Raw genomic sequence first — 60,948 nt, 5'->3', positions numbered from 1 at the left:
CAGACCAAATAAAACTCCGGGCCAGATGTAGCTTCTATGGATAGGAAAATAACTGAGAGGAAACAAGAAGTTAACAGTTGAAACAACAGTAAAATTAATAAGACACTAACATTGCTTGGACAACAAAGCAGAGAGTTTTCTTCAGTCCTCTGTCACTGTCAATTGGTGTCCATGTCAGCCTGAAGTTTCCTGATCCTGATGAACTCTTGGTTACACCTTGCGGTCCGCTGAACAGGAGCTCAGTGGTCCTTTAATAAACAGGAGAGACAGTTTAGATATTTCCAAAGCTTCCCAACCTCCTCAAACAAGTGTTTTTGAGTTTTTCACTGATATACAGTTTTTAGCAGTGGCGGTTTCTGAAATGGGCAACTGACCAGGTTGGCATCTTGTGGGGGGCAGCATGTGCGACCTCACACCCACCTCCCACTCCCTCTTCCAGCCGCCTGCTCTTACAACCACAGGATCCAATTGTCAACAGTACCTAATTGTGAGGATCTGTGTTTTCTCTGTGTTTATTTTGAGGTTTCTCTGTGTTTATTTAGTTCTGTTCCCCTGCGAGTCTCTGTGCCGTCCTGTCCTGATTGTTCCCAGGTGTCTCGTTCCTGTGATGACCCTCCTTGTGTACTCAAGTCTACCTATTGTCTTTGTTTCTTGTCAGGTCCTTGTCTATGGTTGTACGTCTTGTTTCCCAGTTGTTCCGTTCCGTGTGCTGGAGTTATTAAATATTCATCATTTAATCATCTTCAACCTGGGCTCACCTGCGTCTTCCTCACCATCAACACCTGCAAATCATGACACTAATACACCAACATCCCCCCAGCTCCCTTTGCCAACAGAGTTGTTGGCGCCGCAAAGGTGGGTCACCCAGGCTGCCAAACAAGCTGAGACCGCCTCTGGTTTTTAGGTTTTTCACTGTTGTTTATTTTCAGTCAGAGAAATTGAACTCCAGATTTTGTCTCCTGAAAATGCTGACACAATCCAGCTTTCATTTTAGGAAGCTCCTGTATTGATCACTCACTCAGCCTGGGTAGCTTCTGCTCTGACGCTGATTTCCAGAGTCTCACTAACGTTTGTGTAGATCTGAGCTCCATGTTCAGGAGTTGGAGGCAGAAACCTGGGCAGATATTCACCTGCTGTGCAGGACGGAGCTGCAGGATCCACTGGAAGAAAATAACCAAGAAACTAATTAATTCAAGCTGAAAGGAGCTGATCAGTTTGGTCATTAACTCAAACAACAGGTGTTTATTGGAATGTAAATATTTAATCAAACAAGATATTGCAGTTGTAGTTAAATTTAGTTGTGATATATTCCTTCATGGACTTTGGGCCAAAAGTGTGACTTGTCTATTTTAATCTGTAGTAGTTACTGATATTTGAAATAACTTCAAATAAATCCAACATATTCAGCTCAGAAACAAACACTCCAAGTCCAGAGCTGCTCTATGTGGTTCAAATCAAGCTCATCAAATGATGCAGTTTTACCTCTGAAACCAAACTGGAGAGAGATCTTGTACATGGGATCGCTGGGTGTTATCACTGACTGTACACCAGTATAGCTGTCAGTCAGAGTGATGTTCTGTCTGGGAAAATCCTCCATCATCATCTGAACCACATACAGACCTTCATCACTGCTGATAGTGGGACTGAATGACAGAGAACAAGACTGGAAGAGAAGAGAAAGGAGAAGAGAAAGATCCAAATTAAAACTGAATCAAAGGATTATAGATTAAGTAAAATATATTTTATTGTCATTTTATTACTAAAAATCAGATTCAACAAAACATGACCAGATTTCTCTGGGGTTATTCATTAGATAAGTGATTGAAAGTAAACTAGATAAAACAAAAATACATCAAAGCACTAATATGTCATAAAAAGTCTAGTAATGTAAAGTCCATAATTTTAACAGCATTTCTGTCATGTTATGTAGAATGTTGAAAAGGGTCCGAATGGAGAGAGGCTGAGGCACGGAGTAGATTTGAAGATTTAATACAAAAAATATGGGAGGACAGGGAACCAGAGGAGAACAAGAAAATATCAGTAACAAACAAAAGCATGAAAACCATCCCAGTTTGAACAGGCTCTAAATGCGCTTTACCACTGGCATTAAGTCTCTTACTTAATGTACGGTTTGGTTCTTCCCCAGATAGTGATCTTTTCCATTTATACGGTCTGTTCCTTGTTATTGTGGGTGGGTCGTGAGCAGCAGCAGCTGATGTTTCTCTGCTGATGTTTGCAGACACTCAGCCACAGAGACACTCGAGGTTCTAGTTCTGATGGACTAAAATAAACCCAGATATTTCAATATGTCTTATAGAAATTCAACTGGCCCAAACATAATGATAAAGACTCAGATCAGCTGACTATTTTGCAATACATATACCGTATTTTTTGGACTATAGGCCTCTACTGCTTTCCTCAGCTTTGAACCAGGCGGCTTATAACCTGGTGAAGCTTTTCTGAGGATTTTTCTTCAACCACCAGGGGGCTCTTTAGCAGGAAGTGAATCATTTGAAGTCAAAATTGGAAATCAAAGAAGAAAGTGCTGATTTTCATTTAGAACAAGCACATGCTAGCAACAGGCACGACAGAGAAATGTTTTCAAACCCATACACCTCATCACAGAAACCACACAAAGAAGTTCATATGATGCAGCTTTTAAGTTGAAGGCCGTCGATCTGGCAGGACAGGAGGGAAATGGGCAAGAGCAGATGTCATGTGACCAAGATAAAAATAAGTGGTAAAATCGCCCTTTTCTGAAGTTTCACAAATCAGAAAAAGGGGTAACACTTTATTTGAAGGGGTGTTTATAAGACTGACATGACACTGTCGTAAACATGGAGTCTTTATGAATGTTTATGACGGATGTCATGAAGTGTCATTCAGTAAATAATGACACTTTTAATGCAAAGTTGCTCTAAATGTTGCACTAAAAGTCCATTAAAAGTGCCAACTTTACATGATTTTGTAAATTATGATAATTTAATGCAAAGTTGGCACTTTTAATGGACTTTCACGTATGAACTTAGTTTTAAATCCAAAAGAGAAGAAAATTCACATCACAAGTTAATATTATGTATTTCCAGTCTTTCCCACTCTCAGGAAGCTGAGCGGCTGGATCGTTTTTTCTTTATTGCTGTTCGTACTTCAGAGAAACAAACTGCTAGCAGCACTGCTAAATCTCATTCATTCTGCTCCAAAACTAAGTGCATCCTGGCTTTGATTGTGATTAAACTCATAAATAAACTCCTCTGTACTGAGCAGCTCTCTGATAGCAGAAGACATGTCCGCAATACACAGCTTTAATGTTTGAAGTTTGCTGTCAGGTAATCATGAATCAATCATTCAATACCATAACTGGCTTGGTCCTGTAGTACTACCCCTGGAGTAAGCACCAAAATCTGAGAAAAGTGAGGTAGAGCCATGCCAGATCTGCTAATGGAAAATTAATCTGGCCGGACCGAGACCGTACTAGTTAGAAGTGGTCTAGTGGAAAAAAGCCTGAAAAGGGTAGAACAGGGAGATTATGGGATGTAATAGGAGGAAATACACAAGGAGTGACTAAGAATGGGCTGAATGCATACTGGGGAGGTTGATTACTACAAAGAACACATAGCTGATTAGAAACACATGGCTGATTAGAAACCGGTTGCAAGTTGAGAAGGAGCGAGCGAGAGAGAGAAAGAGATTGGCACAGGGGCCAAAGGAGAGTACACAAGGGACTAGGAAATGAATCTAACAATAAAGAATCACTAGACATGAGAAACAACAAATTCATCCCAGGGTGAACTCTTTCACATTTATTCACTTGTCACATTTAATAAAATATTTGGTAAATTCAAGCTGATTAGTGTTACTGACTGCAAATCAAGTTCTTGTAACTCCAACATTTATACTCACTGATGAGACACTGAGGACAGACGGAGGAGTGCAGGTGATGCACTCTGATCCGGCTGCATATCTGCATCTGACGTCGTCTCCATCCGGGTCAGAGACCAACAGGTTGATGTTCCTCTGACAGTTCGAAGGAACTCTGAGAGAAAAGAAACATCTCATAGAACATACCAACCACACCTCCATCAGTCCCTTCAGGTGTTTGTTTCATCATTTTAAACCTGTCTGACTGGTTCTTCAAGGTTTCTTCTTGTTAAAAATCTGATTTTAATTATTACTGATTCCATATGGAACAAGCAGCAGAATAGTTTCACTTCAGTTTTGTAGTGATGAACTTTCTACAGAACAAACTTACCCAAATTTATTTTGCAGTGATCTATCTGAATGTTTTTTTTCAATGCAATAATGTTCACTTAGAAGAAACAGCATCAACTGGATTATCAAATAAAAAAAATCTACTTTTGTAATCAGCCTTGTATTTTTATGACATTAATCATGTTGCCAAGAGTAGTGGTGGTAGGAGGTGAGGAGAGACGCAGGATCCAGGTATGAAAAATGATGAGTTTAATGAACATGCTCAACAGTCAAAAACTGGCAGGCAGCACGGCAGAGCGGAAAAGACGGAGGCTCAGCACCGGTAGCAACTGACTCAAAACAAAGACTGACACGATGAGCTAAAGCCAGCACAGGACTTGGCAGTTCAACTGCGCCTGCAGACTAAGACACAAGTAGACCTACGTTTGACAAACTTAGACAAGGAACACAGACAACAGGTGAGACTAAATACACTGGGAGGGTAATCACAGGAACGAGACACAGATGGGATCAATCAACGGGGAGGACAGGACAGAAACTCACAGGGAAACAGGACTAAACACAGAAAATCTCAAAAATAAACACACAGAAACACAGATCATGACACATGTTTTACTTCATCTAACATTCTGCTCTCTTCTTCAGAACCTGATTCACATAGTTTTATCTGCAAATGCTCATTAAGAACATAATACAAAACATACACAATGATCATCTCAATATATTGGAGTCAATCAAAGGCTCAGTTTATGGATAAAATATTGTAAATGATAAACAGAATTACCTGACCAGAGGGATGATGGTGGTCTGGGGTGATGAGCCTGGTTTGTTGATGTCAGAACGGTTTCTCCAGTCAAAGTGCCATGTAAATCTTGATGAGCCAATCCCATTTCTGTTTTCTGCCCAGTTTGTAGCATAATCCCTACAGTGGATGATAAGATTTAGAATGTTAGGGTGAAATAATGCAGCATTTAGGATAAAATCTCTAAAGACAAACAAAATTAGATACTTTTATGAATCAGTCCTGCAGGAGTTTAGGATTTTGATCTGTTCTTGGTTATAATATGAACATAAAATATATTTCCATTAAATGCTGAAGTGGACTTACACGTAATCCTGGATAGTCAGGAATGAAGGGTACAGGGAGAAACTTAAAGGATATGCTTTCTGACACCATTCACCTCTGCTTTCATCGATTAGATAAACTGGATACCCTCTACAGTCTCCACCACAAAACAAAGAGTCGAACTCTTCACATGAGCTGAAGCTCAACCTGTAGTCTAGGGTTGACTGTGGAGTTAAAGTGAAGAGTTGGTAAATACATCTTATTTTTTCCTGAAAAAAAAAACAAACAAAACAATTATTTTTTTGAAGAAGCTCAACTTACTGGGTATACACCTGACTGAAGGTCTCCAACAGAAACACTAAAGACGCCGCCATAAATAGCAGCTTCAGCTCCGCTGATTAACAGCAGCAGCAACACAAACGACAACATGGTGACAGACTGAAGGTTTCCTGAGAAAGACTGAGAGTTATTAGAGACAAATGAAGTTATTCTTCCACAGATAGACTCTGATTCACACCCACCACTCCATCCATGGATGGTTCACTGGTATGTCACAGTTTAATGGACCAGGATGTTACCTGGTATGAGGAAAAACTCTGATGGCTGAAAGTTTACATCCAAAGATAAAAACTGTGAAGTATGATTTGCAGTAACTAGAAAAATCAAAAACCTTTTGTTTTAAAAAAAAAATAATACGTGAAGGGGAACAATTTTATCTGTGAGCAGATTTTAAAACTCAACACAGCTTCTTCTGCAGAAACAAAAGAAGCTGTGTTGATGTGAATCCAGTTTAGATTCACATCAACACAGCTCGATTTTTAGTAGCATCCAATAAAACTAGGTTTTCATGAGTATTCTGTCGGAAAAAGTTAATTTAAAATAAAAATGTTGGTTTTGTGGTTGCTTCATTCCAGCTACTGGAAGGAAAATATTTAATCTACCAGATATTTCTCAGCTAAGCTGTGGTTAAATTTGGTTTTGTTAATTTTTTTATGTGTTTTAGGTGTAAAGTGTCTATATTAATGTGTAGTAATTATTGATATTTCAAATGTTTACCAACAGATTCAACATATTTTGCATGAAAATCAATTCATCTTGTCCAGAGCAGGTTGATGGGTTCAAATCAATCTGATCAATCTGAGCAGCTTTTCCTCTGAAAACAAACTGGACATGGATTCTGCTGATGGCGTCGCTGGGAGTTTTCACCACTTGTGAATCGTTATTATCTGTCAGAGTGAAAGTCTGTGTGGGAAAATCCTCCAGAAGCATCTGAACCGCTTACGGACCTTCATCACTGCTGTTAGTGAGACTGAATGACAGAGAACAAGACTGGAAGAGAAAGGAGAAGAAAATGATCCAAATTAAAACGGAATCAGACAATTACAGATCAAGTGAAATATATCTTATTTTCATTTTATTGTAAATTATATTAGATCATTAGATTGGGTCATTTTAACGATAATTCGGCTGCTTAACAAGTTGAAACCTTGTAGTGGTTGTTAGACTTATATCTGTCTGAAACCAGCAGCTCAAAAACTATGATTGTGTCAGAAGCTCAGAGCTCTGATCCTGCAGCAGCTTGCAGATCCTGGAAACGTTCAGTAAACCTCAAACAAATATTTTATTACCAATATTTTGATCTTGAGATTGAAAATCATTTTTCTCTCAGGTTTTACATCATCGTAGGAGTTTTAAAAAGTTATGTAATGAAGCCCTAGGCGAAAATTCAACATGTAAGACTCTTCCGGCATCACCTATCACCACGCCTTCACCCCAGCCAATCAGGACGCACCACCTCTCTACCTCGATCCAATCAACTGGCAAGAGCTCCTTCAAAAAGGCGAAGCAACCACGGATCCACCCGCTTCAGCTGTGTTTCAACCCACCTCCTCCCCGTTTCCACCACCAGCCTCCCAGACGCCTCCAGGTCCCCTAAAGACTCCTCTCAAGACTCCTCTCTCCAAGCTCCGCTCCACCACCAGTGACTGGGCCCGGGGGAAGACCTACCTGACCTTCATTCGAGCCGATCATTCAAGCTCGCTGCGATTCTCAGCCACACGTCTTCCGCCGGTGTCCAAGCGCCAAATTCTCGGTCCAATAAAATTGTCTAACTGCTGTTTCTCTCTCCGTGTGAGTCTCTACAGATTGAAATGCATTTCAGAGAGGGACTCTTTCTAATCCAGATTCATTAATGAAGCCGACTGCAAATCCAGATTCTTTATTATCAACATTTGGTTCTTTCTGATGAGACGTTGAGGACAGACAGTGAATAAAACTCTATATCAGCTGCATATCAGCATTTAATGTCGTCTCCTGGGTCTAAAACCAACAAGTTGATGTTTTTCTGACAGTTTGAATCAACTCTGTGAGAAAGAAACACAGAACACAAGTTATGTGCAGTTTGTTTTTTCATGTTTGTTTCATAATTCAAAACTTGTTTTTCCCCACAACATTTTTTACTAAAAAAAACAAACAAAAAACATTCAGTTTCATCTAATAATAAACTCAACCACAGTATACACACATAATCAAATTTACTTTATGCTGAATTGCCTGATTAGGTGTTTTAAATAAAATAATGTTCACTTTGAAGCAAAAGCATCAGATTAACTTTCCCATCAAAGAATCGACTTTTGTGATCAATTTTGTATTTAAAAAAATAAAAGTAGCTGTCAGGTGATGATGAGGAACATAAATCATAAAATCCTAAATAATTTCAGTCAAGAAAGTCTGAAAGAGTTTAATTAAACTTCAGGAAACATATTTCTCTGCTGGGCTAAAATATCTTCCAATAATCAGACACTAGGTGGTGCTGTTGTAGCAAATAATCAACATCTCAGTAGGTGAAAGTTTGAGTCATTTCTGGTTTAAACAGCTCATCTTCAGTAAATCAGAGATACATTATCAAGATACCTGATATAGGAATAAGTATAATAACGTTTTGCTCAGTTCTTATGAAAACAAAATACTTTAATCTAAACAATAAGCCTTGTGGTTCAGATGAGGAAGGATTGCACTGGGACAAATCATGTTTTGGTCACAATCTTTATTGTCTAATGAATTTCAAAGACTCAAGAAAATACCTCTGGTTTCACACATTCTTTATTTCTATGCTCTTGTGTTTGTGCTGCTAAAGTTGGTGGTTAATGATCACAGCTGAGGTTTCAGGAAGTCATTAAGACACAACAATGCAGAAAGGAAAACGATGATCTTTATGTCGATGGTGAGCTTCTGAGTGGAACCAAACTCTTCAGCATCTTTATAATAATGTTGACTTATATAACTGGTTTGTTTATAACCACAACTCTTCACCTTTCACCTCTTCAGCTTCTCCATCATGACAGGATGTATCTGGCAAATAAAAGCTAAAACCTGCAGCCACTGTCATCAAGAACCATCTTCAGTGTAAAGAGAAACATGAAGTCTGTGATATGATTGCAAAACAGACATAATTTCTTTATTATTATTTACCATCCGGAAGTGAGTTTGAGATTCAGAGACATAAATGACATGAAAGATCTTTGTTTAGGTCTCTAAGATTTCACCCAAAATCTTAGAGACCTAAGATCTCTAGTTCTTAGGTCTAGATAATAATATGTTATAGTTTAAGCATGTCATTTTATTATGTTTGCTTTTATTGACAATTAGAAATTATGTTTGAGAACATTATGACTTTACAGTATTTGCTCATATTGAACACAATACTATAAAATTTCCATTTGCATTGATTGGAAAATCAATCCAAATGATTTTGCTTAATAAATCTGATCTTTCCTGGAAAGTGTGTTAACACATTTCCCAGGAAAGATCAGATTTATAATATTTTTAGCCACTAGGGGCCTTGAGTTGTAGCTCCCACTAAAGTACTGCTGAGCAGCTTTAGCGTTATGTCAGAAGGCAGTCCTTGTCTTCTCAGCTCCTCTTTGATCTGGAGAGGAAAAAACATGAAATCAGTTTTAAATTATATAAACATTAAGTCACACAGAACAAAACTAAACCACAGTTCTCCTTGCATGCAAGTGACACATTTTCAGCCTTTAAGGGTTTCCATATCACCACAATCTCACTCTTTCAGTCACTACCCAAAGCTTGTGATCATAGATGAAGGAGGGAATGCAGATTGATGAACAATTCAAGAGCTTCACCTTTCAGCTGTTTTTCACCACGATAAATGTGTAAAGTTTCCCTCAAATCAGAAACAAAACTCTAGTTAAACCTGCTAGACTGGAACGAACCACATTGTTGTCTTTAACACTGACGTCAACAAGGTTACTGACCAGGTTCATGATGGTTGCAAAGTCAGACTCCAGTGATAGTGAGGTGGAGAGCTTTGCATTCAGAGCCAAAACATAATCTAGAAGCACAAAGAGTCATTATTACTATTTAACAAAGAACAACAGAAACATTTTGTACAAAAAATGAAGGAACCCATAAGGTTAGGACCTTGGTAAGTCTATATTTGTATGGTGATGTTCTCTAACACAAACTTCTGCCACACTTACATGGTCCTGGGTCTGGTGTCCCATTTGGGGTGGAGGATGTAGGAGGTGTAGATGTTGTGGTGGGTTGGTTGGTTGTAGTTCTCAGTGTAGTCATAGTTGGTGGAGGTGTAGTCGTATTGGAGCGGGAAACAGTTGCTGAACATACGGACAAAGCAGCAGATTGGCATCAACATTATCAGTTCAGGAAAAACTGACCGACTTCAAACTCAAAACCAAAGCAGGGTTTTCCACTCACTGTTCCCAGCCGTCACAAAGACGCATCGAAGGTCAGACTGGTACACAGAGCCGGAGGAGCTGAGGAGGTAAATAGAGCAACAGCTTAGATATAAAACTGTTAATAAAATCACCAGTTAATTCAGTTTAATGGAGACTTAAACGACAGCTTCTACGAATTTAATATAAAGCAGATATTAAGCAGCTATCAATATACCAGAGGTGCATATTTTCAGAAAACATGATTATGATTCAGTTGTGATAAACTCAACGTTTCACCAGTTTCCTCCTTCTCTCCTTTTGTCAAAGTCTAGATCTTTAAAATACGACCACTGGTCTGAAAAGCTCAAAGTGGTTTGGGGTCAAACTGTGTTTCAAGGGAGAGGAGAGGCTTTTTATTTTATTCATGTGGTGCCATTTTATACCGTAATCAATTAACTGTTGCCTTCAGTTGTTATGTAATTAGTGTATATAAAAAATAACAGAAGAAATTTAACTTTGCATCTTAGCCATATTTAAAATCGCCCTCTTTAAGAAGCTTTTCTGGCAGTTTCACTTCATCACTGCAAATCTTCTCCCTGATGCTGTTTGCAACTGCTCTACAACTGCAAAGCATTATGGCATTTTATAGTAAATCATGTAACTGTCAACATTTTTCTGTAACATTTTTATAACTTTAGTTATAAAAATGCTACACAATATGACTTTAACTGAGCAGAGTTGATTATTTAAGTTGGTTTTAAGTGCATCAATAAAATAAGACACTGACTTTGCTTGGACAACGAAGCAGAGAGAGTAGTTCAGTCCTCCGTCACCAGCAATTGGTGTCCATGTCAGGCTGAAGTTTCCTGATCCTGATGAACTCTTGGTTACACCTGGTGGTCCGCTGAACAGGAGCTCAGTGGTCCTTTAAGAAACAGGAAATAAACAGTTTGTTATGTAATGGTTGGACAGTTAATGTTCCTGTTTTTTTTAGGCTTTCTTTTGCTGTTGTTCATTTTCAGGTTCTGAGAAAATTTACTTGAAAAAATTAGCTTGTTACATTTTATGCAAAATTGGATTTGAGTTATTGGTTACATCAGAGTATCTCCAACTCCAGACTGTTTCTCCTGAGAATGTTGAAAAACCTTTATTTCTGTACGTTCCTGTATTGATCACTCACTCAGCCTGAGTAGCTTCTGCTCTGACGCTGATTTCCAGAGTCTCATTAACGTTACTGTAGATCTGAGCTCCATGTTCAGGAGTTGGAGGCAGAAACCTGGGCAGATATTCACCTGCTGTGCAGGACGGAGCTGCAGGATCCACTGGAGCAAAATAACAAAGAAATGAATTAATTCAAGCTGAACGGAGCTGATCAGTTTGGTCATTAAGTCAAACAAACTTCAGCTGCTGATTGGAAGGAGAGTATTTTATTTGACTAGATATATATTTGGCTCAACATTCGTTAAATTTAGCTTTGTAACATTCCTTTATGTACTTTGGGTGAAAATGGTCATTCTCTGTAATAACCTGTAGTAGTTATTGAAATTCAAATGTTTACCAACAGATTCCATGTATTCAGCTCAAAATCAGACTTGTCTTGTTCAGAGCTGCTCCATGTGGTTCAAGTCAAACTCATCAAATGATGCAGCTTTACCTTTAAAAACAAACTGGACAGGAATGCTGCCGATAGCGTCACTGGTAGTTTTCACCGACTGTACACCAGTATAGCCGTCAGTCAGAGTGATGGTTTGTCTGGGAAAATCCTCCACCGTCATCTGAACCGCATACGGACCTTCAGCACTGCTGTTGGTGGGACTGAATGACAGAGAACAAGACTGGAAGAGAAGAGAAAGGAGAAGAAATGGTCCAAATTAAAACTGAATCAGATGATTAATCTATAATCTAATGATTATACATCATTAGATTATAGATTAAGAGAAATCTAATTATTGTCACTTTATTATGAATCAGATGCAAAAAAAACAACAGTTATTCTATGATCATTCAATAAGTAAATAAAAAACATAAAATAGATAATACAAATAGAAAATACAAGACAAGTTCAGACTGAACTCTAAATGATGCATCTTTTTCTCTTAACATTAAGGAGCCATTTAGTTCAGTATAAAATGCATAAGTTTAACAGCAGGTCAGTATGGTTCAGGCAGTTGGATAGTTCTTCTTATGATTGTTCTGTCTGATAGCAGCAGCTTAGAAAGTCACAGGGAATGTGAGAGGAAATGTTTACTGCAACATCTCTCAGCTACTTGACATTGTGTATATATATATAATTTTATTTTTTTTTTAACCAATTTTTTATGTCAACTTTAAAACCACTTTATGTTCAGGAAAAAAACAAAAACAAAACAAAACAAAACAAAACAGACTAATTATTGTTACTGACTGAAAGCCCAGATTCTTTATTGTCAACATTTGATACTCACTGAAGAGACACTGAGGACAGACGGAGGAGTGCAGGTGAAACACTCTGGATCAGCTGCATATCTGCATCTAACATCGTCTCCATCCGGGTCAGAGACCAACAGGTTGATGTTCCTCTGACAGTTTGAAGGAACTCTGAGAGAAAAGAAGCATTTCATAGAACATCACAGCCAGACCTATCAGTCCCTTCGGGTGTTTTTCATAACTTCAACCTGTCTGGTTCTTCAAGGTTTATTCCCAGCAAGACTTTGTTTTTATTCATCACTGTGTTTCCTCTGGATTTGTTTCAGTTCAGTTTCCTCTAATGAGGAAAACTCTCCAAGGAAGACAGTTTAGCAAATTTATTTTATACTGATTTATGTGATCACTTACTTTAAATAGTATAATGTTCACTTTTAGCAACATTATCAGCTGAATTATTGCATCAAGTAGTTATTTATATCAGCAATCTTGTTTTTAAAATAACAAAAATAGCTGTTTTGTTGTTTTTTTAAAAAATATGTCTTTGGCTTCATGTAACTCTCTGGTTCAGGATGATTGATTCAAAATGTTGAATGAGTAACAAAATATAATAATTTGCAAATGTTGCAATCAACACTATGCTCTGTTTATATGTGAAAATTACAAATGAGAACCAGGATTACCTGAGTACAGGGAGGATGGAGATCTGAGGTGTTGAGTTTGGTTTGTTGATGTCAGAACGGGTTCTGAAGTCGTTGCTTATTATTAATATCGGTGTTATAATCCCATTTCTGTTTTCAGTCCAGCTTGAAGAACCAACTCTGCAGTGGATGATGAGTTATGAAGAAATAATACAGCAAGACCAAATATCTAAAGACAGACAAGCCAGGATATGTTCCCACCAGCTGATGTTTTCTAGGTTTTCTTTCTTAGAAAACAACAAAACCTAATCAATCCAAATGATGAATCTGTCTTGGAGGATTTCAGGATTTGGATTAGTCATCGGTTAAAATCTGAACAAAGTGAAATACATTTCTATTTAATCCGGAAGTGGACTTACGAATATTGGTATGCAAATGTTGTTGGGCCGTAGCTGTAGTAAATACCAACTTCTGTTTTTTGACACCATTCATTCCTGCTTTCATCAATTGCATAAACTGGAGGAGTAGTACAGCTTCCACCACAAAGTCTATTGTCAAGCTCTTCACATGAGCTGGAGCTCTCCTTAAAGTGATAGGTTAGCTGTGAAAATAAAGTGAAAAGTTGGTAAAAACGTAATTTTTCTGAAAAAACAAAAACAAAAAAACATAATATTTTGCAAACCAGCTCAACTCACTACGAAGGGCTGAACGTCTCCAAAGTAGTTGGTAATGACAGCACCATAATAAGCAGCTTGAGCTCCGCTGATGAGCAGCAGCAGCAGCCCAGACGATAACATGGTGACAGAGTGAAGGTTTCAGAGAAAGGCTGAAAGTTATCAGAGACAAATGAAGTTATACTTCCACAGAGAGCCTCTGGTCACACCCTGTGATCCATCCGTGAAGGATTTATTGGAATGCACTGGTGCACGAGGTAACCTGGAATGAGGAAAATGTCTGATTGGTGAAAGATTACTCGAAATGCAAAATGTGAATTATAATTTGCAGTAACTGGAAATGTCACAAACCTTTCATCTAGAGGGAGGAGTTTATCTGTGAACAGATTTCCAAACTCAGCCAGCTCCACAAAGTTAAATGTTCAGCAGCATCCATTAAAACCAGCATGTTTTATAATACAATGTTTGTGTCTTTAAAAGGAATTGTTAAGAAACATGTTGGAAAAACATCAACTGAGAGATTTATTAAACGCATTTTATCGCATTTCATTTTGATTAAAAAAATTATGACTTTAAAAGTCAAAGAATTCTGCTTAAGAAACCCAGGTTCAGCAGGGCAAGTGAGATGTTTTGTGATGCACAAGTCAGAACATTTCAGGCACTCAGGAGAAATTTGACATACAAGTTTATGCATCGTTTGTGCAGCTCATTGAACAATCTTATGTTTCACATCCCTGTCAGTGCTCTAAGATACCAGTCGGCTCTGTGGAAACATTGGTATGCAAGTCTTTTATAAGATTTCATCTTTTATTTTGTATGTGCTGTTGTGTGTCGTGTCTTGGTGGACCATTGGAGTCTGTTGAAAAAAACCAATCAATCAATCATATATTGTGTCAAAATGTAATTTTGAATAAAAAATAAATAAGGTTCAGCTTGGTTTCTAATTCCTTATGAACATATTTTAAGCCTAAATAATTTCAGTCATAAAAGACTAAAAATGGTGAAAATATTAAACTTCGGGAAACATTTTCTCTGCTGAACCAAAAAACATTATAATATTTGAACACTAGGCGGTGCTGTTGTACCAACTCGCAGCATCTCAGCAGGTGAAAGAGTTTAAACAGTTTAATCATCTTTAGTAAATCGGAGCTACTTTATCAAGTAGCTCCGATTTACTGATGTGCAGAATACCTTTTTGATGTGCAGAATACCTTTTTGCTCAGCCATTTTGAAATCAAAAAGTTAATGTGCACACTAAGACATATTGTGGTTCAGATGAGGAAGGATTACACTGGGAGAACTTCTGCTTTGGTTATAATTTTTATTGGTTAAGCAAAGTACAAACTAATGGAGCAGTTTCAAAAACTCAAAAAAAAAATAAAAAAATAAAATACCTGTGCTTGCACAGATTCTGTTTCTATCCTCTTGGTTTGATTCTGTGTCTGTGCAGCCGAAGGTTGTGGTTGGTGATCACAGCAGTGATTTCAGCAAATTAAGACAATTAACAACCAAGATTTTATTTAGAAACGGTCTCTTAAAATACTTTATACTCTTATGAGGCCAAAATCAATCAGTCAATCAAATTTTATTTGTATAGCACATTTCAGCAGCAAGGCATTTCAAGGTGCTTTACATCATTAAAACAAAAACAGCATGCGACATTGAATAAACAGTGAGAAAGAGAAAGACATTTCGACAAAGATTAAAAAAGATAAAAACATTAAAACCCCTTTTAGGATTTCAGTTAAATGTCGTTTAACTGGGGCTCCAACCCTCTGGGACTTTAGTCAAAAACACCGTTTGACAAGGACTCCAACCTCTAGGTTTTTAGTTGAAACGCCGTCAACTGGGACTCTAAACCCTGTAGAGTCCCAGTTGAAGGATTTGGCTAAAGTGTAGGATTCTCACACCCCTAGATATAGATTCGTTGAACTGGGACATTTTCAGGGGGGGCTTTACATAGACAGTGTAAAAGAGAAATAAAAAGAAGTTAATAACTAGATGAAAAGTAAAGATAAAAACATTTAAAACATCAAATACATCAAAATCTCTAATCCTAACTTAGCCATAAGCAACTCTGAACAGGTGGGTTTTAAGTTGAGATTTAAAGGCACCCAGTGTTTCAGCTGTTTTACAGTTTTCTGGAAGTTTGTTCCAAATTCGTGGTGCATAGAAACTGAATGCTGCTTCTCCTCGTTTGGTTCTGATTCTGGGGATGCAGAGCAGAACCAGAACCAGAAGCTCCGAGGGGTCTAGATGGTTGGTACAGCAATAACAGATCTTTAAGGTATTGTGGTGCTAAACCGTTCAGTGATTTATAAACTAACAACAGTATTTTAAAGTCTATTCTCTGAGCTACAGGGAGCCAGTGTAGAGACTTTAAAACTGGTGTTATGTGCTTCATCTTCCTGGTTTTAGTGAGAACATGAGCAGCAGCGTTCTGGATCAGCTGCAGCTGTTTGATTGATTTATTAGTCAGACCTGTGAAGACGCTGTTGCAGTAATCAATGCGGCTAAAGATAAACGCATGGATGAGTTTCTCTAGATCGCGGTGAGACATCAGTCCTCTAATCCTGGAGATGTTCTTCAGGTGATAGAAGGCCGAATGGAGTATTAAAATCTTATTTCACTCAGTTTGGCTTAAAAACTGGGAATATTCTGACTCCTTATGATTCAATAAAATAAGTATAACTCTATGAATCAAAGATTAAAGAAAACATTTTATATCAAATCACATTTCCCAATGAGGAACAGATTATTTCTTTTGTTCAGCCACTAGGGGGCGACTTGCACTGCACCACTGTTTAGCAGCTCTACGATTATTCCTGCTGGCAGTCCTTGTCTTTCCAGCTCCTCTTTAATCTGAAGAGAAAAAGACATGAAATCAGAGCTACTTTATATAAACAGTAAGTCACACAGACTCAGCCACGTTTTTATGCTAAAAACTTTGGATCTAAAGAGGCTCTTCACTTAGAAATCCCTTATGTTAAGATAATATTTAGTCTAAATCTGTTCAAACAAAAACAGTGCAGAAGATGAAAGTAAAACTCATCATGAAGCAGATGAACCTGTTAGACTAGGATGAAGCTGATTATTCTCATTGTTAACACTGAAGTGAAGCAGGTGACTCACCAGGTTGATGATGGTTGCAGATTCATTCTTCAGTGACAGTGAAGTGGAAAGCTTTGCATTCAGAGCCAAAACATAATCTAGAAGAACAAACAGTCAGCATTATGATTTAAAGAAAAAGGATAATTAACCAACAAGGATCACTTGGCTGTGCAAACTTTGATCAAGCTTTGATCATTTCGATTGTCAGCGGATGTCTTCCTGTGATTAGCAAAGCCATCAGGAATGCAACAAGTGGATTCTGGAGTAAGTCAACAACAAAACATTGTCTCTTCCAGCAGCCGTTGTACAGTGGTAAACTAGCTGACCAAGCACTTTGGAACTCTTCTTGGGTTGCTAGGTAACAGGTTGTGGTTGCTAGGAAACGGGCAAAAGTATTTCAAACAGATCATTTTCTACACATGAGAAAACATGAACTTATTGCCAAATAACAGCTGGATGTTTTTATTTTTTAAGCCTGTGGGCTGTTTGCAATTTGTTTAGGGTTGGACTTGGACTTATTTCATTGGTTAATAATAAAATGCTTCAGGTAATAGCCTGCATGTTCTCTAACATCAACACTTACATGATTCTGAGTTTGGGTTGGAGGATGTTGGAGGTGAAATTGTTGTGGGTTGTGGAGGTGTAGTTGTAGTTGGAGGTGTAGTTGGAGGTGTAGGTGTAGTTGGAGGGGAAGCAGTGACTGGCCCTGTGGATGGAGCAGCAATGTTATTAGATCAGGAGAAATCAGATCGACTTCAAATTAAAGACCAAAGTTTAGTTTCCCACTCACTGCTGCCAGCCGTCACAGTGACACATCGGAGGTCAGACTGGTACACAGAGCCGGAGGAGCTGTGGAGGAAATTAGAGCAACAACTCAGATATAAATCTCTTAATAATAAAACAACCAATCAATTCAGTTTATCTAAGTATTAAAATAGCAATTTCAACAAATCAGTACAGGATCTGTTAGAGATTATGAATTTTAGGAAAAAATATTATGATTATGGATCAGTTCTTATTATTTTCCACAGTCTTCTTCTCTTTCATTAAAATGTCCCAACTTGAATGTCTTTGACCTCAGAAATATTTACTTTGGCATCTAAATCAGATTTGTGTTGCAATAAGAGTCGATTTTTCACATTTTGTCAAATTACAATCTCAAACTTTAATGTGCTGTTTGTATAAACTGCATCTAAAATGGATGGTTTAAAAGTTTTCATCACTTTGGACTTTAATGCTTTAGTTTATTAAAACTGAAGGACCTTTAGATTTTATGGTGGAATCGTAGATATTTTCCAACCGTTCATTTGATTTCTTAAAGCTCCCACACATTCAGACTCTGCGCACAAATGAGATTTCACAGTCAAGTGTATCGATTGTATATTATTCACTGCAAAAACACAATATCTTATCAATTATTATGGTCTAGCTTCTTGTTAAATTATATTAGTAAACTTGAAATAAAGCAAAACTAACTCACAAGTACCTTTTCAGCAACATAGAAGAGCTTGTTTTGAGTCATTTATTTTGAAACTTTGATGAAAAAGTGCTTCATCCATTGGCAAATTATTTCACTTGTAACAAGACATTTCCCCATGTTAGAAGTAAAATAATCTGCCAGAGGAACTAGAAGTTTTTCATCAATGTTAAAGAATCATTCACACAAAACAAGCTCTTATATCTTTCTGGAAAGGTATTAGGTACTTCAGCTGTAGAAACTAGATCAAAAATACTTGGTAAGTTTCAGTGTTTTTGCAGCGTTTCTTGTGCCAAATGGATAAAATCAGGTTTCATGAGCTAGTTTTGTGCCTTTGCACTGACTCTTCTCCACCAGACCTTTTAGAGCTGCATTCATCCATGCAGATCTTTGCACTGACTCTTCCCCACCAGACCTTTTAGAGCCTCATTCATCCATGCAGATCTTTGCACTGACTCTTCCCCACCAGACCTTTTAGAGCTGCATTCATCCATGCAGATCTTTGTGCTGATTCTCAGCCTTATCAGCTCAGTGTTGGATACAAAAATGTTTGATAGGAACTCTGTTTCCTGCTATATGAAACCGAGTATTCTTTCAGCAGTTTTTAAAAGCATTAATGAAATAAGACACTAACTTTGCTTGGACAACGAAGCAGAGAGGATGGCCCAGTCCCGCTTCAGTGGCTGATGGCGTCCATGTCAGGCTGAAGTTTCCTGACCCTGATGAACTCTTGGTAAATCCTCGCGGCCCGCTGAACAGCAGCTCAGTGGTCCTATAACAAACAGGAGAGTTAGACTGATATGTCCAACACCTCCCCACCTGATAGCCATGACAGAATCCCAGATAGCAACAGATACTAATTCAGTGTTGAGCTATTGGTCTAAAAGATCGATTGATTGATGACTGAAGGTGGATCAATCGTCAAACAATCACCCAGTTCTAGCCAATCAGCTCATGTTGATTGAATCAATGTTGTTTTGTTTTTGAATACTATTTACTAAAATCCCAACGACTAATCAATGTTGAATCAATGTTTAATGCTGTTTCAAGCGTCTAATCACTGGGCCAGAGCTTATCTCATTTTAAATTAGGCACCAGTACTGATTCCTTAACTTTGATTCAATATGAAATCAACAGATATGTACATGTAGATCCAAATTTAGACGATGGTCCAATCAACTTTGACATAGCATCAGTTAACTCTACATGTTAGTCACCAGCCACTTTTTGCATAATTTTAATATCAGGCTTCAACATGGATTCCATATTTCACTCATGTTTTGATAGCTGGGATTGTTCAGTGTCATCATGGCAGCTCCAGGTCATTTATTTAAGCTTTTTCACTGTTTATTTCCAGGGTAAAAAAAAAAACCAAATGAAACTTTTCAGCAGACTCCATGAAAACTTTATGAAGCTCCTGTATTGATCACTCACTCAGCCTGAGTCGCCTCTGCTCTGACGTTGATTTCTATCATCTCATTAACGTCTATGAAGAACTGAGCTCCATGTTCAGGAGTTGGAGGCAGAAACCTGGGCAGATATTCACCTGCTGTGCAGGACGGAGCTGCAGGATCCACTGGAAGAAAATAACAAAGAAACAAATCAAGTTAAGGTGAAATGAGCTGGTAGGTTTGGTCGTTAATTCAAACAACATGAAGCTGTTAGTTGGAAGGAGAATATGTCATGTAACCAGATATTTCTCTGGCTCATCGGTTGTTAAATTGAGTTTGGTAACATTACATAATCGGTGAAAAGTGTGATTCTCTGTGTTAATTTGTAACCCTCGGTTCATTTGTTTACTAAATCAAACTTTTATAATTCAGAGCTGCTCTGTGGTTCAAAACAAGCTCAAACTCTGCAGCTTTACCTCTGAAAACAAACTGGATAGGCGTGGTGCCGATGGAGTCGCTGGCAGATTTCACCACTTGTGAACCAAAGCTATCAGTCAGAGTGATGGTCTGTGTGGGAAAATCCTCCAGAACCATCTGAACCGCATACGGACCTTCAGCACTGCTGTTAGTGGGACTGAATGACAGAGAACAAGACTGGAAGAGAAAGGAGAAGAAAAAAGGTCTTTTTATTTAAAATCAACAAAACATGGCAGTCTTCCTCTGGGATCACTCATCAGATCAGTAAATGAAAACGTTTTATTCACAGACTATTTGAACTGCATCTCCCAGCATGCATTGGTGCTGGAGGAATCAAGGGCGAACATGCACTGTAATCCACATTTTTCTTCTGACCTCCTGGCCAGGAAAGACGACTTTTTAAAACCTTCAAACTGTGAAAGGGAGGAGTTTTAAAATGCTGCCTGTGTTTCCAGCTTCATCATTTTTGCCAAATCTCTAAACCTCGTTTGATCAGAGCGACTGATATCAACTCACAGTTAGAAATCGTTTTAAAGAATCTGGGCTGAAATAAGCAGCTAAATAGGACAATTTATTCAGAAAACACATTCTTTTTTATCAGTAGTTAAATTGCATGTCAGCAGTTAGAGAAAGAGGGTATTTACAGGATATTTCAGTTTTAAATATGGCCTGTTTTGTTAATTCTCAGACCTCAGCAGAGTTGGGTAATAACTAGTTACATTTACTTGAGTATCTTTCTTGAAAAAACTTTTAGGAGTATTTTTACAATTCAGTAATTTTATTTTGAAGGATCTCTTCTCTTACTTGAGTAAAATTTCTGGATTTTCCACCCACTGAATGAAAAACAAACATGTTTTTATCAAATATTCACCAGACACAAACACACCTGCAGTTTTTGTTAAAGTTTCATCAGTTTTTTATTAAAAAAAAAAAAAAATCTGCCTGATTTTGTAATTTCATAATTATATTATTTATATGAATCATGTCAGTCTTTAAAATAACAACATTTCCACATAACTTTGTATTATATTTTTATAAAGTAAGAAAATCCAGACTAAATTTAATACTTACAGACGAGACACTGAGGACAGACGGAGGAGTGCAGGTGATGCACTCTGATCCGGCTGCATATCTGCATCTGACGTCGTCTCCATCCGGGTCAGAGACCAACAGGTTGATGTTCCTCTGACAGTTTGAAGGAACTCTGAGAGAAAAAGAAACATTTCAACACAGGTGGAAAATATTTACTTATGTAAAACAGTATTTGGTAAAAAGTCTACTCAAGAACTGAGTAACTGATCAAATTATCGATCATGTAATATTTAAAAAGTACATCATCAGATGAACCAAAATATAAAGTTGAGTGGAAATTTTAGTATTTAAGGATGGAAATTACAATAATTCTTATAAGCAACAAAATCAGGAAAATAATTTTTTTCAAATCAGTTTCTTTCCATAAAAATCTTATGAAACTTTAACAAAACTGCAGGTGTGTGTCTGGTGAAAATGTAGTTATAAAACCTGTTTGTTTTTAATCCAGCAGGTAGAGAAAACAGAAACTTTACTCAAGTATAAATACTTTATGGTAAAATTACTCAAATACAGTATTGTAAAAATACTTCTAAAAGTTTCTTTTTTTTAATAGTTACTCATGAAAATGTTATTGAACAGTTTCTGCCAACTCTGCATACAACATGTTGCCACGTCTATCTGTCGTTTCATGGATCTGAACCCGCCTGGCTGGTTCTTCAGGGTTTATCTTCCCAAATCACTTCGTTTCTGATCTGTTTTCTTAGAAATTGTCCCAGTTTAGTTTCTCTAAAGATGAACTCTCTCCTCAGAACACACATAATCAAATGTATTTCATTACAATTTATCTGCTTTGAACTGAAACACTTTGAAACAAAAGCATCAACATCCAGTTTGTAACTGATCTTGTATTTTCATGACAACAATCATCTTTTCTTCATGCAACTCTTTAGTTTCTTGTTCTGGACGACTGATTCACAGATTATGAAGCAATTTATAAAAAAGTAATAATTTAATATCAATATCTGTAAAATGCTCTGTTTATATGAAAAAATGACCAATGGTAAGCAGAATTACCTGACCAGAGGGAGGATGGTGGTCCGGGGCGATGAGTTGGGTTTGTAGATGTCAGAACGGTTTCTGGTGTCAAACTTCAAAACTGCTTTCGATAGGACAATCCCATTTCTGTTTTCAGTCCAGGCTGCAGTACTAACCCTACACAGGACGACATTAAGATGTTCTGAAATATTACAGAAAATAACGCAGAAAGACCAAATCTCTGTAGACCAACAAGACAGAAGATGTTTCCATCTTTCTATTACAACCTGAAAAACCCAAATGAGCTCAGCTGATGGAGTTGTCTTGTTTAAGACTAGATTACAATCTGAGTAAAAGAAATAATATTTCCATTTAAAGTCAAAGTGGACTTACGATTCAGTTAATGTGCCCATGTATGGATAAGAGAAAGTGTCAGCATATCCCTTCTGGCACCATTCACCTCCAGTTTCATCGATTGAATAATTTGGCCCACTACAGTATCCAAAACAAGTCTCAGTGTCGAACTCTTCACAGGAGCTGAAGCTCAACTTAAAGTCGTAGGGTAGCTGTGGATTTACAGTGGAGAGTCGGTAAATACGTCTTTTTTCCCGGAAAAAACTAAAACAATATTTATAAAGAAGCTCAACTTACCGTGTATCCACCTGGGTAAAAGTTTCCGAAAGCGTAGTTGAAGACAAAACCGTGATAAGAAGCCTGGGCTCCGCTGATTAACAGCAGCAGCAGCAGCACAGACATGTTGACAGAGTGAAGGTCTGCAGAGACAAACTGAAAGTTATCAGAGACAAAAGAAGTTATACTTAGACAGACAGCGTCTGGTTCACACCCTGTGTACCATTCGACAACGGTTTAATGGTATGCATTAGCATAATGGAGGAGGATGTTACCTGGTATGAGGAAAACGTCTGATGGATGAAAGATTGGATTCAAAACACTGAGAGTGAAGTGTTATGTGGAGTAACAGGAACGGTCACAGTTTGTTTTGAAATGTGAATTCATTAAGAGACGAGATAAATAATTTAATCTATGAAAACAAACATCTTAAATACTTCCATTAAAACCAGCTCACAGAGCAGCTTCATTTGTTACATAACACAACATCATTAAAAACATGAACTCAAAAGATGAACTGAGACACCTTCAATGTAAGTTAAATTTGATTTATTACAAACATTTATTTAAAACACACTTATTCAAAAATAAAATATTTGTGTTGCAAATTTATAAATCTAAATAATTTCAGATAAGAATGTCGGGGGGGAAAAGTGAAAATATTAAATTTCAGGAAACATTTCTCTTCTGGCATAAAATACCTTCCAATAGTTAGACAGCAGGGGGCGCTGTTGTAGCAATAGTTTCAGCCGCTTTTATTCAGGATGTTTTAGAAACACTGGTGATGGATTGATTAGAGACTTTTAACCTTTTCAGCCTCTGTTTGCGTCCAAATAAAAGGAAAACTTGCAGCCAATGGGCCGCCCACAGAGAAAAGAAGAAGAAAAAGTCTTTGATGTGATTCCAGGAAAAGCAGAAACCTTTATTTTCTCAGGGATTTGGGGACCTAAAACGACATGAAATATGTTTGGCAAGATTTTATCCAAAAACTGTCTCTTAGACTTGATGCTACTAATTGGTATTGTGTAATTTTATTCTGTTTTCATTCACTGTTACATAAACAAACCATAAATAACATGAATCAGAGCATTCTGACTTAACAGGATGATGAGAGATTGAAGAATATTTTACATTTCAAACCACGTTTTGCTCCATGAAAATCAACCAGGATAAAGAAGTCGCTGTTTTCTTTCCCAATTTTTACAGATAAAAGAAACTAATGCAAAAAAACGTTGCTGTTATACATAGTAAATATACATCTTCATTACTTATCAGTGTAGAAAATTATATGATATTAAGATTAATAAAAACATCCGAGGCATAAATGTTACACATGGAAGATGGTAATAAAGAAATACCAAACGCTCAGTAAATACCTGACTTAATAAATAGTTCAAGTGTCACCAAATATTTATTTTATTTACATTTTCTTCTACCATTATCTTATTATTAATAACAACTGCTAAACAATTATAGTTTCTTTATGAAATTATCTGTATTTTATAAAGATTTTCACACAGAAATAAAAATTCACTCTACTATTTCTGCTTATTGTCATAACTAAGTTTAGTACCACTACCTAAAACAACCATAAATTCATTCTCATGTTTAGCCACTAGGGGGCAGCCTTTTCTTTAACCTGCACTGAACCGTCGCTCAGCAGGCGGACCTTTATGTCTGCAGGCAGCCCTCGTCTGATCAGTTCATCTTTAATCTGCAGAAGAAAACATGAGATGAATGTGAGACACAGTCAGTGGTGAATTATAAAATATACTGAACAGAATCTGATTAACATTAAGAACAGCAGCTGAGCTGAACTGCATCACTGCAGGAGATCACTTTGGGCTACGATTTGACATTTGGGTGAAATTAGTTTGGGCTGAACTCAAAGTCCAGGACGTCACTGACCGCTTTCTCCATTTCATCCTTGTTGTCCTTCAGTGACAGCGTAGTCGAGATCTTCAGCTTCAGAACCGTAAGACGAGCTGGAAGAACAAGAGATCAACATGGTAGAAAGAACTACTTCCTGTTACTTTCAGTCCTGTTTTCATCCGACTTACATGGTTTAGGAGGAGGAGTCGGAGGTGCTGTGGCGGTTACTGGGATAACAACAGAAACATCATGAGTTCAGGAAATAAAATATATAAATCACTGATCAATAAAGAGAATTGACTCACTGTTTGAAACCGTCACAATGACACATCGAAGCTCAGACTGGTAGACAGAACTGGAGACTCTGGGGAGATAACTTAGCACCAAAACTTTAATATTAAACTCTTTTTAAATGGCCATTAAATGCTGTTACAAACAACCATAAAGGAGACATATTGTCCAAATTCAACTATTTTATTCCTTAAATAATGTGTGTGTACTTTGAGTGTCTAATGTTTAAAAAATGTAATGTCTTCTCTCTTGGTGCTGCATAGATATTTTTATATTTGTTATGAGTTATATTTTGTCTGTTCATTTTTTTCTATTGCCTTTAACGATGTTTTGTCGATTTGCTGTGGAACTGATAAATAAGGCCATGACTTCCAATCAGTTTTATGAATCCACCATTTTTTTCCACACAGTGATTTTGTACTCCAAGTGCAGTTATGTCAAAGTTGCAAGTAAACAAGCCAAAATATTCAATCAGTGTATTAATGCAGAGGAGTCCTTACGTCACCTCCCAGTGTTAGAACCTCTTCAAATGTCTGATTATATTTTATTTTTCTCTTCTAAGGCAATTTTTGGAGCCACTGCTTCAGCAACTTTCGCCAGAATCAAGGTGGATTTTCAGAAAGACATTTTCTATCACTGAATATGAAAATATGTTTTTTTTTACGTTAGTACTTATGTGCATCTTAAAACCTGTAGTTTATATTTTTACTTAAGTAAAGGAGTTACTATTATCAGTCATTTGTTGGGCAAGTATCTGTACTTCTTATGTAGAGAATGTGACACAGCTTTTCAGATCAGATACTGACTTTGCCTGGACAACAAAACAGATGGGATGGGTTTCTTCATCATCAATGGCAGACGGCGTCCATGTCAGGGTGAAATATCCTGAACCAGATGAACTCTTGGCCATGTTGAACGGTCCGCTGAACAGGAGCTCAGTGATCCTTTAACACACAGGAGACACATCAGTCTGGTTGGTTATATGTGCAAAATGCCCTCAAACCAGCCTTAAATATTATCTTTAAAATGTGATTTTCACCATGAATTATGTCAAATCTTTCCTCTGATTAGAAACATTTATTTTCTACTCACTCAGACTGAGTCGCCTCTGCTCTGATGCTGATTTCTATCATCTCATTAATGTCTATGAAGAACTGAGCTCCATGTTCAGGAGTTGGAGGCAGAAACCTGGGCAGATATTCACCTGCTGTGCAGGACGGAGCTGCAGGATCCACTGGAGCAACGCAGGGAAAAATAATGCAGATGAACTAATGAGACACATTAAAAATGGTTTGACTAGACAGACAAGTGGGCAGTATATTATTTGTCATATAATCCGTCTTTATAACAGGTGATCTTCTTCTTGTGTTACATTTCTGTATCTGGAATTTAAAAGCCTGATGTCTTTTAATAGTCTTTAGTTATTGATCATCTTTAAACAGACACTTATTGAATATTAAATTTATTAATACCAGTGTTGCTGTTTGGCAGTAAAAGAAGTTGATTGAAACATGAAATCAAACCTTTGAAAACAAACTGGACAGAGATTCTGCTCATGTAGCTGCTGGTGCTCCATGGATACGTTGAACCATCGTATCGAGTCAGAGTGATGCTCTGTCTGGGAAAATCCTCCATCATCAGCTGAACTGCATATGAACCTTCATTGCTGCTGCTGGTTGGACTGAATGATAGAGAACAAGACTGGAAGAGAAGAGAGAGAGATTAACTATGTTATATTTAATGTTCTCTGTTATGATTCATGTTGTTTTTGTTCATACCAACAATATTTGTTTTTAAAGGTGTTAAATAAAAGCACCTTTGTAAAGTGTGTTTTTATTTAAAAAGTTTCAGAGTAATGTTTCATCATTAGTCATTCGTAGTTAATTAAATAATCAGTAAATTTTGTTTTATTAACTGTAAACATTTTCTGTTGCATTGCTGTAACCAACATTTATTACTCACTGATGACAGACTGAGGACAGACGGCCATGTGCAGGTGTAGCACTCATAGTTATCGGGACTGGATCCATGTCTGCATTTAACATTATCTCTATCAGGGTCAAAGGTCAACAAGTTGATATTCCTCTGACAGTTTGAAGGAACTCTGAGAGAAACAGAAACAAATGTCACAAAGAACAAACAATCTGCTCAAATTATTTGATTTTCATCAGGAATCTTCAGTATCTTGACTGATTTGTATTTCAGTGTTTTTATTATTTGTTTTAGTTTATTTTGCTCCTGAATCTCTTTGGTCTCTTTTAAAGATAAAATCAATTCACAGCATTTGGATGTTATTTGGAAACTTTTTCTAATTATTAAAGCTTCATGGTTGGGCTTTACAAGAAATAATGTAAAAATATTAACAGAATCAAACTTCATGTTTGATTCTTCAAAATTCTTCATGTTCAACTAAAGACACCATCTGTTTCTGAATAGTTATTAACATGATGTAAAAACTGAATTACCTCATGAAAGGGATGATGCCGGTCTGTGGTGATGAGTTCGGTCTGTTGATGTCGGATCGTTTTCTCAGCTCATATGTTATCTGAAATCGTGGTATTGTAATGCTGTTTCTGTTATTTATCCAGTTGGGCGGTTCCCACCTTTAACAGAAGATATTGAGATGATTTCTGATGTTACTCAGAGTTTCTGAAACACAGAAAACTTTACAGAGCAGCAGAACAAAAAAACTGACAGGAGATTTAATTCAGTTAAATTTTAGATTTAGTCACTTTATGGGAACAACTGAAAATCAGTGGCGCAACTGCACATTATTCAGGTGGATGCGAAGACATAAGTCGGCGCCCCCCCCCCCTCCCGCCACCCCCCAGGCGAGGATAGCGTAAGGGAAAACATAATCGGCATCCTCCAGACGGGGTTTTGGCGCCCCCTCTGGTGCTGTGCCCCTATGCGTTGCATGCACTGCATACCCACTTTTTGCGCCACTGCTGAAAATGTTACATATTTTTGTTGAGATTCAGTTACCTGCCCCGGTAATTGTCAAATTTCAAACCAGTGCTCTTCCCGGTTAACTCTTTCAGACACCATTCACCGCTGCTTTCATCAATCTTGTTAGGGAAATCCCACCATGACTGAAGCTCTGCACATGAGCTGGAGCTCAACTTAATGCGACGCATAGACTGCAAATTTAAAGTGAAGAAGTGTTAAATACAATACTTAAAAAAGGACATGAAGGAAACTTCAGAAAATCTGAACTTACTGTAACACTGCTTCCTTGTACATTTTTGGCGGTGTGGGTAAACACAACACCAGTATAACCAGCTTCTGTCCAGCTGACCATCAGCAGCAGCAGCATGAAGAGCAACATGATGAATGTTTCAGTTCTGCCAAACAAAGATGGAATCATCAGGTAACCTTTGTGACAGCTGCTGTCGTAAGGTGCTTTGGTTATGCAAACGCCTGAAGACCGGAGACGACAACGTGATGCTTTATAAATATTTAAAGGAGTTTGTAGGACTGAGCTGCCATTTATTTAGTTTTCTCCTTTTGATTTTATTTAGGAAGGAAAACTTTTATAATTTTTTTGCCATTATGGCTCACTCTCCTGTGAAGTCAGTCAGGATGTTAAAATTAACCAGTTCAAAAAAATGAAATCAGGAAAATATGAGAGCTCTTCTGTTTGTTTCTCTTTAGAGTTTTTCTGCAGAGATTTGGATCAAGTGACGGAGATTATTTGTATTGTTGAAGGTCAGAATTACCTAAGAAAGGAGATAAACCTCATGTTTTCCCTGTTTGGATGCAACAATAAGTTAAAATGTGCTTTGAGGGTTAATTATGTGATGTGAACTAACTTTGCGCACACCAACTTTGTGTTTATTTAAATTATCAATGCAAATACTGAGCATTGTGGTAGCTCTCATTGTTTGCTTTGCAAATAGCTAATTAGCATACTGGTAGCCTTTAGCTCACACTTGTTGGGTTTATTCCAATTTGACTGTCAAATTCTGCCTAGATTACCCCTGCTGGGGTTTATATTGTTTTTATAGTTTGGACTTAATGTGTTATTTAGAGATCAAATTTCAGATTGAATTATTTCACACTGGGCAGATTTTCACCGTCTGTGCAGGACGGAGCTGCAGGATCCACTGGAACAAAAGCAGGAAGGAACAAATTTAGAGAAATAGGTTTTTGAAATCTGGTTTGTTTGTTCAATAAAAAACTCTGCAGCTTTTTCAAAAAGATGAATTCAGTGAGGACATATGTGTTAGGATCTGCGTTTTCTGTGTAGTTTTTCTGTGTTAGTCCAGTTTCCCCTGTGAATCTGTCTTCCCTGTTGATTGCTCCCAGCTGTATCCCGTTCCCTGATTACCTTCCCTGTGTATTTAACCCCACCTGTTGTCTTTGTCTGTGTCGGATCCTCGTCGTGTGTGATGTCGTCAGTCTGTTCCCTGTGCCGTCTCTGTTGGACTTTTCATTAAAATTAATTATTTTCATCATCATCCTGGGCCTGCCTGCGTCTTACCTCACCTCACCCAAACCGGAATCATGACAATATGGCTGCATATCTCAGCTGCTCTTATAACAGTTGGACTTTTGTTTTGCTACATTTCTGTATTCAGAAATTTAAAAGTCTGAGGTCCTTCAATAATCTTTAGATATTAACAATGAAAGATAATTAAGGGACACCAAATTAAAAAAAAAACATTAAAAAAATTAACGCTAATGTGAAGTTGGCTTAAAATAAACCAACTGAAACATTTAATCAGACCTTTGAAAACAAACTGAACAGGGATTTTGCTCATGTTTTTTTCTGGTGTTACATAAATGTGTAGAACCAGAACCGTCAGTGAGGATGATGTTCTTTCTAGGAAGGTCGTCCATCATCAGGTCCACTAATAGTATACAAGAATATTAAATACAGAAAGATTCATCTTTCATTTTCACCGGTTTATCAGTATGTTTTCCCACCAACTACTGGTAAGTAAATAAGTAAATGTATAAGATGCTTTTCACGGAAAATAAAAACAAAATCCATCAAGTCCTTTAAAATGTAAATATTAAAACATGATTAAAAGTTGAAGGTTAATCAAGATTTTTTAAAAATGAACCAGTGCAAAGACATGAAAACATTAAAATACAAGAGCTCTTCTGTCAGTTTCTCTGTAGAGTTTTGCTGCAGAGATTTGGATCAAGTGATTATTGATGAAGATCAGAATTACCTAAGAAAGGAGACTAAAGCACTAAAACCTCATCATTGTCTGCATGTAACAGGATCTAAGTTAAAATGTGCTTTGAGGGTTAATTATGTGATGTGAACTAACTTTGTACACACCAACTTTGTGTTTATTTAAATTATTGACGCAAATGTTGAGCATTGTGGTAGCTCTCATTGTTTGCTTTGCAAATAACCAATTAGCATACTGCTAGTCTTTAGCTCATACTGAGCTACATCTTGCATGGTAATGTGGCAGCCTGGGTTTTCTTTAAGGTCATGAACTCAAATAGGGGATGTTAAAGTTACCAAGAGTGAAATAAACCAGCAACGCCACCTGGAAAACTGAGTTGTAACAAGGACACAGTTAGTATCTGCTGGAAGAAAGAGACAGGCTTCAAAAAGCTCTACACAATGTGTTGAAGTTCAGTATTTAAAACCACTTTCCAATTGGCAACATCCTAAAAGAGAATGGTTAAGACACAGTGAACGTGGTTCAACAAAATTGTTGGTTGAAGTAGAATATTTAAATCTCAGCAGACAGGCTGACCAGTGGAGGAGGTAAGGAGAGAAAAGAGCAACGTTTAGTGAAGGAAAGGGGATCGATCACTCTGGACACGACAGCAAACAAGGAAAAAGATGCTCCAATGAAATAAACACACAAAACAAACCACCACAGGAGCCTCAGTCCCTGAAATAACTAAAGAAAAGAAAACAACCTGAATAAAACTCACAATATCACTAAATTGCACTTAGTTCATATAAGTGGTGCAGTAAATGCTGCAACCAGCGGGCGAAGGCCCCAGTTAATATTTTAAAATAGTTTCCATAGGCAAAACAGCATCAAACATCTCAGATTGAAAACTGGTAGAAAGACTCATCAGGCAGCTAAAATGAAAAAGGCTATTAGTAAAGTAAGTAAAGTTTATTTATAAAGTGCTTTTCACAGACATAAAACCACAAAGCGCTGTACAATACAAATCAACATTAAAACCATACAAAACATAAGAAACACAGTAAAATCAAGAGATAAAAGGCTGGGAAAATAAAAATGTGTTAAGTTGGTTTTTAAAAAACCTCCAGCAAAATGGAGCAGCAAGGGTTAACAGTTCCAGACTGCAGCTGTAGCAGCGCGTCTCCTTACAGAGGAGAGTTAAAACCTGATCCAGCTACTTGATCCATTGCTACTTTACGACCACCAAAGATTGAATGTCCACAACCTCATAGAGTTTTCTTTATGCTAAATATTTATTAGTTAAAGTCGGTTTGCAAGTGTCAGTACAGCTTAATTCAGTAGCAGATTTAATCAAATAAAACATAATCAGTGATCTTAAGCTAACCTTTCTTTCCCTGAGGCTGACACTGAGAACTCAACAGATATCTTTCATTAACACCCTGAGTGGTTCGTCCATCTGGTTCCTGTTCAGCGTGGTTCATCTTTTACTGGGCCCTGAATCTCATGTTCCAGTCAGACGCCTTTCCTTTTAGTTATCCTTATTCCCTGCATTCTACCTCCAATACAACATCAGTGCAGTTACACATTTTGCATCATTTCAAGTTCATTGTCAAAATCACATCTATAAATTCTTCAGCTTCTCTGATTTAGCATTAAAACAATATTAATACAAATATATTGCTTTGGGTTTATTCAATTACTTAAAGTGATAGAGATTCATTTAAATGTACAAAAATTAAAGTTGATAAACCCAGTCATATTTTAGTGCACGGATCAGATTCATTCTCATGTTTAGCCACTAGGGGGCAGCTGGTTTTTAACCTGCACTGAACCGTCGCTCAGCAGGCGGACCTTTATGTCTGCAGGCAGCCCTCGTCTGATCAGTTCATCTTTAATCTGCAGAAGAAAACATGAGATGAATGTGAGACACAGTCAGTGGTGAATTATAAAATATGCTGAACAGAATCTGATCAACATTAAGAACAGCAGCAGAATTTAACACTGTAGCAAAACTTCAGGTTATGATTTGACATTTGTGGTAAATTAGTTTGGGCTGAACTCAAAGTCCAGGACATCACTGACCGCTTCCTCCATTTCATCCTTGTTGTCCTTCAGTGACAGCGTAGTCGAGATCTTCAGCTTCAGAACCGTAAGACGAGCTGGAAGAACAAGAGATCAACATGGTAGAAAGAACTACTTCCTGTTACTTTCAGTCCTGTTTCCATCTGACTTACATGTTTTAGGAGGAGGACTTGGAGTTGTCAGAACAGTTGTTGAATTCAAAGTTGTTGCTAAGATAAGTGAAACATGAGTTCAGGACAAGTAGCAAAAATAAATCAAAGATGAAAAAGAAAGAAATAAATGAAATGAAAAATAAATTGTCCTACTTACATGTGTTAAGAGGACTAGTAGTTGTCAAAGGGGCGGTTGTTGCATTAATGGTTGTTGCATTAATGGTTGTTGCATTAACGGTTGTTGCATTCAATGTTGTTGCTATAACAGGAACATGAGTTCAGGACAAGTGACAAAAATAAATCAAAGATGAAAAAGGAATAAATAAATAAAATGAAAAATAAATTGTCCTACTTACATGTGTTGAGAGGACTAGTAGTTGTCAAAGGGGCGGTTGTTGCATTAACGGTTGTTGCATTAACAGTTGTTGCATTAACGGTTGTTACATTCAAAGCTGTTGCTAAGATGAGTTCAGGACATAAAAATGTATAATACATCAAAGATGAAAAATAAATCAATTAAATAAAAAATAAATTGTCCTACTTACATGTGTTGAGAGGACTAGTAGTTGTCAAAGGGACGGTTGTTGCATTAATGGTTGTTGCATTAATGGTTGTTGCATTCAAAGCTGCAGCTATAACAAAAACATGAGTTCAGGACATAAAAATTAATAATAAATCAACGATGAAATATAAAGAATTGATTCATCATCCTACTTACATGTTTTAGGAGGAAGACTTGTAGTTGTTGAAGGGACGGTCGTTGCAACAACAGTTGTTGAAGTCACATCTGGTGCAGAGAAATCAACAGCAGAAAGAGGAAGTTCAGGAAATAAAAGGTAAGATCTAATCAAAAAGAACAAAGTGAAAGATTGACTCACCGTTTCTAACCGTCACAAGGACACATCGCAGCTCAGACTGGTAGATAGAACTGGAGGCACTGTGGGGATAATTTAACACAAAAGTTTCATATTAAACTCTTTTTGAAATGAGCATCAAATAATATTTGGAATATCCTTAAAGGGTCAGGTCAGATAATAAACAGCAGTTGTACATCTTGTGTTTATCTTTATATAGCAAAGGGAAAAGCTTTAATTTTTACATTTACTTATGCAGTGCACAAGAGAAGTCAGTTGCACAATTTAATCTGCAAACTTCAAATTCATCAAAACTTTTAGATTCATCATAAATACCTAAAATCCTCAGTGAGAGATGATTACTCCAGATCCAGAACTGGGACTATCACTTTGAGTCATATAGCGCAGTATAATGATTTGAGCTTCAGATGGGTAGTGATCATGTTTATACTGATTTCTTATGCACTCACCGACTAGATACACCTGTCCAACTGCTCGTTAATGTTGAATCAGCCAATCACATGGCAGCAACTCAATGCATTCAGGCATGTAGACATGGCCAAGACAACCTGCTGCCGTTCAAAGCGAGCATCAGAACAGGGAGGAAAGGTGATTTAACTGACTATGATGTTGGTGCCAGACTGGCTGGCCTGAGTATTTCAGGAACTGCTCATCTCCTGGGATTTTCACGCACAACCATCTCTAGGGTTTACAGAGAATGGTCTGAAAAAGCAAAACTATCCAGTGAGCGACAGTTTTGTGGGCGCAAATGCCTTGTTGATGCCAGTGGTCAGAGGAGAATGACCAGACTGGTTTGAGCTGATGGATCGGCAACAGTAACTCAAATAACCACTCGTTACAACCGAGGTACGCAGAAGAGCATCTCTGAACGCATCGAACCTTGAGGCGGATGAGCCACACCGGGCGCCACTCCTGTCAGCTAAGAACAGCAAACTGAGGCTACAATTCGCAGAAGCTCACCAAAACTGGACAGTAGAAGATTGGAAAAACATTTCCTGCTCTGATGAGTCTGGATTTCTGCTGCGACATTTGGATGGTCGAATCAGAATTTGGTGTCAATGACATGAAGCCTGGATCCATCCAGCCTGTATGGCTGGTGGGGGTGGTGCAGTGTGTGGGGGACATTTTCCTGGCCCACTTTGGACCAGTACCAATTGAGCATCATGCCAACGCCACAGCCTACCTGAGTACTGTGGCTGACCATGTCCATCCCTTCATGACTACAGTGTACCATCTTCTGATGGACACTTCCAGCAAGATAACGCGCCATGTCATAAAGCGCCAATCATCTCAGGTTGAATTTTATAATTCTTGGAAAAGTCCATTTTTGGAGCTCTTCAGCAACCAAGGGATTTTCTGCGAGTCATTTTGTATCACTGAAGGTGAAAATTATTATTTACCTTTTGTACTTAAGTACATTTCAGAACTTATACTTTCTTATTTTTACTAAACTAAAGGAATTATTGTTGTCAGTGTTTTTTCACATAAGTGTTTGAACTTCCTAAGTCAAAAATGTGAGGATTTTTCACACTTCTGATCAGATCAGATACTGACTTTGCCTGGACAACAAAACAGATGGGATGGGTTTCTTCTTCATCAACGGCAGACGGCGTCCATGTCAGGGTGAAATTTCCTGAACCAGATGAATTCTTGGCCATGGTGAATGGTCCGCTGAACAGCAGCTCAGTGATCCTTTAACACACAGGAAACACATCAGTCTGTTTGGTTATTTGTACAAAATCCCCTACAAATATTATCTTCAAAATGCTCTAACAGCCAAACTCAAGTTTGTCTGGGTTAGGGGTCACCAACCGCTTTGAGACTGGAAGCTACTTCATGGGTACAGAGGAACACAAAGGGCTGCTTGATTAATACAGACATAAAATGTCTTGGCTCAACTTTGATAACAATAATACATTTACATATATATGATTAGATGCTGCCTGATCACATTAATGTTAAGGACTACTCACAATAGTTATCAGTAATGATCTACCATGGCAGATCGACATTATGTGATCAGACAGAAGCTTTACGGCTGTACGTACATTTAAATTTTCCTCTAAGTAAAAACGAAAAGAATAGTTATTGTATTTTTAATTATCTAACCTTCTTTAACAAAATGTGGGGGGAAAAAAGATCTTTTGTGTCAAAACATCCTGCAAGTAGCACTATGTGAGTCTGTGGGGGTCAAAGGGCATGCCAAAGCCCAAAGGTTATTGGTCAGTTTTCCAGGTGTTTGAGGGGACCTTGTTGGTGACTCCTGGTCAAGATCATCCATTCAGGTTTTTATGTTGCTGCAAATCTGATTTCCATCACAACAGCAAAGATCTCAGACTGAAGCTTAACTCTGATTAGAAACAACATTTATTTTCTACTCACTCAGACTGAGTCGCCTCTGCTCTGATGTTGATTTCTATCATCTCATTAACGTCTATGAAGAACTGAGCTCCATGTTCAGGAGTTGGAGGCAGAAACCTGGGCAGATATTCACCTGCTGTGCAGGACGGAGCTGCAGGATCCACTGGAGCAACGCAGGGAAAAATAATGCAGATGAACTAATGAGACACATTAAAAATGGTTTGACTAGTCAAACAAGTGGACAATTAATTTAAAAAATACATTCAGTAAAGTTACAAATTGGTTCATTAGTCATTTTTATAATATGTGATCTTGTTGCGTTACATTTCTGTATTTAGAAATTAGTTTTTGATTAGTTTTAAAAATAGTTATTGGCTATAAAATTTATTGACACCAGTTTTGCTCTTTGGCAGTAAAACAACCTGATGGAAACATGAAATCACACCTTTGAAAACAAACTGGACAGGGATTTCGCTGATGGAGGTGGTGGTGCTCAATGAAGACGAGTAACCATCATAACGAGTCAGAGTGATGCTCCATCTGGGAAAATCCTCCATCATCAGCTGAACTGCATATGAACCTTCATTGCTGCTGCTGGTTGGACTGAATGATAGAGAACAAGACTGGAAGAGAAGAGAGAGAGAAAGATTAACTGTTATATTTATTGTGTTTTTGTTATGATTCATGTTGTTTTTGTTCATACCAACAATATTTGTTTTTATTTAAACATCTTTGGAGTAATTTTTCATCATTAGTCATTTATAGTTAGTTAAATAATCAGTAAATTCAGTTTTATTACATATGGAGATTTTCTATTGCATTCCTGACATTTATTACTCACTGATGAGAGACTGAGGACAGACGGTGCTGTGCAGGTGTAGCACTCTGAGGAATAGGATGCATATCTGCATTGAACATTATCTCCATCAGGGTCAAAGGTCAACAACTTGATATTCCTCTGACAGTTTGAGGGAACTCTGAGAGAAACAGAAAACAAACATCACAAAGTCACCTGAGCAAAATCTGCTCAAATTATTTTATTTAGATCAGGAATCTTCAGCATCTTGACTGATTTTAATCCATTATTTTTTTACTCCATGAATCTCTTTGGTCTCTGTTACAGATAAAATCATTTCACAGCATTGGATGTTATTTGGAAGCCATTTATAGTTATTAAAGTTTTATGGCTATTCTAAAAAAGAAAAATGGACAAAATATCAAACTATAGTTTATGCTCAATCAAAGGCACCAAAGGTTTCAGAGTATTTATTAACATGATGTAAAAACTGCCTGAATTACCTCACAACAGGGAGGATGGTGGTCTGTGGTGATGAGTTCGGTCTCTTGATGTCGGATCGTTTTCTCAGGTTAGATTCTATGTCAAATCGCCCAGTTGAAATGCTGTTTCTGTTTTCTACCCAGGTTCCAGCATCCCATCTTTAATAGAAGATATGGGGAAGATTTCTGATGTCACTTAGAGTTACAGAACAACAGACCAGAAAACGGTCAGGAAATTTAATTATTAAAAAAAAAAAAACTGAAATTCAGTAGGAATTTTAGATTTAGTCACTTCTTGGCAACAACCGAAAGTTTAACATAATTTGAATGATGTTGAGATTCAGTCACCTATTATAGTGGTAGTTAAAGGTTGGATCTGTCCACTTCCAAGTGTAATCTCTCAGACACCATTCACCGCTGCTTTCATCAATCGTAGGACAGCAAGGACACAACCATGACTGAGTCTCATCACATGAGCTGTAGCCAATCTTGTAGCGACGCACAACCTGTAGATTCAGGTGAAGAGCTGTTGGATACAATAAAAAAATGTTTTAAAAAAGGAAAAAAAAAAATCAGAGAACTTACTGTAAATTTGCCTCCTTGTACATCTTTAGTGGTGAATGAAAGCACAGCACCAGTATAACCAGCTTCTGTACGGCCGATTATCACCAGCAGCAGCACAAAGAGCAACATGATGAACGAATCAGTTCTGCTAAACTAAGATGGAATCATCAGGTAACCTTTGTGGCTCTGCTGTCGTAAGATGCTTTGGTTATGCAAACGCCTGACGACTGGAGACGACAACGTGATGCTTTATATTTAAAAGAGTTTGTAGGAGTGAGCTGCCATTTATTTTTGCACATAGTTTTCTCCTCATTTTTTTTAGGAAGGTAAACTTTTGTCATTTGGTTTATTTACTTTCAAATAGTAAGTCTTAGTTCATTTTAACATAGTTTTCTTTTGTTTGTTATTTTCAGCATTGAAGCTCACTCTGCTATTGTTGCAGCATCTCATGTCAAATGCATTTTAAATAAAAAAACGTTATAAGATGTTTAGAACCAGGATGACGGCACATAGATAGTAAAACTGCAGTCACTCCTTTTTCATTCAAGCTGTTCACTGTTTTTATGGACTGCATTTACATTTGATAATGATCAGACAAACATTTCTTTTAAGAAGATACATTTTTTATTTGAAAACTGTGAGAAACAATAAATATATTTCCTACAGAGTTAAATATTCATCTTTTCTGGACAGTTCTTGTGTCTCAGTTGATTTTTTAAATTGTTCATGGATATAAACTGAGCATTCCAGCTGAATACAAACACAAAGTTTACTAAATCTCTAAAACTGCTATTTAAAGTATGTGGTGTTTATTATACAAAAAAAGAAAGAAAGAAAATCAATATTTTCTCAGAAATGTATGGTATGTTCTTCTTTTCCTCCATTTGTGCTCTGCCGACTTGTTCCCATTTTTGCCATGGTTTATCACATATTGAGCTCAGCTGATGCAAAGATCCACCAGGTGTTCGCTAATTGCTGCTGGCTAGTCTGAAGGAGCTGAGTGAGGGAGGGCTGCTGCTTGGGGTCTGAGCTTAGAAGCTTGGAAATTGCATCAAAGCTGGAGCTGTGAATCGAAGGCGGAGCTGGGTCCCTTCAGGTGTTTTGCACAGCTGAACGGTTGCCATGGAGACTAAAGGATTTAAATGTGCATGAAAGAATCAAAGCAACACTCCAGGTGTGTTTTAGACAAGGGAATAATAACATGATGTAAAGCTCAAAAAGGTCAATTTACAAAATACTTTCTCTTTAACAAATGTTAATGTTTATTTGACTTTCCATTAAAAAAATGTTTGTACTTCGTTTGGTATAATTTGTTTCATCATATCCTCACATGTACAAATTTACACCAACATTAAAAGTTGAAAGTTAGTCAGGATGTTAAAATGAACCAGTTCAAAGACATAAAAACGGGAAAATACAAGAGCTCTTCTGTTTGTTTTTCTTTACAGTTTTGGTGCAGAGATGTGGATCAAGTAGCAGAGATATTTGTTTTTATTGATGGTCAGAATTACTTTAGACAGGAGATAAAGTCACTATAACCTCGTCTCTGTTTGTACATCATCTGCATATAATAGAATCTAAGTTATAATGTGCATTAATGATTAATCATGTGATGTGAACTAACTTTGTGCACACCAACTTTGTGTTTATTTAAATTATTAATGCAAATACTGAGCATTGTGGTAGCTCTCATTGTTTGCTTTGCAAATCGCTAATTAGCATACTGGTAGGCTGAGTTACATCTTGCATGGTAACAATGTTGGGTTTATTCCAGTTTCAGTCTCATTAGCATTCAGCTAACATTGGTGGCATTCAGCTCTAAACTGCTGCTGATTTCATTTTCTTGAATAAATAACTAAATTATTAATCCTGATATGTGAAATATAAGCTTGACTTGATAAGCTTGACTAATCAAGCACTAAGAACATTACAATCATTAAGGATAAACCTGTGTAATGCATCAAGGTCAGTGATGAGCAAATTTTTTGCAAATGCGAGATGCAAAATAAAAGTTTCTAGAAGTGGGGGCCGCACATTAGCACATTTTAGAGGCCTTTGAATTTTTGTTCCATGCGCTCCCATTGGGATGCATGAACAACAGAAAACCAACCTTCACCCACAGTGTAATTATTCTATCTGGCCACATGATGGAGACAAATCCCCATTTATCTAAGTCAGCTAGACGCCCATAATTTGACTCAAACTGCGCTTTGACTTCAATGTGTGTTTAAGCCAATTTATGTAAAGTTTACAGGGTTTCCTCTCCAGGTAATTTATAGTGGCTCACAGGTCTGTAGAGGCCAAACGTAAAAGTGAAACTCAGACAACAATCACAGATCAATCAATATTTTATTCAACCAATCAAAAGCATGAAATCACACCAACCTCCCAACATGATCATTGATCACCACAAACAAAAGGAAACATTAACCACCCTGATAAAGATGCGTCTTCAGAGAGCACCGTGTCTCACCCAGTGATCTGACTGACTGTTGTAGCTCACATATATTTATACCTCGCTGTGTCCAGGTGCTTTTTCTACCTGGCCGTCCTGCAGTGGCAATCAGGAGACGGACGCTCTCCTTCATGATGATTTTCTACCCAGAGATAATCCAGGAGTTATTTTGAACAACATATTCTTCTAGAGAAAGTGAGTTTATCAGTTTACTGGTGATTTCCACTAAGTCGTCCTCCCTATCGTCCTAATCAGCTTCAGACTGGTTTCTGAGGCCACACGGTGCTCTCCTTGACCCCATGATGACCCCACATGTCACAGTTAAACAGAAGTTTGATTACAAAGACTTAAGGCATATACTATATAATGATTATAAAGAAATTTGAATAACAATCAGTTTAAGATCAATATGCATTTAAAAATTAAATGAGGTAACCCATATATTCTGCACACCTCTAAGAGTTTAGTCTAACTTATAAAATCCTTCTGATTTAACTACAACTGATTAACCTATAAATGAAAGACTATGTATTGTGTAACGCTACTTAAAAATCACTCAAATCAAACTTGTATTTCCACACTAATTAAAACAATTATAAGTCCCCAGATTTATTAAAAAGTACAAGAAGTAAAAACAGACAAACCCAGAAATATTCCTCTGCAGGGATCAGATTCATTCTCATGTTTAGCCACTAGGGGGCAGCCTTCTTGTTAACCTGCACTGAACCGTCGCTCAGCAGGCGGACCTTTATGTCTGCAGGCAGCCCTCGTCTGATCAGTTCATCTTTAATCTGCAGAAGAAAACATGAGATGAATGTGAGACACAGTCAGTGGTGAATTATAAAATATACTGAACAGAATCTGATTAACATTAAGAACAGCAGCTGAGCTGAACTGCATCACTGCAGCAAAACTTCAGGTTGTGATCTGACATTTGAGTGAAATGTGTTTGGTTTAATCTCAGGTTGTGATGGTTTGTGTTAAAGTCCAGGACGTCACTGACCGCTTTCTCGATTTCATCCTTGTTGTCCTTCAGTGACAGCGTAGTCGAGATCTTCAGCTTCAGAACCGTAAGACGAGCTGGAAGAACAAGAGATCAACATGGTAGAAAGAACTACTTCCTGTTACTTTCAGTCCTGTTTCCATCTGACTTACATGTTTTGGGAGGAGGACTTGGAGTTGCTGTGGCTGTTACTGGGATAACAACAGCAGAAACATCATGAGTTTGGTAAATAACAAATAAGAATAACTTAAAGACGTAAAAGAAAGAAATGACTCACTGTTTGAAACCGTCACAATGACACATCGAAGCTCAGACTGGTAGACAGAACTGTTCACACTGTGGAGATAATTTAATACCAAAACATTAACATTAAACTATTTTTGAAATGGCCATTAAATACTGTTCAAAATACCTACAAAAGGAGACATATCATGCAAAATCAACTTTTTTAGTTCTTAAGTACATGTTTTTTGTGTACTTTGAGTGTCTAGAGTGCAAAATATTAAAATTCATTCTCTCCTGGTGCTGCATAAATATCTTTATATTCGTTTTGGGTTTTATTTTTTACTCTCGTTATTTTCAGCTTAAGCGCAAATTCAAGCTGGAAAACTTCTGCCTCACCTGCTCCACCCAATCGCTGCGTCATGCTCTCCGCCTCTAACCCCAGCGCTGGACCTGGACCCGGCGTGTTCAATCATCAATCAATCAAGCTCCGCTTATAAGGATCCACACCCACGCCAGCAGCCGCTCTCCAGCTGTGCGCAACCCACCTCCACCCCCTTCTCCACCAGCATCATTCAACTCTCCAGGACGTCATCCTTCCTGACCTCCACCACCAGTGTCGGGCCTCGGGGGCGAGAGCATCCCTAATCAGCGTTGGGGATGTTCACCCGAGTTCACGGCAATCAGCGCTCAAATCTTCTGCCGGGGCCCGAGCGCCAAAGAACTGTTATTCATTTCTAAAAAATTGTTATTCATTTTGTCATTAAATCCTTTAATTATCTTTTCTGTGTATGAGTTTATCCAGATTGAAATAATATTGTCTCAGTTGTGACGTCACCACATTTGCTGTGGAACTGCTGAACAAGGTCATGACTTTCATCACTTTTGTGAATCCACCATTTTTTCCTTGCAGTGATTTTGTAGTCCAAGTTCAGTTTTGCTGAAGTTGCAGGTAAACAAGTCAAAATGTTTGGTTCTAGCGTGTATTAACCCACACAATTCCTGACATCACTACTCATCAGAAACTCTTCAAAGTGTCTGGTTACTCTCTATTTTCTCAGTAATGTTCCCACATCAGAGGGGAAAGTCCGTTTGTTGGGAGCAGAGTCCTTCAGCATCCTCTGCCACTAGAAGGCCAGAAAAGTTCCTTCTCTACAGAAATTACCTCCAAATAACACTAAAATGATAACAAAGCTTATTTTAGACATGAATCTTATGTTTTGATATTGATGTCCTGCCATTGCTTTGCTAGTAGCATTGAGCCTTTTGCTTCTGTTAGCGTTGTATGCTAGCTTTTAGCTGCCTCTTTGAGAATAAAACTGTTCTGCATGTTTTGGGTGTAATTATTTGGCTTGTTTTTGTCTTGGGGAAAAATGATGCAAATGCATTCAGTGATGTTATAGCTAACTCATGAATTATCTCGAGGCTTTGTTTACTTCATTAATATTGTAGCATTAATAGTTTAATGATCATCTGATTCGTATGGACACTGTAGTTAAACTACGCTACATTTGGTAGGTAGTTGGTATGAATGGAGACGGTTTAAATACAGTAATAACAATGAGATGCATTTATTTAAATGTGTGGTTCTGCAGGCTGTTCTCTGGATCAGACTCTGACTCCAACATGTATGGATGCTAGATGATTGTTGACATTTTTAATAAACTTTGAAGAAAAAGTTTCTCTGCCGGTAGATGAAGTGTTGTTGCCGTCAAACTACAGAAATGGCCGAACGGGGTGGAGTGGAGCCCTCTGTGATCTGGAGGGGGGCGGGGCCTGAAATGTCTCATTTATATTTAAAAATATTGCAGCAGCAAAACAAGTTTCTCTAAAACCTCAGAACAGGAATAAACAAGGGATCTGTGAAGCTACAATAACCAGGAATTCAAACCAAAACAGTGCAGTTCTCCTTTATATAGACCATAAGTGAATGGTTTATGTAAAAGCATGATATATCCACTTTAAATCTAATGTATTTTGAGCTGCATTTTTAGTTATTTAACTAACTATATATGACTATATCAAAAGTCATTTTGTATCAATGAAGATCAAAATAATTTTTAACTTTTGTACTTGTACATTTCAAAACCTGTACATTGTACTTTTACTTAATTTTTGCTTTGTACTTTGTTACTTTTATCAGTCATAAGTATCTGTATTTCTACTTAAGTAGAGAATATGAGAACTTTTGAAACTTCTGATCAGATCATATACTGACTTTGCCTGGACAACAAAACAGACGGGATGGGTTTCATTATCATCATATTGACTGAAAGACGGCGTCCATCTCAGGGTGAAATATCCTGAACCAGATGAACTCTTGACCATGTTGAACGGTCCGCTGAACAGGAGCTCAGTGATCCTTTAACACACAGGAAACACATCAGTCTGTTTGGTTATATGTGCAAAATGCCCTCAAACCAGCCTTAAATATTATCTTCAAAATGTGATTTTCTCCATGAATTATGTCAAAACTTTCCTCTGATTAGAAACAACATTTATTTTCTACTCACTCAGACTGAGTCGCCTCTGCTCTGATGTTGATTTCTATCGTCTCATTAACGTCTATGAAGAACTGAGCTCCATGTTCAGGAGTTGGAGGCAGAAACCTGGGCAGATATTCACCTGCTGTGCAGGACGGAGCTGCAGGATCCACTGGAGCAACGCAGGGAAAAATAATGCAGATGAACTCATGAAACACATTAAAAATTAAAATTGGTTTGTCTAGACAGACAAGTGGGCAGTATAAAAGATAAATTCAGTGACACATTGGTCATATAATCCGTCTTTATAATAGGTGATCTTCTTCTTGTGTTACATTTCTGTATCTGGAATTTAAAAGCCTGATGTCTTTTAATAGTCTTTAGTTATCATCTTTAAACAGACACTTATTGAATATTAAATTTATTAATACCAGTGTTGCTGTTTGACAGTAAAACAAGTTGATTGAAACATGAAATCAAACCTTTAAAAACAAACTGGACAGAGATTCTGCTCATGTAGTTGCTGGGGCTCCATGGATACGTTGGACCATCGTATCGAGTCAGATTGATGGTCTGTGTGGGAAAATCCTCCATCATCAGCTGAACTGCATATGAACCTTCATAGCTGCTGTTGGTTGGACTGAATGATAGAGAACAAGACTGGAAGAGAAGAGAGAGAGAAAGATTATTTGTTGTGTTTTTGTTCATACCAACAATATTTGTTTTTATTTAAAAAGTTTCAGAGCAATGTTTCATCATTAGTCATTTATAGTTAGTTAAATAATCATTAAATTCTGTTTTATTAACTGTAAACATTTTCTGTTGCATTGCTGTAACCAACATTTATTACCCACTGATGACAGACTGAGGACAGGCGGTGCTGTGCAGGTGAGGCACTCATAGTTATCGCGACTGGATCCATATCTGCATTGAACATGGTCTCCATCAGGGTCAAAGGTTAACAAGTTGATATTCCTCTGACAGTTTGAAGGAACTCTGAGAGAAACAGAAACAAACATCACAAAGAACAAACAATCTGCTCAAATTATTTTATGTACATCATGAATCTTCAGTATCTTGACTGATTTGTATTTCAGTGTTTTTATTCCATTATGGTTTAGTTTATTTTGCTCCATGTATCTCTTTGGTCTCTTTTAAAGGTAAAATCAATTCACAACATTTGGATCCATCCATCCATCCATTTTCTTCTGCTTATCCGGGTTCGGGTCGCGGGGGCAGCAGCTTCAGAAGGGAGGCCCAGACTTCCCTCTCTCCAGCCACTTCTTCCAGCTCCTCTGGGGGAACCCCAAGGCGTTCCCAGGCCAGCTGAGAGACATAGTCCCTCCAGCGTGTCCTGGGTCTTCCCCCGATGTCACCTTACCAGGGAGGCATCCAGGAGGCATCCTGACCAGATGACCGAGCCTCAACTGGCTCCTCTCGACGTGGAGGAGCAGCAGCTCTACTCTGAGTCCCTCCCGGATGACCAAGCTCCTCACCCCATCTCTAAGGGAGAGCCCAGCCACCCTGCGGAGGAAACCCATTTCGGCCGCTTGTATCCGTGATCTTATTCTTTCGGTCATGACCCAAAGCTCATGACCATAGATGAGGGTGGGAACGTAGATCGACCGGTAAATCGAGAGCTTCGCTTTTTGACTCAGCTCTCTCTTCACCACGATGGACCGGTACAGCGCCCGCTTCACTGCAGACGCTGCCCCAATCCGCCTGTCGATCTCCCACTCCCCTCTTCCCTCATTCGTGAACAAGATCCCCAGACACTTAAACTCCTCCACTTGAGGCAGGACGACCCCCCTGACACGGAGAAGGCACTCTACCCTTTTCCGGCTCAAGACCATGGCCTCGGATTTGGAGGCACTGAGCCTCATCCCGGCCGCTTCACACTCGGCCGCGAACCGCTCCAGCGAGAGCTGCAGATCACGTTCTGATGAAGCCAACAGAACCACATCATCCGCATAAAGCAGAGATGCGATCCTAAGGCCACCAAAACGGATCCCCTCAACACCTCGGCTGCGCCTAGAAATTCTGTCCATGAAAGTAATGAACAGAATCGGTGACAAAGGGCAGCCTTGGCAGAGTCCAACTCTCACCGGAAATGGGTGTAGAGCTGGTCCAGTGTTTCACAACCAGGACGAAAACCACACTGCTCTTCCTGAATCCGAGGTTCAACTATCCGACGGACCCTCCTCTCCAGGACCCCTGAATAGACCTTACCAGGGAGGCTTAAGAGTGTGACACCCCTGTAATTGGAGCACACCCTCCGGTCCCTCTTTTTGAACAGGGGGACCACCACCCCAGTCTGCCAATCCAGGGGAACTGTCCCCGATGTCCATGCGATATTACAGAGTCGTGTGAGCCAACACAACCCTACAACATCGAGAGCCTTAAGGAACTCCGGGAGGATCTCATCCACCCCCGGGGCCCTGCCACCGAGGAGCTTTTTGACCACCTCGGCGACCTCGTCCCCAGAAATTGGAGAGCCCAACCCAGAGTCCACAGGCTCAGCTTCCTCAACAGAAGGCATGTTGGTGGGATTGAGGAGGTCTTCGAAGTATTCTGCCCACCGGCCCACAATGTCCCAAGTTGAGGTCAGCAGCACACCATCCCCACTATAAACAGTGTTGGTGCTGCACTGTTTCCCCCTCCTGAGACGCCGGATGGTGGACCAGAATCGCCTCGAAGCCATATGGAAGTCTTTCTCCATGGCCTCTCCAAACTCCTACCACGCCCAGGTTTTTGCCTCAGCGACCACCCGAGCTGCATGCCACTTCGCCTGCCAGTACCCATCAACTGAGTCTGGAGTCCCACAGGCCAAAAAGGCCCAGTAGGACTCCTTCTTCAGCTTGACAACATCCCTCACCGAAGGTGTCCACCAACGGTTTCGAGGGTTGCTGCCGCGACAGGCATCAACAACTTTGCGGCCGCAGCTCCAATAAGCCACCTCGGCAATGGAGGTACAGAACATGGTCCATTCAGACTCAATGTCCCCCACCTCCCCCGGAACGTGCTCGAAGTTCTGCCGGAGATGGGAGTTAAAGCTCCGTCTCACAGGGGATTCCGCCAGACGTTCCCAGCAGAACCTCACTACACGTTTGGGCCTGCCAGGTCTGACCGGCTTCCTCCCCAACCACCGGAGCCAACTCACCACCAGGTTGTGGTCAGTGGACAGCTCCGCACCTCTCTTCACCCGAGTGTCCAAGACACACAGCCGCAGATCTGATGAAACGATGACAAAATCGATCATCGAACTGCGGCCTAGGGTGTCCTGGTGCCAAGTGCACATATGGACACCCTTATGCTTGAACATGGTGTTCATGATGGATAATCCATGACAAGCACAGAAGTCCAACAACAGAACACCACTCAAGTTCAGATCGGGGGGGGGCCGTTCCTCCAAACTACGCCCCTCCAGGTCTCACTGTCATTGCCCACGTGAGCGTTGAAGTCCCCCAGTAGAACAAGGGAGTCCCCAGGAGGGGCACTCTCCAGTACCCCCTCTAAGGACTCCAAGAAGGGTGGGTAATCTGAACTGCTGTTCGGCCCATAAGCACAGACAACAGTCAGAACCCATCCCCACACCCGTAGGCGGAGGGAGGCCGACTATTTCCAGCCGGAACCTCTCAGCCTCGCAAACTAGCTCCGGTTCCTTCCCCACCAGAGAGGTGACATTCCACGTCCCAAGAGCCAGCTTCTGCAGCCGAGGATCAGACCGCCAGGGTCCCCTCCCTCGGCTGCCACCCATAGCACATTGCACCCGACCCCTTTGGCCCCTCCGACAGGTGGTGAGCCCATCGGAAGGGGGACCCACGTCTCCTCTTCGGGCTGAGCCTGGCCGGGCTCCGTGGGTAAAGGCCCGGCCACCGTGCCCCACCTCCAGGCCTGGCTCCAGAGGGGGGCCCCGGTGTCCCGCGTGTACAGAAAATGGATGGATGGGTTAGGCTTTACAAGAAATCATTTAAAAATATTAACTGAATCAAACTATTCTTCATGTTCAACCAGTGTTGTGGTACTCGAGATCGGTCTTGGTGTCGAGACCGGTCTTAAGACATTTTCTGATGGTCTTGGTCTCGTCTCGGACTCGACCGCATTTGTTCTGGGTCTTGTCTCGGTCTCGGACGCTGAGGACTTGGCATTTTATTTCAAGACCAGTCGAGACCGCAACTGTGAAAATATCACTAAACGTACAGCATACTGTCCAGTTTATTTGTTAACATCTTTGTTTTCAGTGGATGCAAAACGCATCGATTAAAATCCAAGCAACTACTGTTTCTGTGAGTACTACATGCAGTGAGTACCATGCCTGCGCATGCGCATTAAGAAGTCCGACCGTCAGAGGAGTTGTCAGTTCACCATATGCAGCAAGTTATGACGAAAATAAGTCATTAAATTGTTTTCAATGATAACTATATAGATATACATGTGTTGTCATGGTTTCAAAGTGTATTTAAAGCAGGTCTGGCTGCTGCTGGAGTCAGCTACAACACACGCCCGTGTAAAACTCACTTAACCGCTAAGTCAGGATGCCATACAACTGTTAATAACAAAGTGTATGACGATCTACGTCATGATTCTATGTTGTTAGCATACATGCAGTGAGTACCATGCCAACGCATGCGCCTTAAGAAGTCCGACTGTCAGTGGAGTTGTCAGTTCAGCATATGCAACAAGTTATGATGAAAATAAGTCATTAAATTGTTTATAATATGACATAATATTATAACTAGATAGATATACATGCGTTGTCGTGGTTTCAAAGTGTATTTAAAGCAGGTCTGGCTGCAGCTGGATGCCATACAACTGTTAATAACTGTTAATAATGATCTACGTCATGATTCTATGTTGCTGATTAAATAAAATCATATGTTAATGACAGCGTATGCATGTCTGAGCTAAGCGTACGACTATCTGACAACGTATGCTGATCTGACAGAACACCGTGAGTTTGTGCTAAGCGTATGACGATCTGACCTGACAGAACACCCGTTCTTTGTTCTTGTAATGCTCTGTGTACACTGCATCATTATTTAATTATGTACGTTGATATTTAAATTAACAAATAACTAAAACACAAGAACGAAAGAGCACGCAGAGCATGCACATTGCTCTTTGATTGTTTTTGTTCAAAGTGGCAGCTGTAATGTCTGCCATGGTGTCAGACTACCTGGCTTCATGTCAAGGGCGTAGGTTCGGTCTAAGTTTTGGTGGGGACCTTGACACCCGCCCCCCCGGCAGCACAGTGAAATGCCCAAGAGCACCGAACATTTTTGAGAAGGGGGGGAAACCACATTGGCTTAATAACCCCTCCCCCCAACCATAACCATATCATACATCAACCAGATACAGTCATACTCAGCAGATCAGTTCAAGAACACTTTACTTTTTCCTTTACAAAATTCAGCAAACGTTACAAGTAAGATCAAAAGAAATATCCTCTGGATACTCCCTGGTCACTGGCACTCACACTGACTGCCTCCTATAGAGCAAACAAAGCGTAACCTGGTTTGTATTCACACTAGCTTAACTTAATTTAAGACTAACACTTCAAATGCCATATTTACTGAGATAATTTCACAGTATATTTCATATCTGAGAACTAACACCTCACCTGGAGCCCTGAAGCTCCAGCCACCTCTCCATCGTTCTGCTCTGCCCCTTGCTCTGCTGTCTGAGCATCCTATGTGAAAAAATATTACATAATTAACAGACCTATTCTACCTCACATTCAGTGCTGACCTTACTAAACACCGGACTTTACAACAAATGCGTTGCGTGATAGATATCTAACTTATGGGTCCACTTACTGTACTTACAGCCGACGTAGCGAAATAACTTCTAATGTCTGTCCTTTTCTTTTTTGGTGGCGACATGGTCTCAGAGACTCAGAAGGAGACGCGTGTGCCCAGCTAGCCGCCGCCTTTTGCAGCTAATCAAAGAACGTCCGACGATTCAACTGACTCCCCCTCCCGACAGCACCGTTCCGACACGGTCTCGGAGGCTCATAATTAATGTCAAACTAAGAAGCTTCCGTTCCGCGCACCGCCTGTTGCTGCTAATCAAAGATCGTAGATCCACGTTCTTTGAGCCAATATGGCAAAAATTGGTCGGGACTTTTTCATATCCCGTGAATATTGGTCGGGACATGTCCCTACCGTCCCTACCCAAACCTACGCCCATGCTTCATGTACTGGGATAGAGAGTGAAAACAGTCACAATGAGCACCTTCTGTTTGGTTAATTCTTGCTTGTTGCTCCTTGGTCAGTGTTCATAGTTGAGTGTTATTTACCATCAGGGCATTGCCTCAATTGTTATGTTTAATGGTGCAGACAGTGGTGGTTTCTTATATGAGCAATATGGGCAAATGCCCAGGGTGTTATGTTTTTAGGGATGGCACGAGACCATCACACATTTTAGCACAGAAATGGAATATTTAATATTAGTAAAATGTATTAAGTATTTAATATCTAGGTGTTTTTATGGGAATATGGATCTTTCAGATTATTTTGAGAAGCAATTTTGATCATATTTTACATTTCATTGTGTCATGTAGCTGTAGCTGGTCTTGGTCTTGACTCGGTCTCGACTTCCCTCGGTCTTGGTCTTGACTTGGTCTCAGACCCTAAAAGTCTTGGTCTTGTCTCGGTCTCGATACACTCTGGTCTTGGTCTTGTCTTGGTCTCGGGTTGGGTGGTCTTGAACACAACACTGTGTTCAACTAATGACACCAACTGTTTCTGAATAGTTATTAACATGATGTAAAAACTGAATTACCTCATAAGAGGGATGATGCCGGTCTGTGGTGATGAGTTCGGTCTGTTGATGTCGGATCGTTTTCTCAGCTCAGCTGTTAACTGATATCGCGCAGTTGAAACGTTGTTTCTGTTACTTATCCAGGTTCCACGTTCCCACCTTTAACAGAAGATTTTGGGAACATTTCTGATGTTACTCAGAGTTTCTGAAACACAGAAAACTTTACAGAGCAGCAGACCAAACAACTGACAGGAGATTTAATTCAGTAGGAATTTTAGATTTAGTCACTTTTTGGCAACAAATGAAAAATGTTAGATATTTTTGTTGAGATTCAGTTACCCGCTATAATAACGGTCAAAATTCCAACCAGTGTACTTCTCAGTGTCCTCTCCCAGACACCATTCACCGCTGCTTTCATCAATCTTGTTAGTGGAACCCCAACATGGCTCAATCTCTGCACATGAGCTGAAGCTCCACTTAAAGCGATACACAAACTGCAAATTTAAAGTGAAGAAGTGTTAAATACACTTAAAAAAGGACATGAAAGAAACTTCAGAAAATCTGGACTTACTGTAAAACTGCTTCCTTGTACATTTTTAGTGGTGTGGGTAGAAAGACCACTATAATAACCAGCTTCTGTCCGGCTGACCATCATCATCATCATCATCATCATCATCAGCGGAGAGAGCAACATGATGAACGAATCGGTTCTACTAACTAACATCAGATCATCAGAGACAGGCGACTTTATACAGTCACTCCTTATTTACTGTTTACTGTTGGTGACATGGAAACATATTTTTATGGACTGTATTTACATAATGAACCAGGAAATGTCGACACCTGATTCATGATGAGAAAAACATTTCCTAGAAGGTAAAATTTGCTTTGCAAACTGAAAGATATTTAATCTATATTTGCTTCATCTCAGTGTTTCTAAGTCCTGCAGCTCCACCAGGTTCATTATTTATCTCAGTTTTTGTGTCTCAGTGAATATTTAAGATGTTCACAGATCAGAGCTGATCACTACCAGTTCACCACTGGTTTCACCAGATACAAACTTTAATGGCTGCAGACCAGCAGTTCATCTCTGCAGCTACACCAATAATATCCAACATATAATCCATGTTATGGTTTTTGTTTGCTTGTTTTTATACCAGTTTTTCCTGATGAATTTTAAAATGCTACTTAGTTTGATGGAAAACCTTCTACAGTCAAAGTATAACTAGGAAGCTGTAAATGATCAGATTTAAAAATATTTATGCATTTAATTTGCTCTTCTGCCTGCTGACTATATAACTCAGTAATGTCTGTTCTTTTTCTTCAGACAATTCAATGAACATAAAATGTTTTGGCTGACTTGCCATCAGCTCATCTGTCCTCTGAAACTGGATTTAAATATCAGGTTTCCAGTGAATCCGTGTTTTGATAAACTCAGAAGATTCAAATGAAACCTTTATTTAAAACATGGGTCAAACAAACAGCTGTAGTGTGAACCATGATTTGTTTAGCTGCTATATTAAATGTGATTTGCCTGTTCAGAAGGATTTGCTTCTACTCTGATGGGGATTAAAATAGCCTGATTGATGCAGGTAGAACTGAGCTCTGTGGTTTAGTGTTGGAGGCAGGAACAGGAGGAGCTCTGTGCATGATCACACAACAAGATCTACCAGACACAGACACACCTGCAGTGTTTGTTAAAGTTTCATCATTTTTTTATTCAAATAAACTGGTTTGGGAACATTTTCTCTTGTCCTATTTTGCTATTTGTTTTGTTACTTAAATGAATTACCTTTATAACTTGATCTGTTTATGTAATCTTCAAATATTAAATGATTGATAATTTGATCAGTTACTCAGTACTTGAGAAAACTTTTTACTAAACACTTTTCTACTTTTACTTGTAAAGTTGCCTCGATTCTTTCATGTATGTGTCACCAATATGGCTCCACGCTCAGTTCGCGATACAAGGGGGAGCAAACAACTCAAAAACCCCACCAACGGAACAATCAAATTTAAGATCTTTTATTACTACAAGTCACTTGCAATAGTGGCTATATATAAAAGAATAAAATAAAAAAAATAAAAAACAGTCCTTTTCTCTTATTTTTTTATGAGATCCCAAAAAGTTCCGTAAAAGGCAGTCACTAGTTCCAGATCCTCGGCTGAGTTCCACTTGCGCTGCTCCAAGTGAATGCGGCCCGTCCACACTTTGTCCACTTGCCAGCTCCCAGCTGACTTCTTAAAGACTCCGGCACTGCCCGCTCTTCGGCGTATCACGATCCTTTACAGCCAGACCCAGCTAAAAGAAAGAGACAGGGAGAGCGCCAGCAAGCCTGTCCCAAGACTCCATCGAGAGGTTAATTTCCTGTAAACACTCTGGGACGGAACACTACTTGCAGGCGCGGGCAGGGGACCTCCTCTGCCCTGATTCTCTGTGCTCTATGTCTGGGGTGCGGATTTTGTCCGTCACTCGTCAGGATCCGTCTCTCTCGCTTACAGGGCTCGCGCTCCCTCCTTCTATCCAGGCTTCTTTTATTATGGCCTCAATCAGCATGCCGACCCACTGATTACAAGCCGCAATCAGTGGGCTCCGCCTCCTTAAAGGGCTGCCTTCGACCTGGGGCGTTCGGGTGTTAAAGGGAAAAACAAAACCAAAAAACATGCAAAACACAACAAGCAAGAAAAAGAAAAACAATCATATTTTCCCTTGTGCAACATGTTTGAGAAAGTCTTTAATCTCCATGGCAACCATTCAGCTGTGCAAAACGCCTGGTTGGGCTTTGCTCCGCCTTTGAGATGCAGCTTCTCCTCAGAGCTTCAGTTTCCAAACTTCCCCCTCACACAGGATCCCTCTCCCACGTCTCCCCTCTCAGTCCCTAGCCAGCAGCAATTAGCAAACACCAACTTCTTCGGACAACACTGGTAAAAATGTTGAAAGATTAATACAGGAGTCCTGCTGAGAAGACTTCCTGGAGGCGGAGCTTCAGGAAGAACAGGAGTTCTTAAAGAGACAGAGGCCCAGTTTCAAGGCGTAGCAGGTGTCACCACAAGATGTTGACCATCCTTATGGCCAAAGCCTCCATATGTTTTGTTGTTTGGCGATTGTGGTAAGTTTGGAGGAAAACCATTTTAAACTGATTGTTTTAATAATTTAACTTGTTCTGATGTTTTTATGCAGGGCCACAATATTAGTGATGCTCCAGTAGCAGCAGCATTATCTGGGCGTGTGGCTATTTGACGCTGCAGGTGTAACAACCGATATATATTTGTGTTTTTAATCAGATTGTATTGTAGGTTTTGTTTTGTAGGGCTGCACCAGATCCTTTGGATTTGATTTTAAGTGTTTGCTTATCTGAAACAGGTATGCAGTGTTTAGTTTGTTTTAGATTGATTTGATCAAAGTGTTTATTATACGTGTGGCAATCAGTGGTTAAAATATGCATTTAGATTTGTTTTTTACTCAACAGCGCCACCTGGGACTTCCACCCAGGAAATCAGAGTAAGGACAGACACAGGTTAAATAAATAAATAAAATTACAAAATAAACTCAGCTGCTGAGGCTTACCGGCAGGTACAGTCCTGGATGGGAGGCTCCAAAACAAAGAAACCACGACAAACACAGATAAAGTCACTGACTTGTTGGATTTCCATTCACCTATTTGTGTTGATCGGGGCACAGTCACACCAAAAAGGACCCAAACGCACCAACGATGATCCTCAGAGCTAAAAACAGAAAAACTAAGAAATAGAAGATGAATTGTAATTTAAAATACAGGTAGAAAAAGACAAAATAAAACAGTGAAGAGTCTTTTGTGCTCAGCCAGCACAAGTCTATCTATGGAGTGGACCAGGATGCTGAATGTATATTAGCCCCAACCCAAAACAAACAGAACAAAAAACTATCAAAAAAACTCTCTATATCCTTTCTATAAATTTCATCTTCTTAAGGCATTTCATTAAAAAACAAAAATATTCAGAAGTAGAAAGTTTGTCCAAAGTATCTAGTATATTTAACTGTAATTTACTGTCTTGTAATCTTGACACTAATTCTCTTTTCTCAGCAGGATATTTGGAACAGAACTAAACATGTTTTATTGTCTCTTCTTGAAAACAAAACTCACATTTTCCTGTTGGATTTTTCCCATTTTAAATAAAGTCCTATTTAACCCTGTAGGACCAAATCCTAATCTGGATTTAATGGTTTCCTCCTTTCTATTTCCTCCTGTTCTCCTCTAAACACTTTTCTTTGGATTCTGTGAAGCCGCCTGTCGGTTCTTTCTTCATCCTCCTGTTTCTGCCATCTTTCCTCAACCTTTTGTTTAATAATTTATTTGATTTCTCCTTTACTGAAAGGTGAGCGTCAGTCTACAGTTTGCCTCAGTGTTTATAATGAGCGCCCCCTAGTGTTGTTGGCTCACCAGTGAAGTCTCCACCTACTTCCTGCCACAAAAGCATTTAGAAATTTTTATATTTTGTGTTTTTACGGTTCTATCACTGCTTCCTGCTGTACTTTAAAGTTTATTTTTGTCTTTCTGTTAGTCTGTCCAGCTTCTGGATTGTGTTGGTTTTCCTCAGTATATGTGAGGTCAGATTAACTATTTTCATTTTTGTGTTGTTTGTATTTCCTGTGTTGTTTTCTGGTCACTTCCCAGCATAGAATCATTCCATGTTGCTGTTAATCTTAAATATCTGAGACCTGATCCTGCTTCTAGTGATTCTTTGGGTTTATGTTGCATGTGATGATTCTGCAGTGAATCGAGACAGTTGTAGTGTTTTACGTGGGTTTGTTCACCTGAACTGGTGATTGAGTTCAAGTCCAAAATGTTACTGGATTAACAGAATGGATGAAGATAAAGGGAAACCTCCTTATATGTGTAATAATAAATATGAATCAACTTTATTCTCATTGTTACCTTTCGGCTTGGTGGAGCCAAAAAAAAGACATTAAATTCAAAGTAAATTCTGCCTTCATTCATTCATCACAACATGGCTCCTCTATTAACCCTTTAACAATGTTTTCACCAGAGTTGCTCTGAGAAGTAGCTCGCCCTCTAGTGGAGCAGTAGTGTAACTGTTACCATTGATGAGAAAGATTTCTACTTCATAAACTCAGCAGGTTCTTCTTTTTCTTAGCTGTTGTGCTTTTCATGTGCTTATCTGTTTGTTTTCTACATAAACTAAAATCAAATCAAATAAAAGTTTATTTCTATAGCACATTTCAGCAACGAGGCAGTTCAAAGAGCAAAACACAGAAATGCAAAGTCATAAAATACACAGTAAACTTTGTAACCGTCTTTATGTGGCTCTGAAGGTCAGAGTTCATCACTGCTCCCAGGTTTCGGACCTGATCTCTAGTTTCCAGCTGTAATAACTGAAGCTGTGTGTTGACTCCAGATCTTTCCTCTTTAGGTCCAATAGTTCAATAGTTGCTACGTTTTTCCTCCTTGACCAACAATAAAACACAACTTTTCATCCATGTGTGGATGGAAAATGAGATGAAGACAAATGTCATTTTCAGATTACAAACATTAATAAATCTTCAGCAAATGATGCAACAATCTCAGCAGCCAGATGGAAACAAAAACATTCAGCATTTCACAAACACAAAACAGGATTTTAGCCGATTTTCTCCACATCTTGGAAAATCTGTAGTTCTTAGAACAACATCCAAGTATGAAAGTTATTTTTGGACAGAGGTTAGTGGTTCATTTTGAATCATTTATTTATTTAAAGAGCTTTTTTCAGAGTCTAAATATGATTACATTTATCTAATTCTCCACTGCTGCCCAGTTTAAAGATTCTCTACATATAAAACATGCAAAGCAAAATGGCCGCATAAAAATCACAGAAATACTGTAAAATTTTCAAACTCAACCAGGATAAAGAAGTTTATGTTTTCTTTACCAAGCTTTAGAGATAAAAATGAATGTAAAACACGTCCTTATACATAATCAATACACATATTCATTACTTATCAATAAGTGCAGAACATTACATGATATTAAGGTCAATAAAAACCTCACAGCCATAAATGTTACACATGGAAAACGGTAATAAAATAATACCAAACCCTCAGTAAATACCTGACTTGATAAATAGTTCAGGTGAAACCAAATATTGATTTTATTTACATTTTCTTCTGTTTATCCTTATGAAAGTATCTGTATTGTATAAAGTTTTTCACACAGATATAAAAATCCACTGCACTATTTTAGTTTATTGTCATAACTAAGTTTAGTCTGACTACCATTGACATGTTTCTACCTGTTGCTCGTTGTCACTTCTCGTCTCTCCAGGTCTGTAGGGGCCGAACGTAAAAGTGAAACCAAGACAACAATCACAGATCAATCAATATTTTATTCAATCAATCAAAAGCATGAAATCACACCAACATCCCAACATGATCATTGATCACCACAAACAAAAGGAAACATTAACCACCTTGATAAAGAAGCGTCTTCAGAGAGCACCGTGTCTCACCCAGTGATCTGACTGACTGTTGTAGCTCACATACATTTATACCTCGCTGTGTCCAGGTGCTTTTTCTACCTGGCCGTCCTGCAGTGGCAGTCAGGAGACGGACGCTCTCCTTCATGAGGATTTTCTACCCAGAGATAATCCAGGAGTTATTTTGAACAAAGTATTCTTCTCAAGGACGTGAGTTTATCAGTTTACTGGTGATTTCCACTAAGTCATTCTCCCCATCATCCTAAACAGCCTCAGACTGGTTTCTGAGGCCACACAGTGCTCTCCTTGACCCCATGATGACCCCTTGATGACCCCACATGTCACAGAGTTAAACAGAAGTTTGATTACAAAGAATTACACACCATAATATACCATAGCAACTCTCTTGCTCTCGATGAAGGCGGACACTTTTTCCTCTGCTCCCTCCCTGCCCATGCCTGCCCTGTTTGCTCTGTTTTTGTCCTGTCTTTTTCTATATTTTTGAGCCTTTTTTTGCACATCCTCCGAATCTACAAATTATGGATCTGGTAAACCGGTCTCTCAATGCAATTGATAAATTTTCTCGACAAGAAGTCTGGGCACAGGAGAGCCCTCTTGTCCTGCAGGGACACACCCGGCGGGATTCACCCTGGATTTATTCATGATAACAGGATTTCTGCTGTTTGGAGCTTGTGGATTCCTGGCTTATTGACAAATTTGTGACAGACTTGGCCAAACTAGCAAACACTCATACTGTTGGTGACGTGGACAGAGACAAGGACTCTAAAACTCACTAAGGAGTTGGAATCGATCTAGGAGAAGTTGTTAATTTCGGCTCAGTGGAACGACCAAACTAATTTGGATGATTGGGAACTGAGATGTATCGGAGAGACTTTAGGAAAGATTGAAATTTATAATCTTCCCGACCTAAGACATTCTGTTTCTGAATTGGCTTTCCCCGTGTGGCCTTGGAAGGGCTGCATATTTCTAATCTCCTTGAAGATATGTAAACATAACGCTCTTCCCTCCTCATCCCCTCCTGTATCCATGGAGCTGTGGAGCTGAGCGCTCCCAAGGTCATCATTCCTCGATAAACAACACTTCTATCGGACTTTGCTAGGAGACTGAGCCTCCTGGTTTCATGGCCCTTAGACGTCACTGCCTTCACTCGTGTCTTTGTTTTGTCTGAATGTTGCCATCTGCCCTAAAGTATCCTTTCCTCTTTTTTGTTTGAAATGGTGGAGTACGCACTATTTAGATCAATATTATACAGCCCAGAAATGGAATCAGAATAAGAATTAGAATAACTACGAACCTGGAATCCAGAAATTTAACAGGAACAGTCACTGCTTAGTTTATATTATTTTTAACCCAGAAAAGGATTTAGAACAAACTTAGAATTGTGGAGTACTCACTTTAACCCAGAAAAGGAATTAGATCAGTCACTCTTTAGCTTATTTTATCAGAAACTCACAATTTAGAAATGGTATTAGATACTTAGCAACCCTGAACAGGAGCACTTAGTTTACATACTTTAGATCAACATTAGATTAGGTTTTTTTTTCCTCTTTTGTCTTTCCTTTGGTTTGTTATTTTGTTTGTATTTCCTTTTAACTCATGTTTAAATCACTTTGAATTGCCTAGTTGCTGAAAATGTGTTATATAAATAAAATTAACTCACCTTACCTTACCATACACACACACACCTATACATATATATACACCTATAATATATATAGGTGTGTGTGTGTGTGTGTGGGGGTGTGTGTGTGTGTGTGGGGGGGGGGTGTGTGTGTCCTACACACATTTAAGAATTTAATTTAACTTATGAAATCCTACTGATTTAATTATAACTTAATAACCTGTAAGTGAAAGACTAAGGACTGTGTAAACCTACTTAAAATCATTCAAATCAAACTCTTATTCCCACACTATACCTAAAACAATTATAAGTCCCCAGATTTATTAAAAGGTACAAGAAGTAAAGACAGATAAACCCAGTAATATTCCTCTGATCAGATTCATTCTCATGTTTAGCCACTAGGGGGCAGCCTTCTCGTTAACCTGCACTGAACCGTCGCTCAGCAGGCGGACCTTTATGTCTGCAGGCAGCCCTCGTCTGATCAGTTCATCTTTAATCTGTTTTAAAGAAGAAAACATGAGATGAATGTGAGACACAGTCAGTGGTGAATTATAAAATATACTGAACAGAATCTGATTAGGGCTGTGCAGTTGGTAGAGCTGTTGCCTTGCAGCAAGAGGGTTCTGGGTTTGATTCCCGACCCGGGGTCTTTCTGTATGGAGTTTGCATGTTCTCCTTGTGCATAGTGGGTTCTCTCTGGGTTCTCTGGTTTCCTCCCACAGTCCAAAAACATGACTGTCAGGTTAACTGGCCTCTCCAAATTCTCCCTAGGTGTGAATGTGTGTGTGCATTGTTGTTTGTCCTGTTTGTCTCCGTGTTGACCTGCGACAGACTGGCGACCTGTCCAGGGTGTAACCCGCCTCTCACCCGGAACGTTAGCTGGAGGGGCACCAGTAAGGGACAAGGGTGTAAAGAAAATGGATGGATGGATGGAGAATCTGATTAACATCAACAGCAGAGCTGAACTGCATTCATTACTGCAGGTGATCACTGTGGGTTGTGATTTTACATTTGAGTGAAATGTTTTTGGTTTAAACTCAAGTTGTGAAGGTTTGTGTTAAAGTCCAGGACATCACTGACCGCTTTCTCGATTTCATCCTTGTTGTCCTTCAGTGACAGCGTAGTCGAGATCTTCAGCTTCAGAACCGTAAGACGAGCTGGAAGAACAAGAGATCAACATGGTAGAAAGAACTACTTCCTGTTACTTTCAGTCCTGTTTCCATCTGACTTACATGGTTTAGGAGGAGGACTTGGAGGTGCTGTGGCGGGAACTGGGATAACAACAACAGAAACATTATGAGTTTGGAATATAACAAATAAGAATAAATTAAAGACATAAAGAAAGAAATGACTCACTGTTTCCAACCCTCACAAGGACACATCGAAGCTCAGACTGGTAGATAGAACTGGAGGCACTATGGAGATAAATTAACACCAAAACTTTAATGTTAAACTCTTTTTGAAATGGCCATTAAATACTGTTCAAAATAACCATAAAAGAGACATATCCTGCAGAATCCACTTTTTTAGTCCACACAAAAATTATTTATGTGTATTTTGAGTGTCTAATGTGCAAAATATGTAAATTTATTCTCTCCTGGTGCTGAATAGATATCTTTATATTCGTCTTGGGTTATAATTTTCAGTTTGTTCATTTCTCTCTATTCATTATAACATTATCTCAGTTATGACATCACCACATTTTCTGTGGAACTGATAAATGAGGTCATGACTTCCTGCTAATCAGTTTTGTGAATCCAACATTTTTTCCCTGACAAGATTTTGTAGTCCAAGTTCAGTTTTGTCTAAGTTTCAAGCAAACAAGTTAAAATCTTTGGTTCTGGTGTTTATTAATGCAGAGGATTTGTTACATCACCTCCAGGCATCAGATCCTTTTTGATGGATCCAGTCAAATTTTATTTTCCTAAGGAAAATCTGTTTTTGGAGCCCTTATGGATCTCTGCTTCAGCAACGTCTGTCAGAATCAGGAGGGATTTTCCAAAAGACATTTTGTATCACTGAAGGTGAAAATTATTTTTTTTACCTTTTTACTTAAATACATTTTAAAACGTGTACTTTTTTACTTTTACTAAAGTAAACTAGTTATGTTTATCAGTCTTTCAGATAAGTATCTGTATTTCTATTTATGTAGAGGATTTGAGAACATTTGAAACTTCTGATCAGATCAGATACTGACTTTGCCTGGACAACAAAACAGGCGGGATGAGTTTCATTATCATCAACGGCAGACGGCGTCCATGTCAGGGTGAAATATCCTGAACCAGATGAACTCTTGGTCATGTTGACCGGTCCGCTGAACAGGAGCTCAGTGATCCTTTAACACACAGGAAACACATCAGTCTGTTTGGTTATATGTGCAAAATGTCCTGAAAACATATTTTTATGATTTCATGTGTTTTGGATCAGTTAGTTATGGTGTTATTTTAACACAATAAAGATTAAATTTCAGATTTTCATCTGAAA

General features: G+C 38.8%; 3 protein-coding genes and 2 pseudogenes across 5 annotated transcripts in view; all 5 read right to left on the bottom strand.

Moving 5' to 3' along the window:
- Window positions 1-14,997: 14,997 nt before the first annotated feature.
- On the bottom strand, window positions 14,998-23,019 carry LOC106909090 (uncharacterized). The gene is made up of 11 exons (XM_014975401.2): window positions 22,865-23,019; window positions 22,607-22,779; window positions 22,253-22,390; window positions 21,218-21,350; window positions 20,146-20,323; window positions 19,713-19,854; window positions 18,913-19,050; window positions 17,592-17,650; window positions 17,385-17,507; window positions 16,823-16,899; window positions 14,998-16,552 (listed from the first exon to the last, which is right to left on the bottom strand). Exons 1-11 carry the CDS (start codon window positions 22,967-22,969, stop codon window positions 16,466-16,468), a joined length of 1,353 nt encoding a protein of 450 aa, XP_014830887.2. The 5' UTR covers window positions 22,970-23,019; the 3' UTR covers window positions 14,998-16,465.
- Window positions 23,020-23,375: 356 nt separating this feature from the next.
- Window positions 23,376-28,342, bottom strand: LOC148154181 (uncharacterized; annotated as a pseudogene). Its single transcript, XR_015766006.1, has 11 exons — window positions 28,227-28,342; window positions 27,992-28,146; window positions 27,472-27,609; window positions 26,969-27,110; window positions 26,530-26,707; window positions 26,099-26,240; window positions 25,813-25,950; window positions 25,021-25,091; window positions 24,904-24,942; window positions 24,752-24,828; window positions 23,376-24,557 (listed from the first exon to the last, which is right to left on the bottom strand). The product of XR_015766006.1 is annotated as an uncharacterized LOC148154181 (transcript).
- Window positions 28,343-31,089: 2,747 nt separating this feature from the next.
- LOC106909093 (uncharacterized) lies at window positions 31,090-37,653 on the bottom strand. Its single transcript, XM_088015267.1, has 15 exons — window positions 37,469-37,653; window positions 37,232-37,389; window positions 36,905-37,042; window positions 36,447-36,582; window positions 36,051-36,228; window positions 35,627-35,768; window positions 34,799-34,936; window positions 33,248-33,306; window positions 33,088-33,156; window positions 32,915-33,001; window positions 32,726-32,827; window positions 32,527-32,628; window positions 32,370-32,426; window positions 32,218-32,294; window positions 31,090-32,031 (listed from the first exon to the last, which is right to left on the bottom strand). Exons 1-15 carry the CDS (start codon window positions 37,574-37,576, stop codon window positions 31,927-31,929), a joined length of 1,656 nt encoding a protein of 551 aa, XP_087871393.1. The 5' UTR covers window positions 37,577-37,653; the 3' UTR covers window positions 31,090-31,926.
- Window positions 37,654-40,497: 2,844 nt separating this feature from the next.
- Window positions 40,498-51,048, bottom strand: LOC106909094 (uncharacterized; annotated as a pseudogene). Its single transcript, XR_015766007.1, has 11 exons — window positions 50,944-51,048; window positions 50,712-50,866; window positions 50,394-50,531; window positions 44,465-44,606; window positions 44,093-44,270; window positions 43,641-43,782; window positions 43,346-43,489; window positions 41,162-41,241; window positions 41,058-41,111; window positions 40,906-40,982; window positions 40,498-40,693 (listed from the first exon to the last, which is right to left on the bottom strand). The product of XR_015766007.1 is annotated as an uncharacterized LOC106909094 (transcript).
- Window positions 51,049-58,620: 7,572 nt separating this feature from the next.
- LOC106910864 (uncharacterized) overlaps window positions 58,621-60,948 on the bottom strand; it is a 10,996-nt gene continuing 8,668 nt past the window's right edge. Inside the window, exons 7-11 of the mRNA XM_088015273.1 lie at window positions 60,662-60,799; window positions 59,821-59,879; window positions 59,697-59,735; window positions 59,545-59,621; window positions 58,621-58,961 (exon numbers count right to left, since the gene is read on the bottom strand). Of these exons, the coding sequence (XP_087871399.1) occupies window positions 58,863-58,961; window positions 59,545-59,621; window positions 59,697-59,735; window positions 59,821-59,879; window positions 60,662-60,799 (412 nt within the window). The 3' untranslated portion in view covers window positions 58,621-58,862. The remainder of the gene's footprint in view (window positions 58,962-59,544; window positions 59,622-59,696; window positions 59,736-59,820; window positions 59,880-60,661; window positions 60,800-60,948) is intronic.

This window comes from Poecilia mexicana, unplaced genomic scaffold (assembly GCF_051168715.1).
Source record: "Poecilia mexicana isolate PSO_F unplaced genomic scaffold, ASM5116871v1 scaffold_18, whole genome shotgun sequence".
Lineage (NCBI taxonomy): Eukaryota > Metazoa > Chordata > Actinopteri > Cyprinodontiformes > Poeciliidae > Poecilia > Poecilia mexicana.
The sequence above is the reverse complement of the archived record's forward strand: the minus strand, read 5'-3'. Positions and strand labels throughout refer to the sequence as shown.

Coding starts and splice junctions, on each gene's coding strand:
- LOC106909093 (XM_088015267.1), bottom strand. CDS start 37,576: ATGTTGCTCTTTGTGCTGCTGCTGGTGATAATCGGCCGTACAGAAGCT. Junction 37,043..37,231: donor TTTAACTACCACTATAATAG/GTGACTGAATCT, acceptor CTTCTATTAAAG/ATGGGATGCTGGAACCTGGG. Junction 35,769..36,050: donor TGTCCAGTTTGTTTTCAAAG/GTGTGATTTCAT, acceptor GCGTTGCTCCAG/TGGATCCTGCAGCTCCGTCC.
- LOC106909090 (XM_014975401.2), bottom strand. CDS start 22,969: ATGTCTGTGCTGCTGCTGCTGCTGTTAATCAGCGGAGCCCAGGCTTCT. Junction 20,324..21,217: donor CTGTCCTCAGTGTCTCGTCT/GTAAGTATTAAA, acceptor TTTCTCTTCCAG/TCTTGTTCTCTGTCATTCAG. Junction 16,900..17,384: donor CAACCCAAACTCAGAATCAT/GTAAGTGTTGAT, acceptor TTGTTCTTCTAG/ATTATGTTTTGGCTCTGAAT.